At 33.7% G+C, this 72089-nt stretch overlaps 4 protein-coding genes and 1 long non-coding RNA gene across 5 annotated transcripts; 2 read left to right on the forward strand and 3 right to left on the reverse strand.

Moving 5' to 3' along the window:
- The first annotated feature begins 14611 nt into the window (after positions 1–14611).
- On the forward strand, positions 14612–15498 carry LOC105969866 (early nodulin-like protein 6). The gene is made up of 2 exons (XM_012994640.2): positions 14612–14913; positions 15010–15498. The coding sequence occupies exons 1-2, from the start codon at positions 14700–14702 to the stop codon at positions 15336–15338; spliced, it is 543 nt and encodes a 180-aa protein (XP_012850094.2). The 5' UTR covers positions 14612–14699; the 3' UTR covers positions 15339–15498.
- Positions 15499–17000: 1502 nt separating this feature from the next.
- On the reverse strand, positions 17001–18120 carry LOC105969867 (uncharacterized). Its single transcript, XM_088819849.1, has 4 exons — positions 17990–18120; positions 17806–17919; positions 17500–17701; positions 17001–17063 (listed from the first exon to the last, which is right to left on the reverse strand). The coding sequence occupies exons 1-3, from the start codon at positions 18056–18058 to the stop codon at positions 17507–17509; spliced, it is 378 nt and encodes a 125-aa protein (XP_088675975.1). The 5' UTR covers positions 18059–18120; the 3' UTR covers positions 17001–17063; positions 17500–17506.
- Positions 18121–37215: 19095 nt separating this feature from the next.
- LOC105969871 (uncharacterized) lies at positions 37216–39242 on the reverse strand. Its single transcript, XM_012994644.2, has 4 exons — positions 39083–39242; positions 38877–38990; positions 38580–38779; positions 37216–37414 (listed from the first exon to the last, which is right to left on the reverse strand). Exons 1-3 carry the CDS (start codon positions 39134–39136, stop codon positions 38588–38590), a joined length of 360 nt encoding a protein of 119 aa, XP_012850098.2. The 5' UTR covers positions 39137–39242; the 3' UTR covers positions 37216–37414; positions 38580–38587.
- Positions 39243–44231: 4989 nt separating this feature from the next.
- Positions 44232–45997, forward strand: LOC148770150 (uncharacterized). Its single transcript, XR_016031831.1, has 2 exons — positions 44232–44576; positions 45127–45997. It is a non-coding gene; the product is annotated as an uncharacterized LOC148770150 (long non-coding RNA).
- A 10602-nt stretch (positions 45998–56599) lies between these two features.
- LOC105969851 (em-like protein GEA6) lies at positions 56600–57100 on the reverse strand. Its single transcript, XM_088818922.1, has 3 exons — positions 57056–57100; positions 56894–57016; positions 56600–56793 (listed from the first exon to the last, which is right to left on the reverse strand). Exons 2-3 carry the CDS (start codon positions 57006–57008, stop codon positions 56627–56629), a joined length of 282 nt encoding a protein of 93 aa, XP_088675048.1. The 5' UTR covers positions 57009–57016; positions 57056–57100; the 3' UTR covers positions 56600–56626.
- Positions 57101–72089: the final 14989 nt, after the last annotated feature.

Below are 72089 nucleotides of genomic sequence, written 5' to 3' on the forward strand. Positions count from 1 at the left end.
TAATAGAGTAACTCGTTAGGACTATATCTATGCTGCATGCATGGGATAAGAGATATAGAATGCCAAATGTAATATTTTACTATCACGAACGAAAAACGATTGTTTTATTACAAGAAATAAGATAAAGACCACAGCCACAAGTTGGCTTGTTGGTCACCTACTCCAACATTCGATCGCTAGAATAGTCTTGGATGTCCTGTGTTTCCTGAAAGTTTGTAATCATTCTAAGTCTCTGGCCAGAGCTGACTAAGTGATGATTAGAGAATTTGATTCTCTAAGTCATGCACGCAACGATTACAACACTTAGAACGATCGCACGGTCACTGAACAGATAAAGAGGTCTCGATGAACCAATGCCTCTAGTTCAATCGGGACATATGAATCGAAGGGACCGTACTGTACGTTAACTATATCTGAAGGTTCTTGCAGGCACTTCATTTGTATCTAGGGAATCATGACGCGTAGTTGCTAGACGCAGATCTTGATTCGTTGGGTGATTAAGGTGAAACGAGCTTCATCTTAATCGTAACTCTAAGGGACGAGTTTTGACCATAAAGGGTTGTGGGCCCACGGCTAGCTTACACCTGAACCATCGAGGGTCACACTGCTCGTGCACATGAGATCTTTGAATAAACGGTCAGAGATAAAATGTTTTATCTTTGCATGATTGGAAGTCAATATGATTGGGTCCAACATTCGTAATTTTGAATTGCGAATGAGAATAAGAAAAGGAAAAGAATAGGCAAACGTATTAGTGAACTTTCTAAATCGGGAAGTTTCCAAATTTAGAAAGTGCACTGAATTAAGGTTTCCACTTTTGGAAAGTTGGAAATCGAGAGTTGGCACTCGTAATGACGAGGACATTATAATGATTCCGAAAATGTAATCGTTAAAATTTTCCGATCATTGAATTGACAGAGACGAGCAAGTAAAAGAAATAACGAACTTAAGCTGTTGGGCGCGGTCCAACTTAAGCCCGTTAGGGTTTTATGTAAGACACTATAAATATTTGATTTATAGGTCTTGCACAAACACACAATACCTAACCCTAACCCTAGCCTCTCCCTCTCTCAATCGGCCACCCTCTCCCACGGCCACCACTGCCGTCGCCGTCGCTGTCTTGCTGGAATCGGCCATTCCTTGGCCGATTACTTTCGGTAGTTCTTTCCTTCCTACGTTTCTTCCGTTTTTCTAACTATTACGTGTCTAGTGCCACGTGTTTAGTAGATCGAAGTAAACGAGGTGAAATCCGAGAGGAGGAAGATCGAAGATCAAAGAATCAAGGAGCAGCACACGAGCCGAAGCCGCACGCATCCCCACGTGCCGCCCGAAGACCGCGCATGAGTCACACGCGCCGCCGTGGCCCATCTCGCCGCTGCTGCCGCTCAACCGCTGCTGCCCCGGATTGTACGGATTGGTTTCCGTAGCAATCTCATCTTGCTTAGTGCGCCTACCTCACGCTTCAAGAGGTAAACTCACGAATTCATTGTTCTTGATTCGTTTACGTTTGAATAAAATGTTCATGTTCATTCTTGTATGATTTTATGTGATTACGTGAAATCGTTTTTTGTTGCGAGCATGTTATTTGATTTAAACGCGAGCTTGCTAGTTGATTTAAATTCGGTTAAATAATTAAGCATGTATGTTGTTTTTAATTTCGCTGGAAGCGCAAAGGTACGCAATTAATTGTTTCAATTATCGGGATGTGTTTATGTGTTTCAAAGTTGTTTAAATCGCATAAAATTTTTGTTTTCCGTTGCGTACACGTGTCCGATTCCCAACAGTGGTATCAGAGCTCGTTGCGCAATTAATTGCGTTCGTTTTAATATGCTATGATTTTATGCATGTTCGATTTATTAAAGTAGCGATTGTTGTATTATGTAATTGGGAGTTTTCGTAAGTTTAAAATATTTTTGAAATATTGTTTAGAATTTTTCCAGCTTTAAAATAGTTTAAAATTGGAAAATCGGATCTGAAATTATTTTTAAAACGTCGGTTTTTAATTATTCGGATCGAACCGGTCGAACCGGCCGGTTCGATGGTTGTGTGCGATCCAATTGACCGAATCCACGTGGATTCAGGTCGGTCAGACCGGTTCTCGGTCCGACTGACCCAGCCCACTGATTTGGGTCAACTAGACCGGGCAGAACCGGACCGCTTCGGTCCGAAAAAAAAAATTATTTCAGATTTCTAAAATTAAACTTAAAACAAATTAATTTTAATTTTCGGAAAATTATTTTCAATTAATCACAATTAGATAATCAAGTCAACAATCATCTATTTTAGTAAATAGGTGTTAGATTAATTAATTAATTTAAATTGTTAAATTGATTTAAATTAATAGAACACTAATATAATATTGATTATAAGTTCAACTTAATTGGTAGTACCTCAACATTATATGAATGATTTATGCTAGTTGAGGTACTATAATTATTTTAAAAAACCCGATAAATAATTAATGTAATTAATTATGTAGTTAGGTCGAATGTTCCTCTTAGGACAATATGTGTTTCCATATACTTTTAGAGAACATAGATGTAGGTATCACATAGACCAATCCGAACCTTCTGATGAGATAATTTTTTTTAATAAAAATCCCTCATTCTTAATCTAATTAAGAATCATTTCAAGCTATAAAGAAAAACCCAATCTGTTGAGTTATTTCTTTCCTTCTGCCAACAGTTGGATTATGTGTAGCCCTTTACTGTAGTGCAGTAAGCCGTGTTAGCGGGGAGTGCTATGGTAGAGTAAGCTATAATTCAATTGACATAGCGATGAAGGTAGCCATAGAAAAGGGTTATGTTGAATTAACGTGGTCGGCTTGATTAACTAGGGACTGCATTAGTTTGGCATAATCAAGTTCTACGAGCATCTTTGATTGGTAGGTCAGACTTGACACACGACGATTTTCATATTCGCAAGATTAACTTAGGTCATTATCAAGTGTGAGGAAAATTAATTTAGGGTCATATTGTGGATATGATTGATTGCGATCTACCTTTGGGCAAATATAATCGGGCTAGATTAACTACGGGTTATATTTGTCTATTGGACCTAAAGCCCATTAAGAAAAAATAGTTTTCTCGTTTGTGTACTAGAGGGAAGTGGAACTCGATAAAACTAGTGGGAGAACAATTAAATAACATAAGACCAAACATTTAATTGTAACAATCATTTAACACGAATCTCTAATAATCCTCTTCTCTATACCTCTCAGATAATCATGTCTAAGAATCCCATAATGTCAATCCTCGACAATAAACTCAATGGCCCAAATTACCTAGATTGGTTGCGTAGTCTTAAGCTTGTGCTAACCGTTGAAGGGCGTCTCTACATTCTGAACGAGAGACTTCCCGCCACTATACCTGCCACAACGACTGATGCTGAAAAGAAAACTTATGAAGCATGGAAGAAAGATGACACACATGCTAGGTGCTATATGATAGCCGCCATGGAGCCCGCGCTTGCGAGGAAATATGAGTCTCACATGCATGCTTTCGATATAAAGGCTCATCTCGATAGCATGTATAGTGAGAATATTAGGGCATCGAGGTATGCTGCTACAAAGGAGTTGATCATGGCGAGACTGTGCGAAGGGACTTCGGTCCACGAGCACTGTCTCAAAATGATCAATCTCCTTGAAAAGCTAGTGAATCTCGATGTCACCCTCCCGGCCGAGCTCTCGTTGGATTTGATCCTGTTGTCTCTTCCTAGTTCATATGAATCGTTCATAGTGAACTTCAACATGAACAAACTAGATCCTCCCTTGGATGAGTTAATGAACATGTTGGTCAGTTTCGAGTCCACCATTAAGAAAGAGAAGTCTGTTCTCATTGCTGCTACTTCTGGAAAGAAGAGTTCTTCCCAAAAGAAGAGAAAGGAAAGAGTTCCCTTCCCAAACAGAAAGTTCGAAGTGGGTAAAGGTAGTGGGGGCCCCAAGGCAAAGGTCAGCAAGCAAGTTGATGATGCTTGCCATCATTGTGGAAAGAAAGGACATTGGCGCCGCAACTGCAAGGCTTACCTAAAGCAGAAAAGTTCTGAAAAGGGTACGTATTTCATTGACATAAATTTGTCTGTCAACTCTTCTTCTTGGGTATTGGATACGAGCTGTGGCACACATTTGTGCAATGATTTGCAGCTAATGACAAGAAGTCGAAAGCTTAGAGCGGGTGAGACCTACCTAAGGATGGGGAATGGAGCAAGATTTGCTGCTGAAGCCATTGGCACAATTTACTTAAATGTTTTGGATTCTAGTTTTCCTATTGTTTTGAACGATTGTTTATTTGTTCCGTCCCTCATAGAAACCTTATTTCTATTCATGTATTAGATATTGAAGGTTTTACTTTTGTTTTTGGAAATTCGATTTGCATTATACAAAAGAATGAGAATTTGATTTGCAAAGGACGACTATTAAACAACTTGTATGAACTAAATCCAAATGAAATACCGATTAATGTTATATCAGCAAAACGTAAGGAGATAGAACAAAACCCAGCATAACTTTGGCACGCTAGATTAGGTCATGTCTCTTTAAAAAGGATGAAGGATTTTGTTAGTGAAGGATTGTTCTCTTCGGAGGACGTGAAATCACTATAAACTTGTGAATCTAGCCTTAAAGGGAAAATGACCAAGTCACCCTACAAAGGGAAGATGGAACGAGCCGAGGGTCTTTTGGATTTGATCCATACAGACGTATGTGGTCCACTAAGTGTTAGTGCGAAGGGTGGATACAACTACTTCGTTACCTTTACCGACGATTATTCTAGGTATGGGTATGTGTACTTGATGAAGTACAAGTCCGAAACATTTGAAAGGTTCAAAGATTTTAGACATGAAGTAGAGAAGCAACTCGGACGAAGTATTAAGAAGCTGCGATCCGAGCGTGGTGGAGAATACTTGAGCATCGAGTTCATTGACTATCTAAAAGAGATTGGGATACAATCCCAATGGACTCCACCGGGAACTCCTCAACTTAATGGAGTTTCCGAACGTCGGAATCGAACTTTATTGGATATGGTTCGATCTATGATGAGGTTCACGAACTTACCGGCATACTTGTGGGGTCATGCACTTCGCACTGCCGCGTATTTGCTGAATAGAGTTAACACCAAAGCAGTTAAATCCACACCCTATGAACTTTGGCATTCCCGGAAACCCAACTACAAACACATTAGGATATGGGGTTGTCCCGCTTATGTGAGCCGATTAGTGGTAGACAAGTTGGAAAGTAAATCCGACTTATGCTATTTTGTGGGATATCCCGAAGACTCGATGGGATACGAATTCTATTATGTCAAGGAAGCAAAGACGTTTGTTTCGAGAAATGCCACCTTTTTGGAAAGGGAGTTTCTATCCGATAGAAAATGCATCATGATAGAACTTGAAGTAGTTCAAGAACCACAAAGTGAAGTTCAAACGCAAGAACAAGTAATCGAACCAATACAACAATCCACTAATATACCTCATGAACCTACGGTACGCAGATCCGAAAGAGTTCGGAAAATGCCGGATAGTTATTCCTCCTCGAGAATGATGAAGATCATGTTGATCTTGGACAAGATCCCAGAACATACAATGAGGTCGTATCGGATGCGGACATGGGACATTGGCCAACTGCCATGAAATTCGAGATGGGCTCCATGTACTCCAACAAGGTGTGGACCTTGGTAGATCCACCTAAGAGAATTGTTCCTATAGGCTGCAAGTGGATCTATAAGAAGAAAATTGGAGTTGATGGAAAGGTATCGACCTATAAAGCTAGACTGGTAGCGAAAGGATACACTCAAAGGCAAGGTGTTGACTATGAGGAAACCTTTTCGCCAGTCGCGATGCTGAAGTCCATTAGGATTTTGCTGGCCATAGCTGCTGGTACGACTACGAGATATGGCAAATGGATGTGAAGACCGCCTTCCTTAATGGAAATATTGAGGAAGAAATTTACATGGCGCAACCGGAAGGCTTCATATCTTCTGGAAGTGAGCAAAAGGTTTGCAAGCTCCAGCGATCCATTTATGGATTGAAACAAACATCCCATAGTTGGAACATTAGGTTCGACTCAACTATCAAAGAGTTTGATTTTGAGAAGAACCCGGAGGAACCTTGTGTATACAAGAAGGTTAGTGGGAGGGCAGTGATATTTTTAGTGCTTTACGTTGATGACATTCTACTCATTGGGAATGAGGTAGGAATGTTGCAACAAACGAAAGCATGGCTGTCCACACGTTTCTCAATGAAGGATTTGGGAGAAGCATCTTATGTATTAGGAATACGCATCTATAGAGATACAGCAAGAAAGATGCTTGGATTATCCGAAAGCCTGTACATAGACACCGTTATGAAACGGTTTAGCATGGAAGAATCGAAGAAAGGATTCTTGCCAATGTCCCATGGGGTTCGTCTCTCGAAATCTATGTGTCCGCAAACACCTAGTGAAGTCGAAGAGATGAAAAGGACGCCCTATGCTTCTGCCATAGGAAGCATAATGTATGGCATGCTATGTACGAGACCCGATATTGCGTATGTTGTGAGTGTCACAAGCAGATATCAATCTAACCCCGGCCCGGCTCACCGGAAAGCCGTGAAAGATATCCTCAAGTACTTACGAAGGACTAAGGATATATTTTTGGTTTATGGGGGTACCGAGTTGAAATTATAAGGTTTTACCGACTCTAGTTTTCAATCGGATGTGGACGACTCAAAGTCGGATTCTGGATTTATATTCACGCTTAATGGTGGTGCCGTGTGTTGGAAGAGTTCCAAGCAAAGCACGACGGCCGATTCCACTACCGAAGCGGAATACATTGCAGCGTCCGAAGCTGCAAAAGAAGGGACTTGGATAAGGAAGTTCATCCAAGAGTTGGGTGTCGTTCCTAATGCTAGTGATCCAGTACCGTTGTACTGTGATAACACCGGAGCCGTGGCGCAAGCTAAAGAGCCGCGATCTCATCAGAAGTCGAAGCATATTCTGAGGAAGTATCATGTGATCCGAGAGATCATTGATAGAGGTGAAGTTAAAATAGAACGAGTCACCTCGGAAAAGAACGTTGCAGACCCCTTCACGAAGCCTTTACCGAGATCGGTCCATGAGAAACATCGAGAGTCGATGGGATTGCAATTCATGGGTAGTTGGCTTTAGGTCAAGTGGGAGATTGTAAGAGTAGGTGACCAACAAGCGAACATGTGGCTGTGGTCTTTCGTATTTATTACTGTAATAAACGAACCTTTATTCGTATTAATGATAAAACACCTTGGCATTCTATATCTTTGTCCCTTTGTCACAAGCATAGATATAGTCCTTACAGTTATTACAAGTACTAGTAATTGATGGTTAGGATCGTGAGATATTTACTTAAGTATTATAACTGTTAAACGTGTTCCTAGTCGAAGGGTTACGCCACCAATGAGGATATCGGCCTTTCCCATTAAGAGACTAGAACTTAGTGTATGTGTACTGCATCTCATCAGTAAACGGTTATTATATCGGCATGCATAAGTGGGTGCTCGTAAGTTGACGAGTTCACTGAACTCCCTCACTCTAGAAATCTCTAAGTGGTTCCCAATAATCGAGTAGAGATATCTATGGTATAGTTGTACACCATTAGTCCTTATGACCTAGACATCACCGTGACTTCACTAGAGGACCAGCTGTATCGTGACCTGTCCCTGAGTTCCACCGAGGACCATCCCAAGGGCCAGTGTTCGTGCAGTCTGAAATCTAGTGGGAGGTCTGTGCATTGTAGTCGGGGATTCGATCGCTAGAATAGTCTTGGATGTCCTATGTGTTTTGAAAGTTTGTAATCATTCTAAGTCTCTGGCCAGAGCTGACTAAGTGACGATTAGAGAATTCGATTCTCTAAGTCATGCACGTAACGATTACAACACTTAGAACGATCGCACGGTCATTAAACATATAGAGAGGTCTCGATGAACCAATGCCTCTAGTTCAATCGGGACATATGAACCGAAGGGACCGTACTGTACGTTAACTATATCTGAAGGTTCTTGCAGGCACTTCATTTGTATCTAGGGAATCATGACGCGTAGTTGCTAGACGCCAATCTTGATTCGTTGGGTGATTAAGGTGAAACGAGCTTCATCTTAATCGTAACTCTAAGGGATGAGTTTTGACCACAAAGGGTTGTGGGCCCACGGCTAGCTTACACCTGAACCATCGAGGGTCACACTGCTCGTGCACATGAGATCTTTGAATAAACGGTCAGAGACAAAATGTTTTATCTTTGCATGATTGGAAGTCCATATGATTGGGTCCAACATTCGTAATTTGGAATTACGAATGAGAATAAGAAAAGGAAAAGAATAGGCAAACGTATTAGTGAACTTTCTAAATCGGGAAGTTTCCAAATTTAGAAAGTGCACTAAATTAGGGTTTCCACTTTTGGAAAGTTGGAAATCGAGAGTTGGCACTCGTAATGACGAGGACATTATAATGATTCCGAAAATGTAATCGTTATAATTTTCCGATCATTGAATTGAGAGAGACGAGCAAGTAAAAGAACTAACGAACTTAAGCTGTTGGGCCCGGTCCAACTTAAGCCTGTTAGGGTTTTATGCAAGACACTATAAATATTTGATTTATAGGTCTTGCACAAACACACAAGACCTAACCCTAAACCTAGCCGCTCCCTCTCTCGATCGGCCACCCTCTCCCGCGGCCACCACTGCCGTCGCCGTTGCTGTCTTGCCGGAATCGGCCATTCGTTGGCCGATTACTTTCGGTAGTTTTTTCCTTCCTTCTTTTCTTCCGTTTTTCTAACTATTACGTGTCTAGTGCCACATGTTTAGTAGATCGAAGTATACGAGGTGAAATCCGAGAGGAGGAAGATCGAAGATCGAAGAATCAAGGAGCACACAAGCCGAAGCCGCACGCATCCCCACGCGCCGCCCGAAGACCGCACGTGAGTCACACGCGCCGCCGTGGCCCGTCTCGCCGCTGCTGCCGCTCAACCGCTGCTGCCCCGGATTGTACGGATTGGTTTCCGTAGCAATCTCGTCTTGCTTAGTGCGCCTACCTCACGCTTCAAGAGGTAAACTCACGAATTCATTGTTCTTGTTTCGTTTACGTTTGAATAAAATGTTCATGTTCGTTCTTGTATGATTTTATGTGATTACGTGAAATCGTTTTTTGTTGCGAGCATGTTATTTGATTTAAACGCGAGCATGCTAATTGATTTAAATTCGTTTGAATAATTAAGCATGTATGTTGTTTTTAAATTCGCTGGAAGCGCAAAGGTACGCAATTAATTTTTTCAATTATCGCGCATGTGTTTATGTGTTTTAAAGTTGTTTAAATCGCATAAAATTTTTGTTTTCCGCTGCGTACACGTGTCCGATTCCCAACAATAATATGACCTAAGGATTCTCGAGTCAGAAATTTTAAGTTCGGGTTTTAGGGTTTTCGGGTTTTGGGAAAGGTGGGGTGTTGCACTTTGCGTGAAGACTGAGGAGGAAGAAGAGGAGAAAATATAATATCTTGAAAATATACAAAATATTTTATTAACAATCTATGTCAAGGGTTGTTTTATAATTTTAATAAACTGTGTTGTGAAGATCTAAATTAACAATCATCGTTATGGGCATATGTAGTATTAAAATAAGTATTGTTGGTTTCTTTATACTAATTGCAACTATGGGTGGGTGGGGTGGAATGGGACTTTGTACCCCTTAGATATCAGATTGCAGTATTCTAGAATTCTTACCTAATAAGAGGATCCCTAAAAAAAAAAATAAGAGGATATGAGGACCCTCTGTCCATTATGTTCAAGAGCCGAATCGTGTCATAATACAACGTACAAAAATGTTGTAAATGTGCACCCACCCCATACGGCGTCTAATTGACCTACAAATATTAGAAAAAAAAATAATAAGAAAACATAAAAAGGGAAAATATTACAAACATGCATATATTATGAGTTGCTTTATGCTGCCCACCGGCCTGCTACGTGAGATCGAATCGGCAATCCAGAGATATTGGTGGGGCAATGGAATGGCTAGACGCATGGCGTGGGTATCATGGAAGAAGCTAAGTCGCCCTACAGATGTGGAAGGGATCGGATTTCGAGAAATGAAAAGCTCTACTAGCGAAGCAAGCTTGGAGAATTTCCACATGCCCAGATTTGTTACTTACAAAAATTATTACAGCTAGCTAAATATTTCTCGAATGGGGATTTCTTGACAGCAACTTTGTGTCATCGTCCATCGGCAAAATGGTGGAGCATCCTAGCTACTTGCTCGACCTTTTCTTAGAGCAGGCACAAGAATACGCATTGGTGATGGAAAGAGCACGTCAATATGGGGTGACAATTGGCTTTTAGATGATGAGTGCCGACGCATTATTACCAGAAGACCAATTCATGATCCTTTCCCCGATAAAGTGGCGGACTTAATTGAGCTTGCTTCCCACAAATGGAACCTCACGACCATCAACGAGGTGTTTTGGCCCGTTGACATCCACATAATTTTGGCCATCCCGGTTGGAAGCTGTCACGTACCGGATAAATTGGTTTGACACTACACTTCGCATGGTAGATTTACCGTTAAGTCTTGCTATCGCTATATCTTGGAGAATACAAAACTTCGAAATGTAAAAAATGGTTCGTCGGCCAGCTGAACTATTCCGGAGGAAAATCGCGAAATCTCCACTTTTGCCCGCGATGTCAGGTTGATGAAAACATCTTGCATATCACCCATGCTTGCCGAGGTATGGGTACTATCTGGTCAAGTCATCCTTTTTCTCAAATCCATATGGTCTGTGCACAAAATTTCGGAGCTTGGGTAGAGAACATTATGCAGTTTTTTCCGTCGGAGGTTCTGAAATTGGCCGTTGTGGCATGTTGGCTTGTATGGAATAATGCAAATAATGAAATCCATGACGAGAAGATAATAGAGCAGAAGAATATTATTGTACGGAGTTCTTTGCTTCTCTCGCTCTATCACGAAGCAAATATCATTATGATTGTACCCAAATCAACACACCATACGAGGGTCTGGAAACCTCCTCCTTTGGGCACAGTCAAGATAAACTTCGATGCAGCCTTTCCGGTGGGATCGGATTAAAATATAAAGCAAAAAAACCTAGCAATTTCTTTAAAAATAATAAAAATACATTTAAAAATTTATTAACATGTTTTCTTTAAAAAACCGATAACAAATTTTTCAAAACATTTAATTAACATAAACATTGTATCATAAATTGTTCATATGTGGTTAATTCACACGAACATAACAAAAACAATTATTTTTCTAATATTTATTTAAATAATTCTTGCATTAAAGAAAAGGGGAAAAAATTAACAATTTGTTTAAAAAATACTAACAATTTGTATAAAAATATTAACCACTTTTTTTGAAAAATAGTAACAATCTTTTTGAAAAATAATGACAATTTTTCAAAACATTTAACTAACATAAGTTGGGATATTCTCGCCCCGAACTGACCCTCTAAACACTCCGGCTTAGGCTTCGTTTGATACGATTAAGCATTGAATTTTGAATGCTGAATTTTAAATCAATATCAAAATATTATCTCAAATATCAAATGAATATTTGATAACTTAATTGTTATGCCTAGCATTAGAGTTGCTCCCATTTCAAATATTGCAAGTGCAAGTCTTTAAATATAATCCGTCTGTATTTGAGTTGGCGTATTGAAGATATTAATATTAAATGGTACATTTCACTAACAACTTAAACTTTTGGTTGATGGTCATTCAACAGTGGTATCAGAGCAACGACCCAGACTTAACCATGTGATGGAAATTGCTGAAATCTATGTGTTGCCAGAATCCTCGGTGTCGAACAAATATGGTGAGCTCCTATTGCGCAAATGGCAGGCGGCTCGACAAGCTCCATGTGGAAGGCTCGCCGTTCCTTTGTTCGAGGCCTGGTGCGTGGAACAAAGATGGTGTGAGCTCCATGGCGCAAAATTGAGGAGAGATTCGGTGGTTCTTTGTGGTCCGACCTATGTGGTCATTTGTTCGAGGGGATGATTGTTGAGGTGCAAACAAAGTCCCACGTTGATTTGATATGGGGAATGACAAGGTTTATAATGTGGGTTAACAAGTCTATTTGTATGAGGTCTTTTGGAGAAATTAAAGAGTAATACCAATTGGATCAGGCCCAATTTAGATAATGTCATACCAATATAGAATTTAGGCTATCTTGTATTAAAATAACACGTAGGGCTAAATTTAATTTATTTATTGGTATATTTTAAATACTATAAAATAATGTATATTCTATCTAGATATTATATGTATTTATTTTTTTACTTATTATTTTTTTTAGATAGAGGAGAAATTTTTCGGCACCACCGGCCAAAAATGGGGGAAGGGTAGGTCCTTCCAAATAATCGAGAACAATCATATAAGCTATGTTATGAGCTAGACAATTACCACATTGCGTGACAAAAGAAAACGAACAATGTACATATTGGAAATTATTCCTTATCTTTCTAATTGATTTTAATTTCATGGGTCCTGTTTCATGGAATTTAATGGACAATATTTAGAGTTTATTGCAATCACTACCCCTGTGAAAATCGCAACTGCGTGTTCCCCTATCATAAAAAAATTAGCAAATACCCCCCTATATTTATATTTAGATAGCATACTCGACCCATTTTCCTTTTTCTTGTTGACCGGTTGTGAAAAGACAGGAATACCCTGAGAGATTCCTGCAAAAAAACTTGGGGACCAAATTGAATTAGTGAAAAGTTGTAGAAACTTAATCAAATAATAAGTTAGGGGACTAAATTGTAATTTTCAGGAAAACACATAATATTTATAAAATTGTGGGGCTGAAAACACTATTTTGGAGCTGAATTAAAATTTAAAATTATTTAGAAACTGAAAAATAATTAGAAATGTAAATTAATATTATAATTAGTCGTTTGATAATATTACGTACAAATATTAAAACATAAAGAAAGAAAATTCTTATACAAATAAACATAAATCGAATTGAGTTTAAATATAAATAATTCAAAACTTTGGATCAAATTGCAATTTTTAAAATTTCTTTAACAAAAGGAAAATAACACGTTTTTGTATGGAAAAAGAAGAGGAAAAAAACATCGTCTTCCCCAAATTTCTTAATCCCTATTAAAATTGCCACCACTACCACCGGCAATCACCTCGTTATGCCGCCGCCTCCAACCTGAGAGAAGAACATGTCTTCCCCTAATTTCTTATTATTCCCCATTGAAATCGCCACCACCACCACCTCCAGCAGTCAACTCTTCACGCCGGCCCCACCTCTTTCCTTCCACAACATGTCTCCTCCACTCTTCTTGCCGCAGACACCCATCCACCGCCAACTTCACCTCGCTGCGCCTCCCATTCCACCTTCCACTTTCACCAGAGTTTCCTCCTCTCCGCCGTCGCCTACGGCCGCGAGGAGCTGCAGAAATTGAGCGGCTGGTCGGAACTCGGAAGTGAGTTTGCAGGTGGAGTTGAGAAAAATTGACGAAGAGGAGAGTGGTGTGTTTGGCGCCCCACAAATCCGATTATGCCGTGAGAGAGTGGTGTGTATTTTGCCGCACAGAGTGGTGGCGGTTTGGTGTCCCCAGCCATGGACAAATGGTGGGGAACGGTGGTGGTTTTGTTTGAGAATATTTAATTTCTTTTTTAATTTATTACTTATTAAAAAAAAAGGGAAAAGAAAAAGAAAAAGGAAAAATAAGTTGGGGGCAATTTTGTCATTTCCTGCAATAAAAGGAAGAAAAGTCGCAGAAACCGCGCCTGAGACACACGATTTGCGACAAGGGGGGTTTTCGCCTTTGATTAATAAATACAGCGGGTCATTTGCTAATTTTTTTATGATAGGGGGGAAACACGCTGTTGCAATTTTCACTTAGTTAAGGTTTTAAATAATTAATTTAAAATTTTACTAGAATAATTAATATGGTTCAAAATCAACCTAATTACGTTAAAGTTATAGGAAATAATAGTGAAATATAGAATGATTTGTTTTAAAATTAGCCAATTAGGAGCATTTGGGGTAAATTATTTGTGTTGGAAAAATGGTTGAGGGCAGGATGAAACTGAAAAGGGAGATATGGACTAATTTGAAGTCAGAGATGAATAAATATTTTTTACTTGGTCAAAATATGTCTCCTCAAATCGTGCTATATATATATATATATATATATATATATATATATATATATATATATATATATATATATATATATATATATATATATATATATATATATATATATATATATATATATATATATATATATATATATTATTATTTATCACTATTTTCTCTCAAACACCAAAATATTATTCGGTGCAGTTGTTTCTTTACAGAGTCTTACGTACATTTGGGTTGTACTTTAATGTCACATATTTGACCTGATCATTCTCTCTCTCTCTCTCTCTCTCTCTCTCTCTCTCTCTCTCTCTCTCTCTCTCTCTCTCTCTCTCTCTCTCTCTCTCTCTCTCTCTCTCTCTCACCCTAAACCGCACCCGCCCACCAAGCCACATATATCTCCTCAAATCTCTCTTTTTTTGTTATTTCTTTTTAATTTGCTCACACTAGAACCAAAGTCTTTATAAATAGTGTCCAAGTGCAATTGCCTTTTAGCAGCAAGTAAATAGAAACTCTCTCTATTCATAAAAACAAAAAAACAAAAAGGAAAAAGAGAAAAGAAAAAAAAAAACATTCCAGCAATGGCTACTTCCATAATCAGCAGCAACAAATTTAAATATTTCAGCTGTGTCCCTTTAATTGTTGTATTGATAGCAGTTGTGATGAGTAGTTTACACACAGTGGAGTGTGTAGGGTTAGATGTTGGAGGTGAAAAAGGATGGGCCACTCCACAGGATGAGGAGATGTACAATGACTGGGCTTCCAAGAACAGGTTCAAGGTCAACGATACCCTAAGTAAGTTAGTCAACCAACGTAACGTTTCTTTCTTTTATATATAAAGATTATTATTATTTAATATTATTTTGGAATGGACGAAATAAATGGATGCAGAGTTTGCGTACGAGAAGGATTCAGTGTTGGTGGTGACGGAAGAAGAGTACGAGAAATGCAGATCGGCACACCCGATATTCTTCTCGAACAACGGGGACACAACTTTCACTCTTGACCGACCTGGCTTGTTCTACTTCATTAGCGGTGTCTCCGGCCACTGCCAAAGGGGTCTCAAAATGGTCGTCAAAGTTTTGGAGGTAGCATCTCCGCCGCAGCCTGCTCCTGAACAGTCTTCTCCTGTCCCAGCTTCTGCCGCCGCCGCCGCCACTGCCGCTGCCGCCGCCCTTCCCGTGTTCTTTCCCATGCTTGTTGGAGTCATTTTCATGTGATGCTGCATTATATTATATTTCCGGCTTTTCTTGGATGCTTGTTTTTTTTCTTTTTTCTTTTCCCTAGTTATTAGATTTTTAGACTTTGATTTCATGTTGATGTTTTTGGGGGATTTTTAATTCATTACGTTTTACTAATTAATACTCCCTCCGTTCCCTATTAAGTGTCGTTTTTGGCTTTGCACAAATATTAAGAAGCTTAATAAATGTGTCTTGATTTTAGGTAAAATATATTAAAAAAACTAAAATAACCTTGATTATTTAATGATGTGATAAGAGAGAGTTAATACTTATAGTCGAATTAGTAAGGTTAAAACAGGAAAAAATGCATTTTATGCAGTATTGGAAATCTAAAGTGACAGATAATATGGAACAAAAATATTTTAAAAAATAGACAGTTATTATGGAACAAATGGAGTATTGTTTAAATACTCACTCTTACTAGAGAGTTTTTCTTCTTCCAAATTATTTGTCATTTTCGATTTTCAATGAAGCATTAATTGAATTACTTACAATTTTATCCTTTATCGCTCCTAATTAATTAGTTGTAAAGTAATTATTATTAAGAATATTTTAGTAATGTTATGTGTTATTCGCGGTAATCTATTATTACCTCAATACGTTAGCTTTGCGATCATACAATTATTACACAATAAGGATTAACCTTTCGAGATTATATAGTTATTATGTTTTAATTAATTAATTTATTTTATATTTTCAATTGAATATGGCATTGTGATAGAGAGAGTAAAACTACGAGGACAATTTTATCATTACCGTGTTTTATCAAAGTACAATGATTTTAAATCCAATTAGTTATCTCCTAATTAGCTATCAATATGATAAGTAATGACAAAATTATTTTTGTGATCCCAAAAATAATAAAATTAACAATACATAAAAATAAACAGTACTATTTAGTATTCAATATCCTCAACCAAACGGGGCCTAAGTCAATCTCGCACCCGACTTTCAATATTGAAAAGAGTGTAACCATCCATCCCCATTTATAAACGATTTTTTTTTTATACAAACATTCTTAATGCAAGACAAATCCACAAACACTCGTCTTCATCAATGAACACATAAACCCACAAAATTCCACAACCAAATCTTACAACAACCTCAAATAAAAAATTGTATAGATGCATTATTTATTTGGTGTAAACTATTCATCAAAAAAGAAATCCACATCTCAAAATAATCCGATAAATAACCCCCGAGTATAGTTTCTGGTTTTTGTATATGAGGAGTTTATGAATTTTGTTTATGTCAAGTCCTCGCCAGGTGACATACTCGAATAAGTTAGTAAATAAGACTTCATAATTATTTTTTGATTATTAATCAATTAATAAATTATTTTTTGGTTATTGCATATCTTCATGTGGGAATATATATGAGGGAAATTCGTAATGAATAATCATAGCTCAAATGTAATATTTCGAGGGTATAAATATGAGTGCAATGACTATTTGGTTGTGAAAAATAATTACTTAGCTTGTATAAAAAATAATGAGCAATCAAGTTCAATTCAAAGTATATATATATATATATATATATATATATATATATATATATATATATATATATATATATATATATATATATACCCATTTGTCCATCCAATGATTCGATTAAATTAAAAGTAAAAAAAAATTGCAAAACGCGATACCAACTTCTGTTAGGGTTATACCGAATCTGCTTATACCTAGAAATTAGAAGTACCTGCAAATTGGAAATCCCAGAAGGTGTTAGAGAAATATATGCACATACTAGAAAAACTGCAACGCGAAAATCCAATAACACAACTGCCCATACAACTTAATATTATGAAGTAGTAAATGATTACGATGAAAACACAAACACATATTCGATTCTTGACTTATCCAACATATGTAAATTACATGTTGTTTCCTTTATTCGTATAGGTGAACTATATTGAGTCACTATCATATACTGTGGTTCACTATCATATATTGTGGTTCATGCTTAAAGTATGGCATCAAATAAATCTAGGCTCCCTGAGGTATGGTCAAATTATGAAAACCCCCTCTTGTTTGGATAAGTAAAACAAGAGTGTGTGTGTTATATCAATGAAGAGGATAACATCATGAAGCTTAAAAAAGAAATATATATTAAAGAAGCTAAGGTAGTTAATTACCTGGATGTCAAATAGCAGATTGAGCATCGGTACCAACATATTCTATATCAATTCCATGGATTCCGTCCAAGATGGATGCATAGAAAGGTATGGGGTCGGAATCTTCAAGCTTGGCGGTAAAGTCCAAAGACAAATAGTCACCGGCACCGGCAACTCCAAATAATTTTATCAACTCCACCACACTGTATTTTTCTTTTTCCGCCTGGAAACATTATTAATAAACATGATTGAATTTCAAACCCCCCAATCTTTGTTATAAAAAAAATCTAAAGGAATTAAAAAAAAAAGAAAGAAAAAGAAAAATACCTTATCTTTGTTATAGAAATCAATTGCTAGGTTGACCATAGATTGGAAATATTGGAGGCCGTTGGGCTCACCAGATCCGGGGTTGTCTCGATCATAATAGAGTGTGCCACCTCCCTATATCATTATCATTATTTAATTTCTTTTTTGTTAAATAAAAAGAAATTTAAAAAAGAGGAAGGGTTACCATATCATCGTCTGAGTCATAATCACCGTCTCTCTCTCCGATCTCCGTACCAATCTCTCTCTTTCCCATCTCAGCAGTAGCAATCTCTCTCTCTCTCTCCGATGATCTCCGTAGCAATAATCTCTCTTTTCGCCCACACAAAGTCGAAGCCCTATTTGTTTCTGTTTTATACCCTCACCTTTAGGGTCGGTTCGTGGATTCTTCTCGTGACCTATTAAGGTTATTACTCTTTTTGCCCGCTACTATTTCACTTTATTAATATTACTCCCCATTTTTGTTTTAAATCACTTTTGGTCCCTCAATAAAGTCATTTTATTAGATCCCATATCTAATTGTATTTTTATGCATAAGTCTCTTACCAACCATCTTTATTATTCTAGGTTAAAGGGGTACATTTCTTTGGTCAACGTCGGAAACCGGCGGAAAAAACAGGAGAAAAAAAGAAGAAGTTAACGTCGGAGACCAACGCTCAACGGCGACGACGGGCGACATTGTCCTCAAAATTGAGTTTTGAGTAATAATTTGTGAAATTTGGGGGTCAAATTGAGGTTAAATGGAATTAAAGGATAAAATTGGAGCATATTAAATGTAAGGGGTATTTAGTCTTTTACACATATCTCGACAATGTCTATACTTTTTTGTAAAAATGATTTTTGTCTGGACCCATTCATGAATAAGTATTCCATGATGGACTTATTTGTAATGAACCCAACCTAAATTATATTGTCCTTATACGTAATTTTCGTCGAACTGCATTCACATTTATTTTGTATGTATTTAACATTTTTGGTCCTGCATTTAGCTTTTTCGATGAAGTTTTTTTATTTTCTTTTTATTATTTTTAATTTTGATTATAAAAATCTGTCAGTTTATTTGTTCTTGAATATATTAATTTATTTATTTTAAAATAAAAAAATGGGTTTTGTTTTTTAATATTTTTTTTATTATATGTTTACTGTACTGAAAATAATTATAGATAATTATAGTAGACTAGTCATTTGTAGTTATGTTTCTTTTTTTTTTAAAGTAATTAATGTTGGGGCAATTCTAGAGAACCCGAGTTACATTTTTTTTGTAATTATTCTTAAATGATTTCTAAATGTTCGACTAAATAACTATGTTTGATAAAAACATGTTCCGCTTTAGTAGAATATCTCCTATTTTTTCTCCTTACAAGATGACAATCATATATGCCATCATCTCATCTTTAACAAAATTAGTATTCACCCGTGCGATGCACGGGGCTGCATATTTTTAACTGGAAATATATATCTGTAAAACAAATATACGCAGATATCAATTATTACGCTCATTAATTTAAGTACAAAACGTCATCGACCAATAATATTAAAAATATGTTATAAGTATCTTGTTCTTCATGGTTACAATATAAGAATAATATTAAATATTAATATATCGACAAACATAAATCTTAAAGATAATAAGATTTGAACTGAGTATCCTAGGGACATGATTGAAAATAACATCGCACGGGGAAAAACATACAGGAAAGATAGACCTGCCAAAGCATAAGGTGTTAAAAAAATAAAAACCAAGACATGTTACATGAAGAACTCATAAATATGAAAATATTTTCAACCTTCAAATTCGATGAAATACTTCCTTGTAGACGACATTTCTAGTAACATCGGTGAGTTCGCCCGAATCCCACTTGATGAATATCTTAATGCCACCTATGCTCTTAACTCTGGACAGTGCAACATATAGTTGACCATGGCTGAAGAGAGGCCGAGGAAGATACAAACCAACATGCGAAAGAGTTTGGCCTTGGTTTTTGTTGATCGTCATTGCAAAAGAAACAATCAACGGAAACTGTCTTCTCTGTAATTTAATTGACAGTCCGGAATTAGATGGTATTAAAGTCATCCGAGGAATGAACACAATGTCACTGATATTTTCACTGAAAAGAAGTTTACAATACAGAACGTGAATGCCGATTATAATAATTTGAAGTCTGGTCCCGTTGCACAATCCTCTGCTTGATCGATGTTTCTTATTAGCATAGCTGGTGCACTGACCTTGGACTTCAATACATGAGAAGAAACCCCTCGAGCATCTTATTGTGTTGAGTAATTCAGTCGAATAGATTTTTGCATTATCCTCCGTTGTTTGCTCGTCCCTACACATACTATCTGAGGTCAGGTACACCTTCTCCTCACCTGGAAGGAGAGACATTAAGTAATCGCTCACAGACTCGACGCATTCATTAGTTGGTGCAAGAATTGCCCTCCTTTGAAAATAATCTGGATCATACATGTTACTCAGCAAATCGGGATAGACGAAGTTTAGTAGGTCTCTGAATAGATCCTCTGAATCACCAATCAACATGTCCTCGGGAATCTCTAGCGAAGCTTCACCATCATTTTGTTCCCTAACATCCCCATTACCAACCTTCAGTATCCAGTCCCCAAATTCTATTACCTCGACCACATTAGATGGAGAATAACATGACTGCAATCTCATGTTCTTACTCAACTTCATGACACGATAGAAATGCCACAACGGAGAGGAGTTTACCGTAGCATGTACTATGTCCTGCCTTGATGCTTTGAGTAGAACTGGTAAAATCTGCCTAATATCTCCTCCAAGAACAACCACCTTACCTCCAAACGGTTTGTCTACCTGTAATATTGACTTCATTGTCTCGTCAAGCGCTTCAAAACAGTTCATATGCATCATAGAAGCCTCGTTCCAGATAATAAGCTTAGTCCTAATCAGCAACTCCACCTGTGGACTTTGTTGCGTTATGCTGCAGGTGGAAGTCTCATGTACATTTATGGGAAATCCAAATCGAGAATGAGCTGTTCTTCCATCGAGGAGCAATAGCGATGCTATACCACTCAATGCAACATTAATTACAATCTCTCACTTGGAACAGACTGCAGCCGAAATAGTTTTCCAGAGAAATGTCTTTCCCGTTCCACCATGACCATATAGAAAGAACATTCTACCACGGTCATTGGATACAACATCCATGAATACATCATAAACCTTTGTTTGCTCGTCTGTAATTGGGGCAAGACACCGTTGAAGTTCTTTACCCATTTCAAACCGAATCCAGTTCATCTAAGACCAATATTTTTATTGTGTCCTCCACCCCAATTCGATTGGAAATGGTATAGGCGCATAATTACGTAGACTTTTACAATTACTTTGCAATATTTTCTCTATTTTAGTGAGAATATAGTTCATCAAGCTTTCATCGGATATGGATAAATCTGCACAAAAAATTGATACATTATATGCATTTAGTTCAAAAATTAAAGAGACTATTAAAAAAATGAGTAATATTTAAAATCTAATTGAATAATATTCTATACAAATTGCCATACATGGATTATTATGAAGTCGTTGTTGTTTGTAAGCAATACCCTCTGCCAAACCCGACCAACAACTTTGCCAAACATGTTTGGGCCGACTTAAGCTATTGTAAAGCAGCATAACCGCAAATAACCTTCTTATATAATCCCCAAATGCCCAAGCATTCACTTCTCTTATCGCATCTATGTATTCTTTGTCGTCGTCTAACAAACTCAACACATAACACGCATCCCTGAACGTAGGGTAGAAGTAGTCAACAACTTTTTTGATGTCCTCGTAACACGTGCAGCCTTCTGGATGTTAAGTAGCAACCTAAGGTAATAGTCTTCCCCCTTTGCAGCGGGGACATTTGCAATCCTACCAATAGAAAATCATTTTTATCTTGGCACCCAAGTGCAAGAATCCTCCTTATACACAAATTGCTGTGGAAAATCTCCGTACCTCAAATCCCTTACATGTGGATAACTTTTATTTGCCTCAAACACGCTAAGAACATCATTTGCTTGGCAGATGGTCTATTCAGAACACTTTTTAATGACTTGTTTTCATTGAAGACAAGCATCTGATGATCTGGGAGATAAAAGCTTAGCCTATTTACCGATGGGTCTCTGTAATGAGTATCAAAATTAAACAACCTCCACATTGCCTCACATGCCGAAAGATATCTGCAGTCGTAGTACATCTTTATCTCGTCACGAATCTCAGCACCGCCATCTATATTGCATCTTTCGTAAAATGCCGCCGTAACTCGATCATGACCCTTGTTGACGTATTTGATTGACATATTTTGGTTGCATAGCTCTATATTAATGTGAGATTTGTATTTACTCAATAATACCCAATTGTACGAAACTACAAACCCATTGTCAAGAGTAGTCTTCTTCTTCATAACCGTTCTGCCATCTTCACTTCTCCTGTACACAGTATAACCATCTGCATCTGACTCAGTTCGCTGTACAAAATGAATTTGGAAATCGCTTCATGCAAACTCGATCCTTCATACAGGGAGATTTCAAATTTGCCTGACCGCACGGTCCATGTATCATATACTTCTCCACCAAGTGGTACATCTTTCTGTCCGTTTCTTCGTCATGAATTTCAGCACATATAATCTTGTCAATATCTTCTGGGATCATGGGCTTGTCATCATTATGCAACCACAACAAAATATGTGCATGCGGTAGACCTCATTTTTGAAATTCAATAGTGCGCACATCTCGAGAGGAACTGTAAACAAATGATATTAAACAATATGCATTAATTTAGTTAATGAATAAATAAATATTAAAATTTACACATGATCAATATCTCTAATTCCTATGAATGTAGTAATGTATAATTATAACTTGAGATCTAATTAAATACTTACATGCTCTAGCTAATACATCCGAATATACGTCATTTCTTAATTTATGTCATCATACTATCGAGCTTCCTCTTGAACACACGACATAGAATGTTTGGCCAATCCCCCGACTTGAGATTTGTATCTTTCAACACCCTTTGTATTTCAGGCCATTGGGGATTGCATGTGAATGTGATGAAGAGCGTTGGAAATCCTATAATGTGAATAGTTAGTTAAATATAGTTATAATCAGATTTGATAAATGGTTCCTATTTGTATTTTATTGAAAATGTACGAATAAATAATCTAGCAAATACATTGTTATTACCACATTTGTGTCACTCAATTCGTCCATTTTTTTTGTAACAGTCTTACGTATGAAATCATCTTCCATCGAGTAAGAAGACTGCGACGACATCTGACTTATCACTTGACCGCTATTTGGTTTACTCCGAATGAATCTAAAATAAAAACTACATGCTAATAAATCGTAATGAACGAAATAAATGTAAAAAAAAAAGTAATTTATTTATTTAAAGATAAAATTATAACCTCGATTTGAATTCGTTAATTGCAAGAATATCCTCATTTATAAGCACACGCGATGAATGCCAATGGTTGGATTTGGACTTCACCTAAGAAAACATAACAATAGTCATGAAATGTAATAAATGTCCTTCACATTCATTAAACCAAATACGTAAGAGAAATATTGAACAAATTAATACCATGCTTAATCTCAGTCGTTGCAAATTGTATTACAACAATATACGGTCCTACACTAATATCCTGAATTCGTTGAAGTATGTAGTCAGCAAACTTTCCCCTCAGCAAACAATCACTTGCATGTCAAAGAAAACGATCATGGATATGAAAAACACATGTAAAACATTTAAAATCTAAAAAATATATTTCACTGATTTTTAAATTACTCAATATATTCAAGTTCAAATGGAATGTTCTGTTTGGTTCCACCCCCTAGGTGAGCCAATGAACCTATCGACAAAAGTGAACCAATAACATCTGCAATCAATATTATAACATTGTTAGAAAACACTTTATAAATAAATGCTAAATAGAAAGAAAAACACTTTATAAATAAATGCTAAATAGAAAGAAAAAGAAATCATATAAACAACCAACACATATCGTATAGTCATTGTTGTTCGACGCTTGCTGGATATCTAAGGAAGATGTGAACTTAAATGAATACATTGGAATGGACGAAACGTCAACTTCTCTCACCGTAGATGTATATTAAAAAGTGACATAATATTCATTCAATACATGCTTGTAGGTCTTAACACTAAAAAAAAAGCGGATAGGTTTGACATTACATAACATCTTTCCTCTCTGATCTTAGACTCATATCTGTAAAACAATGTATACTTAATGGAAGCTTCCACTGTGAAAATATTGTTTGCTAACAAATCAAACTTGACGTATAAAAATAAAATTATCACATGTTCATCAATGAAGATCATCTGCATATCTTGAAGTTCTTTTAAAATAATTTGGTTGTTTCCAAATTCGCAAAACACTGATTTTGAGATTCCATGATTTTTTTTCGCCCTCCAAGTTTCTAGTGAGATCTATTTACCTTGACATTTATAAATGTTTAATACGCGTAATCAAAAGTTTGTTAGTTAGTTAAGTCACATTATAAAAGATGAATATTTTGTTACAAATCTTGAACTATATATGTTACCTAATATGAATTAAGTTACAATATATTATCTATATGAAAAAGTACATTAATTCCTATACTCGAATATTGTGAAAGAAAAAAACAAAAAAATTAAACGATTATTCTCAAATACTATTATACTCACGATTCACACAAAGAGAACGATGGCCGGATGATGAAGTTTCGAAAGAATAATATTATCCTGCAGTTTAGACTAACACTGAAACTAACGGTGTATATATAAGATGGTGAGATTTAATAGTTCCTAAATTATAGTAAATGAAATACAATTATAGTAATGAAATTATAGTTCCTAAATTATAGTATATTATAGTTAATAAATATTCACATTCCATGTAATGAAATACAATTAAGCAATTCCCCAAATTTCGATTTAAATTTATATGCTTAATTAGAATTAATTATAGATCGGATACATAATTATAAAAAATTACATCAATATTAATTATTATAAAGGAAAAAAAATCTATATTGTGGGAAAATATCCATATAAAAATAAATATCCATATGTATAATGAGAAAATATATGTATGTAAATTTATATGTAAAAACAATTTTTTTTTCTAACAACAATTAATAGTGTATAATTTTATTCAGGAAAGGCATATACATATATATATATATATATATATATATATATATATATATATATATATATATATATATATATATATATATATATATATATATATATATATATATATAATATGTATATATATATATATCATAACAGTTAAAAGGTTGGCCAAACCAGACCTCTAGTACATCATCCCATTGGTTAAAATAAAAAGAGTACTTGTTGCCGCAAACTACCTTATTTGCGTAACAAAATTGTGTCCAACCTTAGTCAACAACACATACATTTTTCCATATTTTTTGTCGCGAACACACAATAACTTGAAAATGATTGCCTTCATCATAGCGAAGGTTGATAGTAGACAATCCTGTCAACCGAGAAGCTTCAACAAAAGCATTACTCAACTACTGCAAATAGAATTGAATGAAGAAATCAATTACAAAGTAAAATTATACTACAAAAGAGACTATAATGAAATATACCATTGCATGTAGGTGATACCAATGCAATTCTTTCTCAAGAATCCTCTCCATATCTCCAAAACTAAAAAAATGTATGTGGAAAAGTTGAAGAAGGTGAATGTGTTGAATGGTAATTTATAGAAGAGTTAAGGAATATAATAAAGGTAACAAATAAAATAATTAATTTAAATTGATATAGTTTCCAGATATATCTAAATTAATTTAAATATAATAATATGTGAAAATTATAAAAATTGCATTTAAGTCCTACGTTTTTTTATTCAAAATATTGTCTATAAAAAAGAAACTCATTAACCAATAAAAAGACACTATTTTGACATGTATGACATATACATTTGAAAACCAGTACTGTGAAATTATTTCATTAATAATATGGGTGATTATGGTAAGTGGGGTTTTTTTTGCAATTAATATAATATTGTGCAAAAAATTTCCTCAATTGGGAAATTAAAAAAAATTGCATTTAAGTCCTACGTTTTTTTAATCAAAATATTGTTTATAAAAAGGAAACTCATTAACCAATACTAGGACCGGCAATTGAGCCGGGCCTACCCGAAGCCCGATAGCTCAGCCCGATTTTATTTGAGCCGAGCCCCATTAATTGTGAGCCGGGCCGAGTTTGAGCCGTTTTATTAAACCCGATTAAACTATGAGCCGAGTCTGAGCTTACCATGGCTCGACCCGAATAAAGCCCGACTATATATATATATATATATATATATATATATATATATATATATATATATATATATATATATATATATATATATATATATATATTTGTTGTCCTTTTTTTTATTTTAGGTCTCAAGATTTTCGAAAAGAGTTAAGGACATTTAGAATTGCTTCTAGTTATTTTATTTTATGATTTTTTTTTTTCATTTTGGCCTCGGATGCATTTTTTAGTATAATTAATTAAGGATTAAATATTTGCAATATTAAGCTTTATTTGTTTTAATGAACAGACTATGATTTTTTATTTATTTAAGCTTATTTTGATTTTCAATGAATAGTCTAGATTTTTCTCTTAGACTGCGAAGTTTTTTTTTCTTTTTCTTTAATATGTCGACTGCAAAGTTGTAAAATATGTAATTTGTTTATTGCTCGATATAAGCCCGATATAAACCCGAAGCCCGAAAAAATGCGTGAGCCGAGTTTGAGCCTATAGGCATGAGGCCCGATGGTATTTGAGCTTGAGCCTATAATAATGAGGCCCGATGGTATATGAGCTTGAGCCGACCCAGGCTCGGCTCACACGGCCCGATTGCCAGCCCTAACCAATACTGTGAAATTATTTTATTAATAATATGGGTGATTATTGTAAGTGGGGTTTTTTTGCAATTAATATAAATATTGTACATAAAATTTCCTCAATTGGGAAATTATAAATATTGCATATAGGTCCAACTTTTTTAGTCAAAATAATGTTTGTAAAAAGGAAACTCATTAACCAATAAAAAGACAATATTTTGACATGTAGATGAGATAAAATTTGAAAACCAATAATATGAAATTATTTCATTAATAATATGGGTGGTTCTTGTAAGTGGGGTTGTTTTGCAATTAATGTAAATATTGTGCATAAAATCTCAAAAACCAAAAAAAAAAGAATTATGTGCATTTATGTTTTTACGTATTTATTATCAAACAATTGATTAAAAAAGGAAACTCGTTAACCAATAAAAGAAAATATTTTGACTTGTAGGAGAGATAAATTTTGAAAACTAATAATGTGAAATTAATTATATAGGTGATTATGGTAAGTGTGTTTTTTTGAAATTAATTAAACTATGTGTACTCAATCTCCTCAATTGGAAAAATTTAATTGTGTATCTTAGTTTCGTATATAATATAGATGTAGATAAAAAGAGTACTTGTTGTCGCACGCCATGTTGTTTGATCTACAAAACTCTCTCCAACTCTCGGTCAATTGAAACATTATTTCCCCATGTATTTTTCGCGAACATATATAACTTGAACATGAGTTCTACACTCGTAGCAAAGGTTGATACAATCCCGTAGCTTCAATGAGAGAATTACTCAAATGCTGCAAATACAATTGAATAAAGAAATCAAATACAAAATAAATCAATAACTTAAACATATAGTATAAAAAAGGCTAATATGTTTCAACAATTGTAGGTATGTGATGCCAATAAAATTCTTTTTGAAACATGATCTTCGCCATATCTTCGAAACATTAAAAATAACGAATGAAACAGTAATCGATAAATCGAAAGAATTACGACAAAAGATTACGAAACAATAAATCAATACTCAATACAAAATTAAATTGAATAATTCAGATTACATTAAATTGCAAAAGAAAAAAAAAGTTGTGTGAGAAAGATGAAGAAGGTGAATGTGTTGAATGGTGAATTTATAGGTGGTTCAATAATATAATAAAGGAAATAAATAAAGTAATTAATATAGAGTTAATACTCTTTTAGAAACTAATTGATCAATATTCAAACATAATACCAATGAAGTGCAACAATACGTATAATTGGTCAATAGTCAGTATATTCAAATTTTGAAAACTAATTAGTTAATAAATTCAAATTTTATGTAATTTCTAATTACCCCAATAATTGCGTATTTACCTCCATATTTACAATTACCTATTATATTTATATTCAATCAAATCAATCATTTCCAAATTGATCTTACGGTTATCATATTAGATGATTTCCTTACCATGTACGAATTATTAAATACTATTTTAATTTATCTATATTAATATATAGTTAATAGGTTGGTAAATATTTTCCATAAAATAATGATATACAAAATAACTATTAAAAATAGATTAAAAATTAAAATATTTATTAAGAAAACATAATATTAGATATTCGAATAAGATGTAATAAATTAAATATAAATATCGAATCAACCAATTAAAATGCACGAATTGTCCATGTGTGCAATTAAAATTAAAAGTTGAAAACAATCATCCAATGAAAATGCATAATTTGTCCACGTATCAAATTTGGATTTTATTATTTTTTTGTATATATGGATAGTTTGCCAAATAGTAAAAATCAACCAATTAAAATGCACAAATTGGCCATGTGTGCAATTCAAATTAGGTAACCACGTTTTTTGTTTTAATAAATAGATAATTAGGTGGTTGTTTATGGGAAGTTGGGGTTGTTTTGAAAATAATGAAATAATGTGGACTCAATGTCTTTAATTAGAAAATTTTGATTGTATATCTTAGTTTTATATATAATATAGATATAGATGTAGATAAAAAGAGTACTTGTTATCGCACGCCATGTTGTTTGATCTACAAAACTCTCTCCAACTCTCGGTCAATTGAAACTTTTATTTCCCCATGTATTTTTCGCGAACATATATAACTACTCGAACATGAGTTCTACACTCATAGCAAAGGTTGATACAATCCTGTAGCTTCAATGAAAGAATTACTCAAATGTTTCAAATACAATTGAATAAAGAAATCAAATACAAAATAAATCAATAACTTAAACATATAGTATAAAAAAGGCTAAGATGTATCAACAGTTGTAGGTATGTGATGCCAATGCAATTCTTTTTGAAACATGATCTTCGCCTTATTCGCGAAACACTATAAATAACGAATAAAAAAATAGTCGATAAATCGAAAGAATTACGACAAAAGATTACGAAACAATAAGTCAATACTCAATACAAAATTAAATTGAATAATTCCAATTATTACATTAAACTGCAAAAGTAAAAAAAAGTTGTGTGGGAAAGATGAAGAATGTGAATGTGTTGAATGGTGAATTTATAGGTGGTTCAGTAATGTAATAAAGCAAATAAATAAAGTAATTAATGTAGAGTTAATACTCTTTTAGAAACTAATTGGTCAAAATTCAAAATTTGAAAACTAATTAGTTAATAAATTCAAATTTTATGAAATTTCTAACTACCTCTATAATTGCATATTTACCTCCATATTTACAATTATCTATCATATTTATATTTAATCAAATCAATCATTTCCAAATCGATCTTACGGTTATCATAATAGATGATTTCATTACCATATACCAATTATTAAATAATATTTTAATTTATCTATATTAATATATAGTTAATAGGTTGGTAAATATTTTCCATAAAATAGTGATATGCAAAATAACTATTAAAAATAGATTAAAAATTGAAATATTTATTAAAAAACATAATATTAGATATGCGAATAAGATGTAATAAATTAAATATAAATATGTAATCAACCAATTAAAATGCACGAATTGTCCATGTGTGCAATTAAAATTAAAAGTTGAAAACAATCATCCAATTAAAATGCATCATTTGTCCATTTATGAAATTTGGATTTTATTATTTTTTTGTATATATGGATAGTTTGCCAAATGGTAAAAACCAACCAATTAAAACGCACAAATTGGCCATGTGTGCAATTCAAATTAGGTAACCACGCCTTTTGTTTTAATAAATAGATAATTAGGTGGTTGTTTATGGAAGCTAAGTTAGGGTTTTTTTTTGAAAATAATGAAACAATGTGGACTCAATGTCCTTAATTAGAAAACTTTGATTGTGTATTTTAGTTTTATAATTTACTCAATTGTGAAATTAAAAATTTACTCAATTGTGAAATTAAAAAAATTGCGTTTAAGTCCTACATTTTTTTAATCAAAATATTGTTTATAAAAAAAGAAACTCATTAACCAATAAAAAGACACTATTTTGACACATAGGCGAGTAGGTGACTGGGGTCGGAGTCCCAGGAACGTAAAGATGAACACATGAATCTCTAACCCGCAAGACTAAGGCACGTGAACTAAGTTGGGGTTAATCCGGCGGAAACCCCTCCGACGCTCAAATCAGATAGATGCCTAGACAAGCAGGGGGTCGGTAAAACAATATAGTTTTGGGTATCAGAACTAGAGAATAGAACGTACCTTGTAAAGTGAGGTAGATAGTTTATTTATTTGTTATATAGTCACTATGCAAATACCTTAATTGTCGTGTTATCTTTGATGAATCACATTGTGAATTTTAGGAACGGAGTTCGGGGAAGATGATTGATAGTGCTAAGGTGATAGTGGTCTCTACTATTTTTATTATGATATCTTCAATAACAAAAAGGTTTAAGGCTTGAGTAGTATTAGTTCTACTTCTAATGGAGAACAAATAATGTTATGGCATGTTAGACTAGGACATCCTAGTTTCCCTTATCTGAAGAACTTATTTCCTCTTTTGTTAAAGAATTGAATTGTTCATCTTTTTATTGTTAAAGTTGTTTTCTATCTAGAAGTCACCGGGCTTCTAATCCTCCAAATTCTTATCGATCATTGAAACCATTTTACTTAATACATAGTGATGTTTGAGGTCCCTATAAGGTCACCACTATTTCTGGGAAAAGATGGTTTGTGACCTTTATTGATGATCATACTCTTTTGTGTTGGATGTATTTGATGCATGAAAAATCTGAAGTTAAAAATTTATTTAAGGATTTTTATCTGATGATTGAAAACCAATTGATAATGGCGTTGAATACTTTAATGAGGTTTTAGGAAATTTTTTGAAAGAAAAGGGAATTTTTCATCAATCCTCTTGTATTGATTCTCCACAACAAAATGGCATTGCTGAAAGAAAAAATAAATATTTACTCGAGATTTCTCGTGCTATCTGTTTTCAATGAATGTTCCAAAATATTTGTGGGGATAGGCTGTTTTGACAACATCATACTTGATTAATAGACTCCCAACTCGTATTCTTAAATAAAATACAACTTCGGATTTTTTCAAAAATCTATTTCCTCAAGCCCAGATTTCTTTCAATCTCCCTGTAAAAGTGTTTGGTTGCACTGTTTTCGTTCATCTACCTAACCAACTTCGGTCGAAATTGGATCATCGGGCTGAAAAATGTGTTTTCTTTGGTTATGCCCCAAATAAAAAAAAAGGGTCCAAATGCTTTAATCCAACGACGAAAAAATATTTTGTTAGTATGGACGTCTCTTTTGTGGAAAATCGTCTTTATTTTGAGAAAAAAATTCTTCAGGGGGAGAAATAAAATAGTGAATCAAATTTTTGAGATGTTGTTTCCTCACCGAAACGATTCCTTTGGTATCTCCAAATACTGATTTTCTTAAACAAGGAAATGATATTCAAGTATTGGAAAACCTGGAATCGCCTAGCACTAATATGCCGAACACTACTGTATCTCTATTAGTGGAAGAAATGCTACCAGTGGCTTCACAAGAGCCAAATCTTGAACTTCATGTTTATTCTAGAAGAAAGAATCGTATAAAAGGTAGAGAGCCTGCTATTTTTTTTCAGCAAAGCCAATCAGAATTCACGGGCTATGATTATCTGAATGTTCAAGGTACACACAATCATAACTTACCTACAGTTACTCTTATTATGTCTGAACATGCAGAGCCTTCAAGTGAAATTCCTACTGACCTTCACATCCCAATAGCCATTAGAAAAGGAACCAAAACATGTACTCAAGATCCTATTGCCAAATATTTGTTCTATAAAAAACTTTCTCATAGACATAGGACCTTTACCTCAAAGATTTCACATTTAGTTGTTCCAAGGAATATTCAGGAAGCACTGGGTGATTCGAATTGAAAATTAGAAGTACAAGTGGAGATGAATGCTCTTAAAAAAAAAAGTGGAACTTGGAAGGTGGTTAATTTGCCTCGAGGAAAGAAAGTTGTTGGGTATAAATGGTCTTCACTATTAAGTGTAAGACAGACGGTAGTGTGGAAAGATATAAAGCGAGACTTGTGGCTAAAGGATTTATGCAAACACATAGTATTGATTATCAAGAAACATTTGCCCCGGTAGCAAAAATTAATTCCATTCGGTTACTGTTATCTTTGGCAGTCAACTCTAATTGGCCATTATACCAATTAGACATTAAAAATGCATTTTTGAACGGAGACTTAGACGAGGAAGTGCTTATGAGCTTGCCACCAAGATTTGAAGGAAGCCATGCCCAAGCCAGCAAAGTGTGCAAACTAAAAAAGTTGTTATATGGCTTAAAAAAAATCCCCTAGGGCATGGTTTGAATGATTTGGAAAAGTTGTGAAGGGATAAGGATATTGTCAAGGCCAGACAGATCATATGTGTTCTTCAAACACAATGAGAATGGAAAGATTGCAGTGCTGATCGTTTATGTGGATGACATCATTTTGACAGGTGATGATTTAGAAGAATTGGTTAGATTAAAGAAAAGGCTAGCTGGCGAAATCGAAGTTACAGACCTTGGAGTTCTAAAATATTTCCTCGGGATGAAATTTGCCAGGTCAAGAGAAGGAATTCTCGTAAATCAACGAAAATATGTGCTTGATCTACTTAATGAGACGGGGCTACTTGGATGTAAAGTTGTGGACACCCCAATTGAAGTCGGTATGAATTTGGAAGCGGCCAAACCCGAGAACATAGTAAATTGAGACAGATTTTAGAGATTAGTAGGAATGTTGATTTATCGATCTCATACACTCCCCGATATAGCATTTGCAGTCAATATAATAAGTCAATCTATACATTCTCCTGGACGTGAAAACTTTGAGGCATTATATAGAATTCTTAGGTATTTAAAAGGCTCTCCCGTAGAGGATTATTGTTCAAGAAACGAGATCATTTTCAAATAGAAGTCGACACAGATGCGTACTGGGCAGGAAGTATAATAGATAGACGGTCTACATCAGGCTATTGTACTTTTGTTGGAGGAAACCTTGTTACTTGGCGCAACAAGAAACAAAATGTTGTAGCGAGTTGTAGTGCCGAAGCTGAGTATAGAGCTTGCCCAAGGAATTTGTGAAGTTATGTGGATAAAAAGGCTTCTAGAGGATTTAAATGTCACAAGTTCTTCTCCCGGGAGAATCTATTGTGACAACAAGACAGCCATCTCAATTGCGCATAATCCAGTTCTCCATGATCGAACTAAACATGTTGAAATTGATAGACTTTTTATTCAGGAGAAACTCGAATGTGGCATGATTTGCATTCCTTATGTGCCTTCTGCTGAAAATTGCGGATATCCTCATTAAAGGATTACACAAAAAATAATTTGAAGTTTTAAGAAGCAAGCTAGCTATGGATGATATCCACACGCCAGCTTGAGGGGAGTGTTGAATTAGAGAATATTTAGTTTAATACATACATACTTTAAGGTATTTGATAGGTGTGTAAATAGTCAAAGTCAATATCTCAGTATCAGGATAATTAGGAATTAGCTAGTCACTCCACATATTTTTATTTCCTAGTTTAGTTTTTGTATAGTTCCTATTTAATTAATCATCATGTAACGCATTCAAAATAGTGAAATATAATGTTTTTTTATTCTTTCGGATCGCCTACAGACCCCTGGAAAGCTAAATTTCTGGCTCTACAAGATATAATAAGGTCCCAAAAAAAAGAGAAAAGCAAAAAGAAAACCAAGATTGGATACTTAGATGCCCTACAGTTGTTAAGAGTTGGGGGGAACAAGCGTCAGTTTGGTGATGTCTACTTTGGTTTTGCAGATGTGGCATTAATTCCTTTTGGGGTTTACTATCCATAGTACGTTTTTTTCTAGTTGCAGTGCGAAATAATTCATTTGTTGAGAAATCCTTTAACCTTTTCCAAATCCTCTCACCCTCCAAATTTTAAAACTTTCCAAATCGTCGGTATTTTCCGATAGTATCAATTAGAGCACAATAATTATCAATATGGACGAAATCGACTTCGATTTTGAGGTTAAAAAAACGTATTTTTTTTTATCGAATTTTCACCTTTTTATGCATTTCGTGTTGTCTTATCGAAATGGAACACTCCATTTCGTGCAATACAGAAAATGAAATGTTTTTTTTTTCTTCAAAATGCTGTTTTATTTCGTGTTACATGAAATGCAAGGTAACGTTTCACGTAAATTCACACGAAATGCAAGGTAGCATTTCACGTAATTTCACAAGAAATCCCTTAATTATTTAATACGATTTCTTTTTCCGTAGAAAGAAGAACAAGAATCTCACGATTATAGTACTTTATTTCAACATGATATCGTATTTTCGTTATTTTAAATGTTTAACTTGAAATGTCGTATTTTGTATTGTAATGTAATTTTATTGCGTGTTATAATTTCAATAACAATCGTAATAAATTTTATTTTCGCTCTTTTTAATGTTTAACTTGAAATCTTGTATTTCATATTGTAGTGTTAATTTATTTCGTGTTCTAATTTCAATGACTATCGTAATAAATTGTATTTTCATTCTTTTTAATATTTAACTTGAAATGTTGTATTTTATAAGTGACTACAAACACTAGCTAAATACCAGTGTTCTAAAAATCGGTCGAGGCGGCCGATTAATCGGTCGCCGAGGCGGAGGCGGTCCAAAACCTTTACGATTTTAGTGTAAAGGTTTGAAAAATCGGTTTTTTGCCTGTGAGGCGGTTTGAGGCGGTCCGAGGCGGTCTGAGGCAGTCAAACCTTTAAGGCGGGTCAAAGTTCGGTGGCAAAAATCGGCAAAAAATCGGTCAAAAATCGTGTTTTTTTTTTTTTTTTTTTTTTATAAATCAAAATAAAAGTTTGGATTTCGATAAAAAAAAAAAAGAGTTTATGCTTTATTTTGTTTATGTTAATTATTATTGTTAAAGAACTAATGATGTATGCCAAGAATGTATGTAAATTCAAAAAAAATTGCCTTTTTATTTATATTTTATAAGAATATTTATGTATTATGATCTTATTATTATTAAACTTTTATTATGTTATTAGAATATATACATGATGGCGATATAACTATGTTTAAATATTTTTTTATCTATGTTTTGAGTATTTATAAATAATATCTACAAATATATTATATTAAATTTTAAAACCCGATTTATTTCCGATTTATCACCGATTAATCACCGCCACACCGATTAATCGTGAGTCAGTGCCTGACCGACTCGGACCCGATTACCGCTTTTTACAACCTTGCTAAATACGATAATTCCTCGTAGGACCATAATACATTCACATTTTGTCATGACTAGTTTTATTATGATTTTTTTTCTTCTTTCAATCTTTTATTTGATTTACTTGGATATACATGTCGTTTGTCATCAATTAATCTCCTACATGAGTTATTACTAGATCTTGAATTTTTATTTTCATAACTATTCTGTATCATATAATAATCATAGATACATGAATATTACAAATTAAATGACGATACAAACTCTTTTAATACTTAACTTGTTTGCTTTTATTGTGTTAAAAGAATTGGTCTATTTATATTACATTTTAATTTTAGCATGTTAATCATATAACCAATGTTTTTAAAACCGGACCGGACATCAAACCGGACAGCTAACTGGGTCACGGTTGGACCGGTTCAACCGGGGTTCAACCGGGTTTTTTAATTTTTTATTTATTTAATTATTTATATATATTTAAAAGTAATTATTATATTTTTAAATTATTTATATACATATTTATGATTATGTTCAATACTATTATTTATCTAAAGACCATAATTCTATTTATTAATCACCCCAATAAAATATAAAAATACACAAAAAAGCACAAATTATAGAAATTACATCAAATTTAAAAATAAATCAAATTAAATTAATTTTTGAAAAATAAAAGCATAAACCCTACATTGAAATAACATTTCCGCCGTCAACTCCGCTATTTCAACATCCTGACCTCTACCCATTTTTTTAAATTTCCTTTCTTAATTCTCCTTCTTCCTCCACTCGCCCACCAGACACTACCACATCACTGTTAATTTTCTTGTCAAGCTTTGAACAGATCCAGTGAAGAGGTAATCAATTTTCTAGTTATCTTTTTTTGTTTCCCATGTTTTGATGAAAAACCGGGTTTTTTCTGGTTCTGGGTCGGCGGTTCAACCGTGGGTTTTCCGGTTCTTCATCACCTGACCCGGTTTTTAAGCATTTTTGGGTTTTTACATCCAACCGGACCGGACGTGGCGGCGGTTCGCGGTTAAACCGGTCGGACCGGCCGGTCCGGTCCGGGTTTCAAAACATTGCATATAACTTTTGTAGTTTGGTTGTAGATTTTTCTACGCAATATATATTTTTTGTGATAAATACTATGCAATCAATGTCTTATAAATATGGGTATATCGTTAATATATTAAAATCTGGCCCGTAGTTTACGAAATATAGCCTTATTGTAATTTGTACTTGTAATTGAATTTCAGTTTACTTAAGTTTGTTGTTATTCTTTTGTATTTATTTGAGTGTAAAAAAATGAAGTAATTAATTTTTTTTTAGTGATTTCACGTAAATTTAACTCAAGCTTGTGTTTCGTGTAAAACTACATGAAACACAAGCTTGAGTTTCGTGAAAATTTACGTGAAATACAAAAAAAAAAAATGTATGGTTACCGAAACACTATTTCGTGCTTCATTGGACGAACTTCTATCCATGTCGTGCTAGATAATACAAAATGCTCATGCACGATACATGGATCGAAACGGGTTGGAGAAAGCGGTATTTTTTTTTTCTTTAAAAGTTGCAAATGAAATAAATTTGCACTGCAAGCCAGTAAAACCTACACTATGAATAGTATTTCAGTTCCTTTTTATGACCGGTAATTTTAGCAGAGGAGAGCACCCCTACAGTCGATAGTGTGTCATCATTGGATGATTCTCAGAAGACTTCTGAGCTCTTGTTGGCTATTGAGATGAAGTCCGGCATAGGAGAAAGGGCATATCGATGTTTGGGAAAACATCATTTTGCTTAAATAGATCTATCTATTCTCGAAAAAACATCGTTTCACTACGATATATTAGGTAAGAGTAGATCCAAAATATAAAAGAAACTAAATTCAAGTAGGAACAATCCTGTTTCCGAATGTCTAGAAAAAACATAAGAAATAATAAATGCCAAAACACATAAAAGTAGTTCAACTGCAAATATACAAAGATTGCATGTTGCAGCACTTGAAATGTAGCACAACTTCATATTCCACAAGCGTAAACGTGGTTCAAACCATGAATCACCTGCACATGGAAAAAGGCATGTGTTAAAAGCTAGTAAACCAAAATATAATTTATTCAATCTGATAGAGAAAACTAGAATTACAAATTTTTAAAGTATCAAAAAAAAATTGTAACAAAAAAAACATCAAGGTAAACACTGTTTTTTATAGCAGTGGGCAGTATCAGTATATCCACCAGATTATTGATGTTTTACAACAATGTATCCTAAAAAATATTGAGTAATTTAAATTGCAAACTGATAACTCGGACGAAGGTCCAACATAACGTATTGTGGACAACCGCAACTAGTTGATCGATAATTCTCCATGTGACTAAAAGCAAAATATAAATTGGCCAACATAAATTGGTTCGAAAGGGCAGCTAGCAATCAAAATCACAATTGTTGGATGAATCTAATCATACTCCCCACCAAACAAGTATAGTTTATTAGGTCAATTTCATTAGATTTTGGCAGAATTGTTTTACAATATTGTCCACTGTGGACTCGTTTGGTTGCCAAGATAGGATTAACAAAGATAAGATTCAATAATCTAACGAAAATCCAATTGCTTTATTGGACTCCGGAAGGTTAAAAGGCATGATAACATAATATTGAAGGGTCGACCAGGAAGTTATTAGGTTTACCAAACATCAAACAAAGTCAAATTATTTAATCAATCATGGCTAATCTCCCCAACCAAACGAGACCTAAATTGAATAGTTCTCTTCTAAAAGAGAGTTGACCAACTATACCGGAGGCAGCATTACTGACTTGACTTTGCTCCCCGGGCTCTGGTAATGGCAGGGGTGTTTACAACTAAACATCTTTTGATCCAACTTAAACACATTATGACAATCCGTCGATGCAGCTTCAAGTAAAAACAATATTTCTGATGGTTCGAATCATTAATTAAAGAAGATAAAGAGCATCAATAACTATTTATTTAACACATGGTCAAGCTAAGGCTAAGTGGGACCAGCAAACGAAATTGGAGCATTGCATGGTAGTCATATTTGTTTGCAACAAACTAATTCGTTGTTAAACTCGATTGATGCAATAACATAGACGAAGTCGATGAACTCAAAATAGGATGCTCGTTAAAAGACAAAATTACCTACCATGTGAAGTAAATGAACAATGAAAGAGGGTATATAAAGTACAGTTCGAGAGAAGTTGATTACTAACCTATGGAGTCAAAATGTACATTTATCAACAATATCAACATTTGTTATTGTAAATCCTTCTTCGACTCCGTCAACCATAGATGCTTGAAAAAGTACAGCATCAGAATCATCAAGCTTGCCGGAAAAGCACAGAGACAAATACACATCCATAGTAGTAACTTCATCAAATTTTATCAGCTCCACCACATGGTATTTGCTGGACTAAATAACAAAAAAAAAAAACAGAGACAACAATTAATCACTAAATTTCGACCCAAAAAAAAAAATTAAAGAAAGAAAGAAAGAGAGAAGTATATACGTTTTGCTTGTTATAGAAATCAATTGCTAGGTCGGCCATGGATTGGAAATATTCAAGGCCACCTGGTTTACATCTTTCAGGGAAATCTCGATCATAATAGCGTATGCCACATCCCTAAATAATTAATTATATTATTTGTTAGAAAAAGAAAACAAAAAAGATGAAATTAAAAGAAATTTAAAAAAGGGGAGGATTGGGGAACGCACACATTCATCGTCGTCTGAGTCACATTCTTTCCCCACAAATAATTGCGAACCCATCTCTCTCCCTATCTCCGTAGCTATCTCTCTTCTTCTTCTTCTTCTTCTTCTTCTTCTGCTGCTGTTGTCTCGCGCACACAAAGTCGATCGTAGAGAAAACCGAAACCCTATTGGTTTCCTCTTTTCATATTTGTTTCCCTTTTATAGCCTCACCTGTAGGGTCGGTTCGTCGATTCTTCTCGTGCTCTATAAGGTTATTACACTTTTTTCCCGATACTATTTCACTATATTAATTTTAGTCCCCATATTTGTTTTAGATCACTTTTGGTCCCTCAATAAAGTCATTTTATTGGGGGTCAATCTCAAAAAATCCATTGACAAGGACACCTAATTAAAAAATGGACATCCAATTTTTCTGTATTTCAAATATTTCCAGCTCAAGACAGTAATATTATCAATATTATATTTTCGATAAGTAATATTACTAATATTATTGTCCCAAAGAGTAATATTACAGTCTGAGAACAGTAATCTAGCAGCCAAAACAGTTTTTTTAAGAAAAAAAGTCAATTAACAGTTAAATTATTGTCTCTGACGGTTAAATAATTGCTGGAGACAGTAATTTAGCAACGAAGACAGTAATATTAATTAAAATATTTTTTTTAAGAAAAAAAAAGTTCAATTAACACTTAAATTACTGTCTCCGACAATTAAATAACAGTTTGAGACAGTAATTTAGCAGCCAAGACAATAATATTAAGGGCGAATGGCAAAAAGGCCCATCACATGGGACTTAAATGTATTTTGGTCCACAAAAAAAACAGTCTCTCAATTAAACCCCTCCCCATGTCTTTAGTCTAAAATACCCTCCATAATATAATTCTTATCAATTACACCCGTTATGCACTAACTTTCTTAATATTACACATTAACCCCGTATTTAAACAAATATATCACATTAACCCCCAAAACTTTTTTTTCTGGCCAGATTCCGGCGTTGACTTTTTTTTTCGAAAACTTTTTTTTTCCTGAAATTTTTTTCCGGCCGGTCAACCATCGTTGACCGCCGGTCTCCGGCGTTGACTTTTTTTTTTTTTGAATTTTTTTTCTTAGAAAAAAAATTTATTAATATTACTGTTTTGGCTACTAAATTACTGTCTCATACAATAATATTACTGTTTGGGACAATAAAATTATGAATATTATTTTTCCGAACAGTAATATTATTAATATTATTGTCTAAGACAGTTAATTACTGTTGCAGACAGTAATTTAGCATCCAAGGCAGTAATATTAATTAAAATATTTTTTTTAAGAAAAAAATGAAAAAAAAAAAGAAGTAAATTAACAGTTAAATTACTGTCTCCGACAGTTAAATAACTGCTGGAGACAGTAATTTAGCAAACGAATACAGTAATATTAATTAAAAATATTTTTTTTAAGAATAAAAAAGTCAATTCAGTTAAATCACTGTATCCAACAGTTATATAACTGCTGGAGACAGTAATTTAGCAAACGAATACAGTAATATTAATTAAAAATATTTTTTTAAGAATAAAAAAGTCAATTAACAGTTAAATCATTGTCTCCAACAGTTAAATAACTGCTGGAGACTGTAATTTAGCAACGAATACAGTAATATTAATTAAAATATTTTTGAAGAAAAAAAAAATCAATTAACAGTTAAATTACTATCTCCGACAGTTAAATAACTGCCGGAGACAGTAATTTAGCAGCCAAGACAGTAATATTAATTAAAAAAAATTTTAAGAAAAAACAAAATTATAAAAAAAAAAAAAAAAAAAAAGTCAACGCCGGAGATTGGCGCTCTCCGGCTGTCAACGCCGGAATCTGGCCGGAAAAAAATATTTCAGAAAAAAAAATTATTTTCTGAAAAAAAAACGTTTTGGGGGTTAATGTGATATATTTGTTTAAATCCGGGGTCAATGTGTAATATTAAAAAAGTTAGAGCATAATGGGAGGAATTGATAAGAATTAGGGTTAAAATTGGGGTCAAAATTGAAATTAGAGTTAAAATTGGTTAATTGATGAAATTGGGCTAAATTGGGGTGTAAATCATGAAATTGGAGTTGAATTGGGTTTCAATGAATTGGGGGTAATTTTGGTATATATATATATAAGGATTTTCCTTATTTGCAAATAAGTTTGAATGGGTTGGATTTATTTGAAAGACAAAAAAGTTGGATGTCCCTCTTTTAATTAAGTGCCCTTGTCATAGGCCTATTTGCCATTACCCCTAATATTAATTGAAAAAAAATAAGAAAAAAAAGTCAATTAACAGTTAAATTACTGTCTCCGACAGTTAAATAACTGCTGGAGACAGTAATTTAGCAGCTAAGACTGTCATATTGACTTAAATATTTTTTTTAAGAAAAAAAAAAAAAAAAGTCAACGCCGGAGACCCGACGGTCAACGGTGGTCGACCTACCGGAAAAAAAATTCATAAAAAAAAAAGTTAAAAAAAAAAGGGTCAACGCCGGTCTCCGGCGATCAACGGCGGCTAACCGGCGGTCTCCGGTGCTGTCGGGTCAAAATTGAAATTAGAGTTAAAATTGGTTAATTGGGCTAAATTAGAGTGTAAATCATGAAATTAGAGTTAAATTTGGTTTTAATGAATTGAAGGTAATTTTGTTATATATAAACGGATTTTCCTTATTTGCAAATAAGTTTGAATGAGCTGGATTTATTTGGAAGACAAAAAAGTTGGATGTCCTTCTTTTAATTAAGTGCCCTTGTCATGGGGCCTTTTTAGATTAACCCTTTTATATATACCAAAATTACTCTCAATTCCTTAAAACCCAATTCAACTCCAATTTTATGATTTACACCCCAATTTAGCCCAATTTTACCAATTAACCAATTTTGACCCTAATTTATTTTGACCCGCCACCTCCGGAGACGCAGGTCAGCCGCTCTTGACTGCCGATCTCCGGTGTTGCCTTTTTTTTTTCTTAAAAAAAATATTTTGATTAATATTACTGTCGTGGCTACTAAATTACTGTCTCCAACAGTTATTTAACTTTCGGAGATAGTGATTTAAATGTTATTTGATTTTATTTTTCTTAAAACATATTTTAATTAATATTATTGTCTTGGCTACTAAATTAATGTCTTTAACAGTTATTTAACTGTCGGAGACAGTCTTAAGAAAAATATTTTAATTAATATTACTATCTTGACTGCTAAATTACAGTCTCTAGCAATTATTTAACTGTTAATTGACTTTTTTTTTGAAATTTTGTTTTTTCTTTAATAAATTATTGCAATTAATATTACTGTCTTGACTGCTAAATTACTGTCTCCAACAGTAACTTAACTGTCTCAGACAGTAATATTACTGTATTAATTAATTTTATCGTCTTGGTCTGCATTTTCGTTGTCTTCGACTGTAATATTACTGTATATGACCGTAATATTACTGTTCGGAAAAATAATATTCATAATATTACTGTCCCAAACAATAATATTACTGTCTGAGACAGTAATTTAGCAGGCAAGACAGTAATATAAATTAAAATATGTTTTCTAAGAAAAAACAAAATTTGTAAAAAAAAAGAGTCAATTAACAGTTAAATTAATGTCTCCGACAGTTAAGTAATTGTTGGAGACAGTAATTTAGCAGCCAAGAAAGTAATATTAATTAAAATATTTTTTTTAAGAAAAAAAAAGTTAATTAACAGTTAAATTACTATCTCCGACAGTTAAATAACTGCTACAGACAGTAATTTAGCAGCCAAGACAGTAATATTAATTAAAACCGTCCGGTCAACGCCGGAATCTGGCCGAATTTTTTTTCTTCAGAAAAACAATTATTTTCTATTAAAAATTCAAAAATTATTAAATTGGGGTTAATGTGATATATTTGTTTAAATTCAGGGTCAATGTGTATTATTAAGGAAGTTAGAGTTAATGGATGGAATTGACAAAAAATATATTATGGAGGGTATTTTGACTAAAGACATAGGGATGGTTATATTTGAAAGATTGTTTTTTTTTTTGGACCAATGTACATTTAAGTCCCTTGTCATGTCCCTTTTTGCCATTTGCCCTTTTATTAGATCCCATATCTAATTATATTATCCTTTTATATGTAATTTTCGTCCAACTACATCCAACATTTACTCTTCTTCATTTAGCATTTTTTTGTCCTGCATTTAGCTTTTTCGAGTTTTTTTTTTTACTTTTTTTTTTATTATTTTTGTAGTTTTGTTTATGAAAAAATATATATATATATATATATATATATATATATATATATATATATATATATATATATATATATATATATATATATATATATATTTGATGTGCAGGCGAGAGCAATAGAGAAGGGGGTGTCGATGCGCTTACAATAAATAGTAAATAGTGGTTTTCGAATTCTCACGGGACAGTAAGTAGTGGAGATGGGGGTTGACAACGTAACGTGTACAACAAATAGTGGATTTCAAATTCAGACAGTGAATAGTGGATTTCAAATTCAGACAGTGAATAGTGGAATACGTTAATTTTACAGTGAATTACGATAATCTTTCAGTGGATTTTACGGTAATTTTTTTAGATAGTGAATGTTCATAGATAGTGAATGTTCATAAATTTACGATAATCTTTAGAGTGCTTTTGATATTATTCTTCTGCCTTGGTCGATTAAGCACAGAGTGGTTTTGAAAAAAAGATCGTCTGATTTCGGTGAGGATCGACGTACTCGAATAAAAAAAAGAGTGGTTGTATATCAGTTATTCATATGTTTCATGCTAATATATATATATATATATATATATATATATATATATATATATATATATATATATATATATATATATATATATATATATATATATATATATATATATATATATATATATATACACTACACCAAAATGAGTATTTTCTAACAGTACAATTTTTTAATTTCTAACGGTTATCAGCCGTTAGAAATTTCTAACAGTGAGTATCCGTTAGAAACATAACTTATATGTTACTATTAATAATAAATATATTTTTATTAGATAAAAAATATTTCTAACAGTTCAAGTTTGTTAGTAATAAACACGTTAGATACACCTTATATATGTTATTCACTTTTAAAATAATTAATAAATCATTATTCTTATTAAAAGAAAGAAAATCATATATATTATCACATTTAAATTAAATTAATTAATGAATAATTATTCTCATTTTTATTAAAAGAAAGGAAATCAAGTTTTCTCATCCCTAGAAACGTAAATGAAGAATGTCAGTTTCAAAGGGGGGAGGCAACCCTAGATCTGCATCGGCGACGGACAGCAGCGCAACAACACCACGGCCACCGCAGAACAAACTACCATTTTCCTTCTAAGTATTGACACATATGGATTAGCATAGGTGTTAGGGTTTAGAATTTCCACTTTCTCTTCCAATTTCCTCCGGAGAACGATGACGGTGAAAGCGATAAATGATGACACTAGCAGCATAACGACAATTGTATGAAGAATTTAAGGTAATTGTTCAATATTAATTTTTATGTTGCTCAAGGATTAATTTTTTTTTCTCTAAGTAAAATATATTATTCAATGTTATCGCAGGTCCATAACTGTATTTTTCCTATGAGATACTAAAAATTGAATTTGTTGTTTTATTTCGTTTACATAGTTCTTCTATTGGGTTTAGAATTTTGTAATTAATAAACTCATGTAAATTTTGTGTATTGGTGTAAGAATGCAATCAATAGTTTTGTACATAAGGTATGAATATGTGACTTAGTTTGTTTAAATTACATAATATATGGCTGTAAAAAAAATTTCTTTGCCACTCTTGTATATTTATCAGAAACGACATCAAAAAGGATTTGGGAAAAATGGTGGATCAGAAAAGCAAATCCATTAGATAGAATAAATTGATTGAGATTTTGTTTCATGTAATCAGCTATATATGGTGTTTAAGAATAAACCTAGCCACAACTATATATGACACAGGTAATCCTAATATTTTAGTCTGCAATGGCATTTATATTTCATTAAGTTTGAAATTTATGTTTTGTTTATTTGCAGAAACAAACATCTTCAAACACATTATGACAGGTAATGCTATTAACTACATTATGATATCTTTTTTCTTCTGAAAAATGATTTGTTAACCTAGTTATTTAAAATGGTTATACGTGGGTTATAAGAACATGGTTTCTAATATATAATCTGGTTACTTGACTTTAAAATGGATATTTGTTTTGTATTGGTTTACATTTGTTTTTTGTCGCAATGTACTTTGTTTGTTGTTTAGAGCTTATAGGGAGACAAATTTCTTCAATGAAACCGGGAAGGAACTCAGGTAAATCAATGTGGCAGTTGGGCTAAGATGACTTACATGAACTGCTCTTTAATTATCTACTCATGTAAGATCTGAAAATTAAATAAAATGTACGTGTTTGACACGTTAAGGTCTTTAACGTTATCTTATCGTATTAGTGAATTATTTTCCAAATTCTCATTGTACTCAGTATCTACCTAAATGAAGTATAGAACAAGATAATATTTATTTTTTTTAGTATAGTTTTCTTAAACTTTAGCATGAAGGAGTTTTCTGTTTTTTTATTTCAACATTTTTTTCCTGAATAATTCAATTCATGTCAAATTACTCCGAACACCATCTGACGTGGGACACTTTGCTAATGGATTAAGAAAGTACTCTTGGCTGCAGCTTCAACTTCTGAATGGTGATATTATTAAACGTTATTTGACTCGAGATAGATGTATGTAAGTTAATGTACTTCGTGTGCACCCTTTGATATATGTTATATGAATGTTAAGGACTTATGATTAGTATATGTATGAGTGGTATAGGATGATGGAGAAGTAATTGTAATGATTGTTCTTAGATAGATTCACGGATGGCGATTCTAATGGAATGATTTTGATTCTATTATATTCTGTTTTTTTATATATTAAACTCTGTTATTTTTAAGGTTTGTATTAATTTTTAATCAGATGAAAAGAAAAGTAGGCATATATATATGTCTGCTCCTAATTTTTTTATACCATTTTTTTAATTTTTCTAATGGATATATACCGTTAGAAATTTCGTTGAGAGTGTTTGAATAGAAACCGTTAGATTGATATTTCTAACGGATATACCCGTTAGAATAATTTATTTTCCTAACGGTCCTTTTAATTGTTCTAACGGCTATATCCGTTAGAAATTTTACGCCTTAAATTTCTAACACCGTTTTTCTAACGGTTTTTCGGCGTTAGAAAAATTATTTCTAACGGCAATAGCTGTTAGAAAATGCCTTTTGTGGTGTAGTATATATATATATATATATATATATATATATATATATATATATATATATATATATATATATATATATATATATATATATATATATATATATATATATATATATATTAGTTTAATAATATACTAGTTTCTCCATATTATAGTTTTGTGTGTTAATGTTTTACAGTGAGTTTAAAACTATTATTTTAATCAGTGTTTGAATTTTTTTCTTGTGAATCTGTGTATAGGAGTTTATGGTATTAAATATTTCAATTAGTAATTCATGTGTTTGGAGTTAAAAACACTGTATGAGTTGAATTTTTTTTATTTTTTTTATACATTTATTGTTGTAATTAATGGTGTACGCTTACTCAATCCTTATGTATTTAATAGTTTTTGTTTTGTTTCTACGTGATCGAATATGGGCACAAAAGAAGGAGATTGAACAAAATGGCAAGTACAACTTTAATTTGGAGTGGTTCTGTATGAGCTATTGATGGGTCGAAAATTTGAGGAAAGCGAATCGGACGGAGCTCTATTTGATATTGTACTTGTCTCCATGTATATTTTAGATCGCCGAAGAGTGGATTTCTAATTCTCACGAGTCAGTAAATAGTGGATTACACTTACAGTAAATAGTGGATTTCAAATTCAGACAATGAATAGTGAATTTTAAACTCAGGCAACGAATAGTGAATTACGTTAATTTTACAGTGGATTACGACAATTTAACAGTGAATTTTACGTTATTTTTTGTATCTTTTTTTTTTATAATGAATGTCGATAAATTTTGACGAATGTGTAGTGGATTTCATTTTTTGGTAAACCTGCTGGAAAAAAAATGATTTTTTAAAAAACTGAAATTTTCAATAAGTTTATAGTGAATTTTCGTAATAAACGTTGTTAATTACTTAGTGGTTTTTGATAAGCTTATAATGCATTTGCATAATAGATTACGTTAATACATAGTGGTTTGCGATAAGTTTGTAGTGAATTTTTGTAATGGAATACATTAATTACATAGTGGTTTTCGATAAGTTTATAGTGAATTTCAATTTGTTAAAAACTATGTTTTTTAAATCGAAATGTAAAAATAAAATTTTAAAAAAATCAAACTTAAAAATCAATTTTTAAAAACGATTTTTTTTAAAGAAAATCAAATTTTAATAATTTTCTTATAAAAAAAGATTAAGAACAACAAGGTTCAAAAAAACAAAATAAATGCAGAAATTACATAAAACTAATTTCGAAGTCCAAAAAACCCTGCACATCAAACATAGTGGGACCAAATTTTATCAACAACCAAACTTTTCTTTTCTCCATCGGGCACTTGTGAAAAGCTCGAGCAGATTTCTCATCCAATGTAAGACTTTGATAAACATACATTTGGGAAATCTCAGACATACCACCAACTCCAGCAATATCCTCGAGCAACTTCTCTTCTGTATATCCTTGTTCCTCGAGCAACTCCCATGAATAATGAATAATGCAACACGTTGTTTCTTCCAAAATAAAATGAAAAGCAGATTGAATATTTGTACAATCTAAAATTAAGCTAAATTATTTCATCAACGATCACACTCCTAAAATAAACTCACCTTCTAATCACATATGCAAAAGCTTCCCAATCGGAGGAAAAAAAAAACCCCAAACAAAAGTGAAATAACTAAAATACTTAAATCAGGCAAAATACCTCTTCAATCGCTTCAATATCATCATCCTGCAGTCAGGGGCGGACCCAGGGGTGTTTTCTTGGGGGGGCGGAAATATAGGGGTAAATTAAGAGAGAATTTTTTTTTTGTTTTTAGGGACTAAAATGTACAAAATTAAAAGTTTGGGGGGGGCGAAAGTGTATAAACTAATACATAAATACCCAAAAAAAAAAAAAAAAAAAAAAAAAAAACAGCTTAAAAAAAAATTCTTGGGGGGGCGGGGGCCACCCCAGCCTTAGGCGTGGGTACGCCCCTGCCTGCAGTTGAGTAAAACTGTTATAGCTCTCGTCCAACTCCATATTTCTCTGTCTCAGTGGATTCAAGTTACGATACCCAAAATTGGGAATTTGACCTCGCCGACCTGGTGGTCTTCGGCCGTTCTTCATGTTCGACGGTGGGATTTGTAGATTCGCACTCAATCGAGGTGATCGACGGCGAGAATTTGAAGAAGATGGTAATTTTGAAGTCATGAAAGAAGAAGCGGAAGTGAAGAAGAAGAAGTGAAGAGGAGAGGTGAAGAAGAAAGTCCCGTTACTTTTTTCTCAGGGCTTTCATCACTTCTTTTGAATAAAAAAAGATTTTCCTTATTTTAGGGTAACTTTTTTTCGTGTGTTTTCCTAGTTTTCTTTTACTCCCATTTTTATTGTTGAACCAAACATGAAAAGTATTTTACTTTGACTTTTTACTATTTTATTTGGCATTTTTTGAGAACCAATCAGAGCCTTATTGTTTGTAGGTGTGAATTATGTATGAAAATAATTTAATTTGATTAACTATATAATTTAGTTTATTTTATTTTATTTTATTTTGATATAAATTAAAATAATAGAATGCAAATATCACTCCCCTGTGATATAGTGGCACCTGATTTCATATTCAAACTATGGAAAGAAAACAATAAATATTATATTGGAAAGGGATATTAAAAAAATAATCATATAAAAGATTTATTTTTAAGTCAATGCAACTTGATTAAGTATATGATAATGCATAAACTTTTCAAAAAAGATACAAGGAAAAGGGGTTTAGTTGAAAGAATAATAAATTTTGCACATATATTTAAATTAAGTTACGATAAAAAAAATATTTGTGCAAATTTAAGAACAAGCATGAAGATTTTTCCTTTTTTCTATAGTCATGAATCTATGTTAGAAAATATTGTTTAGATTTATATTATATATTAATTAACTATACAGTAATGTTGCAATAAGCTTTCATTTTTATACTTTCTCCCCTATATAATTTTAGTAATATTATATTTAATGAAAACACATATTTTATATTTATTAATAATTTTCAAAATCATAAGTCACGTGCAACGTGTTATTTACCAGGTAGCTCAAATACTTTAAATGTCATTTGATCTTAGACAAAGGGAACAATCGGGAAAAATTATAATTAGGTTTTAAGTTTTCAAAATTTGCAATCTAATCATAGTTATTTTTCTATTTCTTTTAAGGTAAAGAGATATTTTCATACTTTATAGTTTCACCCTTAATCGAAACTTTTTACTTGTAGAATGCACAAAGTTTAAAGAATTGTTTAAAAAGAAAAAATGGAGTTTTAATGGTAGTTTGTAGGATTGGGTTTGGTAGGGCAATCGTTCCAAACCCCTCGAATCACTACCATTACCGAAATTTCGGTATTATGAAATTAATTACTATTGCCCTATCAAAAACTTCGGTATACCAAAAATTCGGTACGGTAGGGTATGGTAATAATAATTATATACCAATTTATGTTATCTACTATTTCAGTCTATATTAAATATTATTTTTTCAAAGTTATTTTCACGTCTAATCAACTTTATTTTAATTGTAAGGATGTATCATGAATCATCTATATTGTATATAATGTTGTCGATTGGCATGGCATAATTTCTGTTTTTTCTCTTTCAGTCTTTCCATCATTGCCATTGATCTTTAATTAAAAAAAAGCAATTCAAGGTATACATGTTTAAAATATACAAAACTAGTTTTTAAAATATAAGTATTCTAAATATATGTTCTTAATTTACCTAATATAATTTTTTTTTTAAATAAAATTATAACATAAAAACTTTGAACATAAATTATATCATCATTAATGAAAGCAATTTAAAATATTTTTGACATACTTAAAGAGTATAATAAATTTTAACTAATAATAGTTAGTTAGAATACTATGTTTACTTTTTATATATAATAAACGAATTATTAAAATAAAATTTTATTAATAATATTTCAGTACGGTAGGATAATATCATTTTAAAAATAGTGAGTGCCGTTGCCCTACTAAAACATTTCAATAGGGTACAATAGGGTATGATATTAATTTGGTAGAGAATGGGTAGGGCAACGAAATGGTAGGACAATTTGGTAAAAGAAAAAAAAAAGAAAAAAACTAGTAGTTTGTATATTGTTCTGGTGTAACATTAACATTAAAAATTTATTTGACATTAATTCTATGTTTTCACATTTTAACTAAAATTTGTTCGTTCCGACAGAGACACTACAATGGAACTGGAGCGGTGGCTGCGACACTCCAGCGAGCCATATTCCGAGCTGCTACACCTCCAATATCAAGAATACCGGAGCTGACGCCGTTAACTTACCCCTGAATTCGTATTAAGATTCGACTGAGAGACGCTTTGTTTTTTTTACTTTCTGTGGTTTGGATGACGATAATTGAAAGTGGTGGTGGTGGTGGCGCGCGGAGTCTGATGGCTGTGGTGGAAACTTTGAAGGGGCACAGTTCTGGAAGACGAGAAGAAGCAGCAAATTAAACCCCCAATATAAACCCAACAACGACCAAGTGTTGGATATTCCGGCGACCCCAACCGCCGAAATCCCCCAGCAGAACGGTTCGACACCTCGGCGTGCAGGGGAGGCGAAGTAGGCGGTCGCCTAGGGCCCCTGAATTTTTACGAAAATTTGGGGGCCCCAAATATTTTATTTCCACTATATGTTAGTACTTATGTTGGGTTTTTTTAATAAAAATAATATTTTATTAAATATTTTATTTGACCAATTTATGAGGTCATTTAGAGCAAAATTTTGAAACTTCCAAAGGCATTATTTTGTCTCATAAAACCTCAATATTTTCCTTTAATTCTATATTAAATAGAGGTTTTATGGTGGTCATATTTTATACTATAAAAAGGGGACTTTGTGGTTTTACAAGGTATGAGAGTGAAGAGAAAAATAAACATTTTTCTTCTATACTATATACTTATACTTTGAGCTTTTGTTGTGTGTCGGGTGTAAGCTTCTACTTCACTCGAACGTGCAATTTCGGTGAAGTTACAGCGGAGAGATAGGCTGGGCTGTTGTATCCCATAGGCGACACGATCGGAACCTTTTTGCACCTCATTAGAGAAGGGGTCGTGAAATTCGTCTTAAGAGAGCGACCTAGTCCGCGCCTCACCTTGCATATCTCCACATTATCGTGGTTTTTATTGCAGCAACTTGTTACCTATAAAATTAGAGAACAAATGGAGTCCAAGCCTCATCCACAAGTTTCATGATCAATCGTCAAATTGCAGCCGTGGTTCCAACAATTTAAGACGAATTTTGATCCCGTAAAGATGAGCTTTGACGATTATCCAAAAGAGCAACTCTTGATGATGAAAAGGGAGATAAGTCATTTTATTTTATTACTATCTTGTGTTGACGAAATAAAATTAATGAACTTATTTTTTGTTGTAGGAGAATCTATGTGCAATTCACGAGTTATACTTTGAGGTCAGTTTCGGACCTGATAATGTCCGAATTTGAGAATGTGTAAAAGACAAAAACTATAGGCATTTCTGTTGACTGTCCGAAACATGTTGAATCACTGAAATCGGACATCGAACGAGAGAGATATGCTCCAAATACTGAGCACTGCTGCAGCTGCCAAATTGTGCGCGTTTTTGAGGTATCGAAAGAATTCGTAATTAAAAATTATCGAATCAGGTATATTCTCCGTGTCCACATTCTTTACGATGTTTTTGTTTTAATAGTATAATAATATTGCATGATAAAATGTGTGATGAACAATAGTAGGAAACTTTAATATGATTCAGAATCATAAATAATTTGAGATGGGATGAGTATAAACAAGCATGTGCATTCGTGCTTCTATGTTGGGCATGTTATTATTAATTTATTATTATCAATATTATTATATTATATTCTTGGAATAGGATGAGTATATAATTGTGCAACACTGTATGTATTCATTCATCGAAATGTTTAGAGGACCTATCATATGTGAATGCAATCTGCATATGCGCATGACAACATGAGTTTAAAATTTGGTTCATTCAACTTGTACGTTTGGCTTTTGAGTATGTTTTTCTTCATTGAAACGTTTTGCTTCTATTAGACTTATGAAGGATTATTACTTATTTGAACGTTGAGAATTAATTACCTATTTGATGATGCTAAAATATAGCTCACCTAGGGTGGTGTAGAAAACGAACTGGGAGAGCAAAGCGGATCAGTAACTTGACAACTTGATGATCCTGAGGTACCTGCGATCATAGAACACGTGAACTAAGCCGGGGGTTGATCCGGCGGAAACCCCTCCGACGCTCAAGTCAGACGTGCTGATAGTAGAAATAGTCCAGAGAATACAGTTAATAGTATTGCTCAGTTAATAGGACGTACCTTAATAAAATGAGTAAAACCTCTATTTATATGTCGTTTATTGGGTTGAGTTTGCTTTGTTGGGCCCAAGCCTTACTTGAAGGTGTTTGGGCCTCGGTGATATTAGTCTTCGATATTGGGCTCGTAGCCCAGTAGGTACAGAAATTGTAGGCCCATTGGGTTGGCCCAATTAGGCATATCACTATTCGTATTAAGAATTCATAATTATAATTGGGTAATTAATATTTTTTTGTATTGAGAGCTTCCCATGACACATTAATTCAGCCGTTATATAGTGAAACTAAATGCATGTTTTGACTGTGTTGAATATATTTGAAGCATTAACGTTCATATACATATTGCGATGCATATACAGAAGTTTACAAGCTATTGCTGCAATTTATGATAAATTCAATATAGATAAAGCATGTTTTGTACAGAAAAGGAAAAAAGAAAACATAAGATTTAATTTTGCATGCGCTTATCTGTTGAAAATGGGAGTTGGAAATATATGTGAGCATGCTAATTAAATTGCCGCTGATTCGTAGAGAATAATTTTGTTTAGTCATGAGACATTTTCTATATGGAAATTATTTTGAGAAGTAGTAGGGTTATTAGTGTGATATTTTTTCTATGAATAATTTATTTAAATGCAGAAATAATGGGGGTAATAGTAGTTTTTTTTCAAATTGTGAAAATGAGCATGATATATTATATTTTGAATTTAATTCATGATGCATGTGTTTGAATATTTGATGCAGTGGGGGTTTTAGAGAGCAGGATTAAATATTTTATGTATTGTTTAAATATTAAGAAATAGTGGGGGTTTTATTGTCTACCTATATGAGCATGTTACATTAGTTGAATTTGACTTGGTCTATGTTTAATTGCTCATCTTGTGAGTGCAAGATTTTTATAATGATAATGTGATAAATTAAGCTTTATTTGCAATCTTGATTATACAAGTAACTATCATAGGCCCAAATTTGCATATATGTGACATTGATGTGATTTACAAAGGCCTAATTATGATTATTAAATTTGCTGAATATATTTGCGAAAATATTTGTGACTTGTGGAGATAAAATTTTCACCTCGTGTGAATAAGCTATATGTCGATATTTAAAAGTCAAAATTCATATCAATTTTTGATTGATTGTTTTGACAATAACCTCTGAAGAGGCCGGTTGATCTACCGAATGTGAAATCCTAATGTGTGATAAATCAAATACTTTGTGCTTTGATTAATGAGATTGTGAAAAATCAATGATTTGTGCATTGATAGATGTGATTGAAAAACTGCAGTTGGCAAATTGCGAGAATCTTTTAATGGAATCCGGAACCATTAAAAGAAAATACAGTACTGTGAATCTATGTGAAAATTCATGTGAAATTATATGTGAAATTATATGAGAAATGGTTACTAAACCATTGAGTTCATGAGACTAAATGTCGAATAAGCACTATTGAATTTGTGAAATTATATTTCACATTATTTCAGATTTAATCTGAAATGCATTGAGGGGGATTGGATTCAAGCCTAAAAATATTCGAAAAGTTGTTGATGAGGATACAACCGCCTAGAGACTGGAGATCCCAAGAACTAGGTCGGAGACCAACGATCTGAAAGCAACTTGATAGTTATAAAAGTGCATACTTTTATTATCCATCCCTATGATGCGTGTGCACTAATAAAGCTCGTAACGAATTGTGAGGTTGAGACTTTGATCTCTTAATGAGTTCTATAGCCCTAATGGGTGGGGTGTTGGAGTTACGTAAACATCCTTGATAGAATTCACCTTGTGAGTGTGGAAGTGGGGCCGCTTCCTATGAGAATTATAGGCTGTTCTCTAGAGCTCTCACGAGAAATGGGGTAAAGCACATGGCCGTTAAACGTGCTGGCTTTAGAAGCTTCGATCGGGACACTTTGAGTATTATGTGTGCAATATGATTCTACGTGCCCCAAGGGTCACTGTTTGAAGGCTAAGTCCACTTTGATTCTAGTACGGGAAACATATTGTACTAAGTGAAGGTTTGAAGGCATTGTCCACTTTCATTATGCATAATATTCCGCAAGAGCTCAAGTATTATTCTTATTCTTATTTTTATTAAAATAGTGGGGGATTGTTGGGTTTTTTTAATAAAAATAATATTTTATTAAATATTTTATTTGACCAATTTATGAGGTCATTTAGAGCAAAATTTTGAAACTTCCAAAGGCATTATTTTGTCTCATAAAACCTCAATATTTTCCTTTAATTCTATATTAAATAGAGGTTTTATGGTGGTCATATTTTATACTATAAAAAGGGGACTTTGTGGTTTTACAAGGTATGAGAGTGAAGAGAAAAATAAACATTTTTCTTCTATACTATATACTTATACTTTGAGCTTTTGTTGTGTGTCGGGTGTAAGCTTCTACTTCACTCGAACGTGCAATTTCGGTGAAGTTACAGCGGAGAGATAGGCTGGGCTGTTGTATCCCATAGGCGACACGATCGGAACCTTTTTGCACCTCATTAGAGAAGGGGTCGTGAAATTCGTCTTAAGAGAGCGACCTAGTCCGCGCCTCACCTTGCATATCTCCACATTATCGTGGTTTTTATTGCAGCAACTTGTTACCTATAAAATTAGAGAACAAATGGAGTCCAAGCCTCATCCACAAGTTTCATGATCAATCGTCAAATTGCAGCCGTGGTTCCAACAACTTATTTTAAAAAAAATATTATATAAAATATTTTGTAACATCAATTCTAAAATAAATTTTAGCTAAATGATCAATAGATATTTTTGCAATTTTATTAACTTTGGAGCCCCTAAATATTAATTTTATAATATCTTAATTACTTATTTTTATTCTAAAATAAGAACCAATATTCATTAGTGTATTCAAGTTTATAAATATTTATGAAGTCTATTTACTATAAAGATTATACGCCGAAAAAGTGAACCAACAAATAATATTGTTAATTTTGAATTTTTTTCCATAGTTTTAGATACTTTATCACCGCCCCAGAACCCGCATAATCTTTTATTTCATCATTTTAAAAAATATGACTTATATTTTTTTGATACTTTCGGACACCCACTAATAAAAAAAATAGTTTATCAAATAAGAGCACCTGTTTTCAGTTAGTTCTTTAAACCTCGCCTAGAGACCCCGAATTCTCAGGAACGGACCTGTCCGCGTGATTCAATATTCTATGTAAATGCAGTCCGTTTTTTGGGAAAAGAAAAAAGGGTAGGTCGTTGTGGCCGTGTTGTAACAGTTGTATTGAAATTATGAGGTGGTTAAAGAATGTTGGACCTATTTAACGGGAGATTCTACGCTACACCTGGTGAATATAACCAGGCACCCTAATTAATAAGATTCCCACTAGGGTTCAGTTATAGCCCAATGGGTTTTTAGAATTATAATTATAAAATAAATAAAAAAAGACACATGTCAAGAAAAGAGCCACCCGGTGATTTTCACCAGGTATAGCATCGTATTCCCCCTATTTAACAATGGATTCCCATTACCGTCTCAAGAAATTTCACAGGGGTTTAGGATCATTATATTTATTTATTTTTTCACCATTTCATGCATATATGGGTGGTTATTGTAGTCTCACGATAAGTGAGAATATATTTTTCAGGCAGCCGCGAGGCACCAGTTAACTATTAACTAAGAAAATAAAAACAACACAGATCCACAACCATATTTAAAGAAGATTTAATTTGCCTGAATACACCCCGTCAGTTGACCATAGCCGAGCTACTAATTACACGACACACATACATATATCATCTTAGAAACTATATAATAATAATAAACCCTAATTATTATGAGCTGAGGACATATAAGACATCCCTTTATTAACAAAGACAAAGCTAATTTATAAACCTAGAGAGAGAAACTAAACTGGGGTGGGTGTGTATCCAGAGCAAATATATACAAAAAGAAGTGTGATCTAGCCACTACTAGTCTTGAACTTGGACTCGTCGATCTCAACACCTTCTTCCTCAGCTCGCTCGCCACCAGACTTGTCACCTGTGCTCAGCCCTCCTTTCCGCCCCATTTCCTGGTACCCCTCCGTCCCCAGCTGCTCCCTCCTTGTCTGCCCTCCTCGGCTCCTCCCTTTTTTAATAATTCCATTTCATCATTTTAATATACATATATATATATATATATATAGTTGTAATGAACAAATAAAAAACAAAACACGTAATATATGTACCTTCAGCAAGGTGTTCTTGGGCCTCTAGGCTTTTCCCACCTGTGCCCCCGGGAACCACAGTCTCTCCTTGTTTAGCCTTCGCGTCCAGCTCAGACCTTTCCTGCTGTGAAGCCATTTTTATTGATTTTCTCTCTCTCTCTCTCTCTCTCTCTCTTCTCTCTCTCTTAAATTACCAACTGATCAGATTGTATAATTTGTACTTCTTTTGCTATACCACGTATGACAAGGGGAAGATAATTATGGGGCCGGGATTTATATAGGATAAAATGGAGGCACGAATAAATGACACGTATGCTATGTATCCGAGAATCGGAGGAGGATTGGAGTGACACGTCTGTCTTGACGAATCACACGCGTTGCTCTCAACAGCTTTCGTCACCCTATGTTCCAATTAATTATATATAAATCAACTCAAAAAGTTTATTGCAAACAAAAACGACAGGACAAGAGGGATAACCATATCATAGCCACTTGCCCGTACGAGGCTCTATGACGAAACAGTGTGCTTACATCTGTCCTATACCCCAAACATAATCTACAAACTTCCATATAATATATTTTAGGATAAATTACACCCACACCCCTGAGATATGCTTAAATAACTGTAAGGTTCCTGTGGTATCGATAATTACACTCACCCCCTGAAAGGTAGTTAAAAACTCTAACGGGATAATGCATTGGATACATTATTCCGATAGGGTTCTAATGGACTATTACTTTAGCTAGTTGTGGAGATAACATAGAGTTATAGGGAGTTATGGGGTGACATGGCTCCCCCAATATTTCTGAAATCACCCATAACTTTTTGTTGTCTTCACCACTTCCTGAAATCAATAGTCCGTTAGAACTCTACCGTAATAATGTATCCAATGCATTATACCATTAGAGTTTATAACTACGTTTCAAGAGGGTGAGTGTAATTATCGATACCACAGGAACCTTAAAGTTATTTAAGTATACCTCAGGGGTGTGAGTGTAATTTATCCTATATTTTATTCTAATTGATTGAATTCAACGAGGCCTCACTTATACGGATCGGAGTATAAAATTCAATCGTAAAAAACATTTTTTTACAGACGACAACATATATGAGATTAATAAGAAGAATGTTTGTTAAATATTTAAGGGATTACTTTGCGTACCAGTTGTCACCAAATAAATTAGCGATAAACTCAAGCTCAAATTATTATTTGACATATCTTTGGACAAGTGTACTATTATCTTTATATGCAATTTTTTGCCAAATTGTATTCAACATTTCTAGTCCTGCATTTAGCATTTACGTTGATTTATTTATTATTATTTTTTTTTTACTAATAAACATATTTGTTAAATTTATATATATACATATATATATATATATATATATATATATATATATATATATATATATATATATATATATATATATATATATATATATATATATATATATATATATATTTTTTTTTTTTAATTTTTTAACTTTTTTTTAATTTTCAAATTAATATGTTTACTGTAGTGAAAATAACTACATGTAATTATAATAAACTATAGTAATTCGTAGATATGTTCGTTTTTTTAACACAATCGATCAATTGTATACACACACGAATACTGCTTATACAAAAGAAATCCATATATAAGCTCCAACAAAAATTTACAAATTTCAATATTTTTATTATAAATCACCTCAAAACCAATAAAATGCAAATCGAAAATACACAAATATATGCATATGTAACTACATATTACTATATGTATAGTAATGTATAGTAATGTATACAGTCTGTTGAACACTTTAACTTGAAGTAGGGGTGTAAATCGGAAGGGAATTTCCGATTTCCGCCGGTTCCGATCCGAATATTTCCGATTTTGGAACGATTTTTTATGGTCCGATTTCCGAAATTCCGATTTCCGATTTTTCCGAAAAAAATCGGATCGGAATCGGAATTGTATATAATATATTCGGAATTTCCGAATTCCGATCCAAAAATAATTCCGAAATTTCCGAAAAATTTCCGATTTATTCCGAAAATTTCCGATTAATTCCGAAAATTTCCGAAAGTTATTACTATTTATTAATTATTACATACTTTTATGGATTTTGTTTTTTCAATCAATCCTTCCTGGACTTGGAGATCACCTTTTATATTTTATATTTTATATTTTATTTGCAGCAGCCCATTAGAAGCCCCAGAGGCCCACTTAAGCAAAATCCAAATAGACCAAACCCTACTCTTATTTCTTTCTCATTTCTCCTTTACGAAGCGGCGGATGAAAATAATTGGAGCAGCAAAACCCTCTGTTTCTTCTCCTCGTTTCTCCTTTATGAACCGGCGGCGACGGCATCCACACGGCGGAACAAGGCTTTTACGGCGGACCCAACCCTATTTCTTCTCGTCTCAGCCCCCTTCACAGCGTAGCGGCGGCGTAGAAAACAATTTCCTCCAACAAAATAATAAATTTCATTATCTTTCTTCTACATCTGGGATTTTCAATTTCTTTAGTTGTTGGTGCCAAGGTTTTGGATACAAAATTTAGTTCAGTTCGTCGAAAATTTCCGAGAAAAGTCCAGAAAAATGATGAAAAAAATAAAATTCCGAAATTTTCCGAATATCCGAAATTTCCGAAAAAATCGGAATCGGATTTCATTTTCAGATTCCGAAAAAATCGGAATCGGAATCGGAAAAAAATTGGAAATCTTCCGAAAAGGTGTTTTCCGATCCGATCCGTCCGATTTCCACCCCTAACTTGAAGCATATGTAACTTCAACTAAATTTTTGACACCTTCAAAGTGAGGATCAAAGGCTTTCATCAAGCTGCAATTGCAAAATCAAAAAAAAAAAAAAAATTACTTTAGTGCAAATCAATAAAATTTGAAGAAACATCAAAACACTAAAAAAAATCAACAAACACTAAGAGATCGAGAGATAGAGAGAGAGAGAGGTTATTGCTGGGAAATCCTACAGATTTTAAATCAAACAGACAGTGACTCCTCACCCCCCTCGCCTCCTACCAAAACCCTCGCCGCCGCTAATAACCACCCACGGTTTCGCGCGCCCACAAATGCAAAAATTATAGAAATAAATCTGAAAACATAAAAATAAAATAAATTACCATCAAAATATAGTTCTCGACGAGACGAATCCAACGGTGGGTAGCCCATCAAATTTCGACTGGTGGAACACAAAATACACCTCCGGCAAGACCACCGTCGTCGAATGGAAAAAAAATTGCAGAAACAGATCGAGCCCTCCAAACTGAATGAAATCACCACCAAAAGAAAGATCTCGACGAGAGGAATCCAACGGTAGTTAAACCATCGAATTCGGACCACCGGAAAGAGAGTTATGACTCCAGGAAGTAATTTCGCCAGTTAGAGATATATAGAGGGGGGATTTGAATTTGAGAGAGGAAGAGAGTGACCATTGTGATTGGCTAGGGTTTAAAACTGATTTTAAAAATGTATTATAGGGACTTCAGGGAGGCCGAGGGAGGTATGTCAAAATATTTTCAAAATGAGGGGAATATTCCCTAGAGTGTAATCCACTTAGTAGTTAGTTCTATATAATTTAGAAATGAGAGGATCTGCAAAATAATCATAATATTTAATGACCACGCTAATTAACTTGGAAAAACAATCATTTCAAAGTTTATTATCAAATAGTGACTAGTTAATTGATTTCTTAATTTATGTACATGCAACTAGATCTTCATTCATTATCAAAATTAAAAATTAATAACTAATTTGGGGTCAGTTTGGTTTGACTAACAGGGTGTAATACAATATTACATTGTTTGATTCTCTTCAATTTGAGCTAGCCTATAGCATCTTATCCTCACATGAGTTATTTGTTTAATTATCTACTCATTGTATAATTCACCTTTACCTACCAGTATACTTCAACTTTTTTCAAATGTAATCAAGAGTACGATCGATTTGTTAAATTTATTTTAAATATCTGAAGAAAAATAATTTATGTCGAGTTAATAAATTGTTACATCTTACTATATAAATTAATTTATAAGGTGTTTTCAATATAAAGCTATCTTATAAGTTATTTTAAAATTTTATTAGTTGTTCAAGGTTTGGCAATATTATTAGTTCTTTTTATCGTCATAATGACAAATCTAAAAAGTACATGACACAATTAATATTATTAATTATTTTTCCCTCGTATATTTTTCCTAAAATATTTTTATAAATTACCAATATCACAGGGATTTGTAGGTTATTTGATCATACTTCAGGGCGTCCCCACAAACATAAAAAAAAAAAAAGTTCTCTCTTCATGAGAGGTTTTTTTTCTCTAGACATGAGAGGCAGATCACTTTTTTCCTTCTTGTTTCCCTATTATTTGTTCCATAGATTACTTGTTTTATTGTCCTCTTCTCCATTGTGTTATGCAGATCTAATCGGATGGTTTTCGCATTGGTGGTTTTTCATAAAAAAAAATATCGTGTTTGAATGATTCTCTAAAATGCGTTACACTAGGAGATCTGATTCGAGTCGATAACTTTCAAATCATTTTTCTATCAGAAGCAAAGTTATCTGCCGAAAATTTGAGTTTGTAGCGAGACATCTTAGTTTTCACGGAGTAGCAGTAGATACGAGAGGTGCGTCGGGGGGTCTTGGTTTTATTTGGACAAAGGACATCACGCTGGAGTTATACAAAGATTTTCGCTAAATCATATTGACATTCATGTGTACGATGATGAGGCGGATAACACGTGTAGATTTATAGGTTTCTGTGGAGACCCAAACGAGATGCATAGACACAAGTTGTGGAGTTTGTCAAGAAAGCTAGCAAGTTTATAAATCAAGCCTTGGTTGTGTGCCGGTGATTTCAATGCTATTCTTTCAAGTTCGGAAAAAAAATGAGGGAGGCCGACATCTGTAGTTAACTCTATGAGTTTAGTAAGTTTCTTTATGAATCATGATTGGTGGACTTGGGGTTTTCACGCTATCCGTTTACATGAAAAAACGATAAGAAAAAAAAATAATATGGATACAATAAAAGAGCGTATTAATCAGGCATGTGCTAATGATGAGTGGAAGAACAACTTTTTTTTTTCTTTTCTGGAGGAATCTAATTTATCATCTAATTTTCTTCAAAATCATAGCAGCATTTAGGCATTTTGTTTGTATGCTATGAATTAGTAATTTAGTGACTGCCAAAGACTAATTATAACTAAATTATTTCTACATCGGATTTTCGAAAGAAAAAAAAATAGTTCTATATCATAATCAAATAAAAAAGTAAACATAGTATGGTGTATTTATAAGAACTAATTGATACTCACGACAAGGTTGGTACATGTGATAAGGGGTAGATAACGCCTTATTGGATGAAAAAGGTCTATAAAATATATATGTATCACAGTAGAAATTGAACAATATTGGAAAATTCAATATAACTTTTATTAGAAACAATAATGAAAATGTTAAAAAAAAATTTACTTTAGTGGAACAAAGAAATTTTCAGCCATTCACATTGAATGAGAAGGAAAGTTGTAATTTGATAATGAAAATCTTGAATAGCAAAGTTCTCGAAGGAAAGTTCTGACAAATACATATATATCTATTTCTTAGAATCTCATTCCAAAATAAAAATCTTAAATAATTGAGATGGAAGCTTGTGTATAGGAAAGGCAACATTAAGCTATCAAACAAGCCATCAAAAGCACGCATACAGCTGTTCCGTCAATTCAACCAGGCCTTCCCTTGCAATACTCTTTCTTCTATACAACTTCATGTACTAAGAGATGGATAAACTCTTTATTCAACCATTAGAAGTTGAAGCGACGAGAAACACTACCTATATAGCTATCAATTCACATGTTATTTCTATGATCCGATGCATTGTAAAGATCGACTTAGGTACAAACATCTCATATGATGGCATGACAATGTATAATAACTTGTAAAAAAAAAGGTACTCAGTTTTTCTACATCCGTAGTTTACTGAGATAAAACAACCAATGCTGTCCATGCCCCTATTGGAATGTGAAAAATATGGTGGAAGGTAAATTTTATTTCATACTTTGTCGTTTTATAATATGTCGCACCTCTATTGGATTTATATATATGTTCTTTTTCAGAATATGCCACATGACTAAAGCTTGTGAAACTAAGGGAGAGCCCAAGTGGGAATCCTTACAAACCATTTGTTGCGCAAAGCGGAAGCGAAAACATAAACGAGAACACTCTCACACAAATACGAAATCAAACGAGACACAAAATTTACGTGGTTCGGAGAAATAAACTCCTACTCCACGGGTGGCAGCCAAGTATTTCACTCAAATACTACAAGAGGATTACAAAGTGTTTCTCTCAAGATTTCCTCACAAGTGTCTCTCAATTATTCTCTCTAATTTTCTGCACACTTCTACAAACACTATACAAGTCTATTTATAGGTACAACAATGGATGAATCTAGATGAAGTTGGAACACCAACCATCAATCTTGGAGCATCAACCATCACTATGACTAGGGTGTTTGAATGGGAGAGAAATAGACACATTCTAGAGAACTTTAGCCAATTCCATCAATCTCCACCTTGGCGAAAGTTCTCATAATCCTCGTAACCGGCTTTGGCTGCCACCAAGTGCACCGGCTATCCAATGTTGATCAAGTCCAAGCAATGGATCAACTTATCTCGAGTAACCACTTTCGTTAACATGTCGGCGGGATTTTCAGCAATCAAACATCACCTTCTTCAATAATTTCTCGAACAAAGTGAAAACGAATGGCAATGTGCTTGGTTCGGGCATGATTAACTTGATTCTTCGACAAACAAATAGCGCTTTGGCTGTCACAAAACACCTCAATGTGTTTTTGAGTAATTCCCAAATCATTCACCAAACCATGCATCCAAATAACTTCCTTGAAAGCTTCAGTAACCGCCATGTATTCCGCCTCGGTAGTGGATAATGCAACGGTGGATTGAAGAGTCGAACGCCAACAAACCGGTCCACCTGCCATAGTGAACACATATCCAGTAGTGGATCGACGTTTGTCTAAATCACCTGCATAATCCGAATCCACATAACCGACCACAAGTTTATCAAGCTCGAGATTTTCTTTTCTTTGGAATTTTAGACCAACATCAATGGTTCCACGAAGATATCGAAGTATCCACTTCACAGCTTGCCAATCTCCCTTTCCCGGATCGTGCATGTACCGGCTAACCATACTAACCGCATGCGAAAGATCGGGCCTCGTACAAACCATCGCGTACATCAAAGCTCCAACAACATTAGCATAAGGGACATTTTTCATGTATCTTCGTTCTTCATTAGAATTAGGGCATAAAAAAGCACTTAACTTGAAATGAGAAGCGAGCGGAGTACTTACAGGTTTAGTCGAGCCATTGATATCAAATCGCTGCAAAATTTTCCTCAAATATTGAGATTGCGATAACCAAATTGTACCTTTGCTTCGATCCTTCTTGATTTCCATTCCAAGTATTCGTCGAGCTTCGCGCAAGTCTTTCATTTCGAATTCTTTTTTGAGCTGATCCTTCAATTTATCTATCTCCATCTTGCTCTTGGATGCAATTAGCATGTCATCCACATACAAGAGCAAATAAATGAAGGAACCATTTTGGATTTTCCGGAAGTACACACAATGATCAAATTGACTACGAGTGTACTTGTGCTTCACCATAAACTGGTCAAAACGCTTATACCACAGTCGAGGAGACTGCTTGAGGCCGTACAAGGATTTTCGAAGTTTGCAAGCCCAATTTTCTTTCACTGCAACTCGAAATCCATCGGGTTGAGACATGTAGATCTCCTCGTCCAAGTCTTCGTGTAAAAAAGCCGTTTTGACGTCAAGTTGGTAAAGCTCGAGGTCGAATTGAGCTACCAACGCCAACAATATTCGAATAGACGAATGCTTTACAACGGGAGAAAAAATCTCGTTGTAGTCGATCCCATTCTTTTGAGCATATCCTTTGGCCACCAAGCGAGCTTTGAATTGAATTCCGGGCGTATCGTCTTTCTTTGCATACACCCATTTGCAGCCGATAGCTCTCTTTCCCTTAGGAAGTTGTACCAACTCCCAAGTTTGATTCTTTTTCAAAGACTGCATTTCTTCGTTCATGGCCTCCTTCCATTTCGAGCTTTCGGAACCTTGAATAGCATCTTTGTAGCTATTCGGAAGACCGTCGACTACCGGAAGAGCAAATGCAACCATATCATCAAATCGAGCTGGCTTTCGAATTTCTCTCCGAGGTCTATTCTTTGCAATAGATTCAGGTACTTCGGGCTCTTGAATCTCTTCCTCGGGCCTTTCCTCCACCTGCTCGGAATTCTCCTCCACCTGTTTGGATTTTTCTTCATCTTCGGTTTCATTTTGGCAAGATTCCACTACGGGAATAACAGGCACAAGAGCAATTGTGACCTTCTTAGGTTGCTTAGGAACTTCATTTTCCTTATCGATCTTTTTCAATAGCATGGATGACTCGTCAAAAGTCACGTCTCGGCTTTTGACGATCTTCTTTGACTCGGGGCACCATAACCTATATGCTTTAACTCCTGTACTGAAACCCATGAAAATTCCTTTCTTGGCTCTAGGGTCAAGTTTAGATTCAGAAACATGATAATAAGACGGGCAACCAAAAATATGCAATTGATCATAATCATTAACAGGTTCACCTGACCAAACTTCAAGTGGAGCTTTACCTCCGTTTACAACTGTAGGTAACCGATTCACAAGGTGAACTGCGTAGTTGATTGCCTCCACCCAAAATGCTTTGCTCAAGCCTGCTTGGGACAACATGCAACGAGCCTTTTGGACTAAAGTTTGATTCATTCTTTCAGCGACGCCGTTTTGCTGTGGATTTCCTGGAACTGTAAAGTGCCGAACAATTCCTTCTTCTCGACATACTTCAAGAAATGGATCATACTTGTACTCTCCACCGTTATCCGATCTTAATTTCTTGATTCTCCGTCCAGTTTGATTCTCCACCATTTTCTTCCACTCAAGGAAGATTTTCATGACTTCGTCCTTGTGGCTCATTGGGTACATCCAAACTCGTCTTGAGTAGTCATTGATAAAGGTGACAAACCACCTTTTTCCTCCAAGAGAAGCATTTTTCGTCGGGCCCCATACATCGGTGTGAACGTAGTCAAGGGTGCCTTTAGTTCGGTGTATTGATGTGCCGAACTTCACCCTTCTTTGTTTGCCGAAAACACAATGTTCACAAAAGCTGATTTTACCGGACTTGGCCCCTTTAAGCACTCCTTGTTTCACCAAGGTTTGAAGCGGCTTCTCACCAACGTGCCCAAGTCGAATGTGCCAAAGTTTCGAGGTGTCGGGCTCCTTTAAATTTGCCACAACTGCATGTCCGACAATTGTCCTTCCCTTAAGGAAGTATAGGTTTCCTTTCTTGGTCGCTTTGAGCACCACCAATGCTCCTCGGACAACTTTGAGAATACCATTGTGCACAGAGATGTGATAGCCTTTTGAATCCAAGACTCCAACAGAGATTAGGTTCTTTTTCAAACCAGGCACATAGCGAACGTCCTCGAGCTTTCGGACAGTTCCATCGAACATTTTTAACTGAACTGTGCCGATACCCTCGGTTTGACAAGTGTCGGTGTTGCCCATGTAAACAACACCGCCGTCGATCTTTTGGAATTCGGAGAACATATCTTTATTCGGGCACATGTGATGTGAGCACCCCGAATCTAAGATCCACTCGTCAAGGTTGCTGGCCGTAAGTGACACTGTTAAGGCCTCGTCTGTGTCACTATCTTCTTTTCGGATCAAATTTACTTTGGACTCCTTCTTTTTCATGTTCGGACAGTCCTTCTTCCAATGTCCCTTTTGTCGGCAATAGGCACACTCGTCTTTGCCAATCCTTTTTCGGTCTACGGATTTGCCCCTTGACTTCGATCGGGACTTCTCTCGGCTATCATTTTTACGGAAAGTAGACCTTCCTCTATCTGTGAGAGCATCGGAGCCGGAATCTCGATGGACTTGCTTGTCCTTTTTCCGTACCTCGTTATTCATCAAAGAGTTACAAACATCATTAAAATTTATCTCAGTTTTGCCGTGCAACAAAGTTGTTGTCAAATGTTCGTAAGACTCGGGTAAAGAATTTAACAAAAGTAAGGCTTTATCCTCATCGACTATTTCAACATCGAGGTTTTGCAAATCCGTGATAATTTTATCAAAACTATCAAGATGCTCAACCATTGTCGTACCTTTGCAATAATCGAAGCGGAAGAGTTTCTTCTTCAAGTGGAGCTGATTTTCCACGCTCTTTTGCATGTATTTGGCTTCGAGTTTATCCCATAGATCCTTTGCCGAAGTCTCTTTCATGAACGGGTATTTTTGGTCTGTTCCAAGACACGATCGAATGATCCCACAAGCTTGTCGGTTAAGCTTTGTCCAAGTCGAGTCGGACATATCATCGGGCTTCTCTTCGAGTGTGAGATCCAAGTCTTGCAAAACCAAAAGATCTAGAACTTCACCTTGCCAAATCCCGAAGTTGTTTGTTCCGTCAAATTTCGAAACTTCAAGGCCGCAACTGAAAATTTTTGAACCACGAACTGATTTACTTGAAGACTCTTCACCTTTCTTACTATCGTCTGCCATGTGGACAAGATGACTTCACGCAAAACAGTAGTGATAGTAGACAAAAAAATGGCTACGAATTTGATCAAAATGCCACTGTCGTACAAGGTATATTTTTTTTCTTAAATGGCACTAATGCTTCAACCAATAGTAGACACAGAAAAAATTGCAAATGTCTTTTGCCTTCTGGAATCAATTAAATTGTGGCGTGAGTCCACTAAATGCACCACCGTTTTGATGATAATTAGAGAAGACAAATTCTTCCACGTTGGCTGGTGAGTCACTTCAACAATATTTCCGATTCGTCGAGAAAAACGCAACTCCAATCTTGGAAATAATTCCAAGCAAAAATCGGATACCCCAAGATATTCAAAACCTTGGAGCTCTGGTACCAATTGTTGCACAAAGCGGAAGCGAAAACATAAACGAGAACACTCTCACACAAATACGAAATCAAACGAGACACGAAATTTACGTGGTTCGGAGAAATAAACTCCTACTCCACGGGTGGCAGCCAAGTATTTCACTCAAATACTACAAGAGGATTACAAAGTGTTTCTCTCAAGATTTCCTCACAAGTGTCTCTCAATTATTCTCTCTAATTTTCTGCACACTTCTACAAACACTATACAAGTCTATTTATAGGTACAACAATGGATGAATCTAGATGAAGTTGGAACACCAACCATCAATCTTGGGAGCATCAACCATCACTATGACTAGGGTGTTTGAATGGGAGAGAAATAGGCACATTCTAGAGAACTTTAGCCAATTCCAACACCATTGTCAAACTAGTAGATTTTATGAGAGTTCAACCGAACATGAAGTATATTGGACTTGACCATGACTACTAAATATAATATTGACATGATATGTAGTATACATAGTCCAATATTTCATACCAAACGAGCTTTTAGAATAGTGGCCTAAGGTTCAAATCATATTTCTTGCCCACTTCTCGAATTGTAACAATATTTAAATAATGAAAAATAGGGAAAAAAAATATTGCAAGCCAACATTGAACTTTATTGGGGCAAGAGGGGGCATGTACACCAAAAATTATATTTCTTTTATTAAATATAGTGTATTTTATATTTCTTAATTAATGCATGTGAATTGGCCTCTCATTAAATAATAGATTATTAGTTATATTTTTAAATTTAACTTTTTTTTTTATCATAATTAGTTGTATCATATTTTTTCACAATATCAATTGCTAATTTCTATTAGAATCAACGATAAAAAAATAATTGAACATAAAAGAAGAAAGTACTTTTTCTTTGTCAAATTACATTATTCTCAATTGAATATCCAATAAATTAAGTTTCTAAATATCGAGATTCGTTTTTAAAACAGTTTTACTTGTTCGACTAATCTCTTACACTACAAAATCTCTTTATGTTAAGGAGGTATAGAGATAATATTTGTTCACATACTATATTATAATTTTCACTGTTCAAAATAAATCAAGGAAATTGAGATAAAACCCACAAGAAATTCAAGATTACTACCTCTAATGCATGCACTGGTTCTTTGTTTTTCATACAGAAACATAGTAACCTGTTTCCTTAGTGTTTCTTAATTCAATTTGTCGAAGTTTTCGTTTAGACAATACCCAGTTACATGTACTTTAATTAAGGTTTTTTTTAGTGAGGACATTTTGATTTTGCAAAGTTAGCAAAGAAGAAATATTAAATAGCAACAATAAAATGCAAACACCAAACAATAAACTAAAAAAAAATTAAACATACGGTACTGCACTTTTGAATGGCTGAAAATTGCGAATCTTTTTTTTTTATAACACTGTTTACTATTTTGATGTTTCCCGATGTGGCAGATTGTGCAGGCAACATGTGAATCGCAAATCCAAACAAGAAACAAAGTCTCCAAATAGCAAATGGTTTCTCTAAATAACAAACGAACAATGCAATTTATTGCCAGGGTTTGGTATTTTCTAAAATCGGTTTTGGAGGGGTTGATTTTAAATTTGGGGCAATTTGCTATAGGTCCCTCTATATTATAATTTATGTGTGTAAATCCAAGTCAAAATATAATGTTTTAATAAATTAATAATATTTATTATGGCAAAAATACCCTTAATTAAATCAAATCAAACCCCAAAAAATCTCTCTATCAAAACTAATTCCCAAACATTTCTCTTTCAAATATTAACTAAAACAAATAAATTAATTCATAACAAAAATATACAATTTATTTTACAAACTCATACTCTAAAAACGTCACCGCAGCCCCATCACCGCCTATGATCCGGGAACTGCGACGTCTATGACTCCGCGAACTGCAAATAGCAAACCGAAAATTAGATTTTATATTATTAAATTGCAAACAAAAAAATACCTATGATTTCGCCAAATGCAAACAACAAACTGAAAAAACAAAATTCATAATTTGTATTACTAAATTACAAACAAAAAATACCTATGACTTGGCCAAATGCAAACAGAAAACTGAAGAAAAACATTCAGTAAAACTTGCATTATTGAATTGCAAGCAATAAACTACATATGACTTGGCCAAATGCAAACAACAAACTGAAAAAAAAAAAAAAATCAGCATCATTAAAAACATCAACCAAAAAATTGTTTATAGAACAATTTTGCAAACAACAAAAACATTAAACAAAATGTCTGTAAAATGTAACTTAATACATACCTTGCAAATTATAAACCAGAGGAATCGAATCTCAACATCAAACGCAATTCTTCAAACAACAAACGAAATTAAACTAAGTGCAAACGGAAATTGCTAAAAACAAACGATGGGAGGTTCTACATACGGAAAACACAATGCGAATTTGGCTAGGATTTTGGATTTCTGATTTTTTTTTTGGGAGGGGATGTTTGTCGTCCTCTTTAATTCTTTTACAAAGAAATCCTCTCATAACCTAAAAAGATCCTTGTTTTTTTTCATCTCTATAATATTTCTTCATTAAAAAAAGAAAAAAAAAAGAAAAAGAAAAAGAGAGAAGGACGATAGAGAGAGAGAGAGAGGCGTGAGAATTGAGATGCAGTGAGAGATGATGAATTATATAGGGGGAAAGTAACGTGAGATTGGAGAGAGCGGATTTATAAAATTTCTTTTCTTATTAATTGAGGGTGTTATGCTCTATATACTAATTATTTTAATTTATTTATATTAATTTATTGGGTCAAAGGACCTATGCCTATATTCATCTAACAACTAGGATCTCTACCTATATAAGTCCAAAATAAGGGGTGTCTAGCAAATTTCCCCTTTAAATTTTGAGAGAAATTGATTTGAATCCGTTGGGGAGAAAAACGCGGGATTAAAATTTCTATAAAGTGGACTATTATTTTGGACCATATTTTGTTGGGTGTATTTTAAACTCAATAAAAATAATAAACTTAACAAAAATAAGGAATTAAGTTGGATTTATACACAAGTCTCTTTTAGGAGGACCTATAGCAAATTGCCAAATTTTTCATAGACATCCCTAGGAAAATCGGGAAAACTACCCACGAACTCTCGATAAATCTTCTACCACTCTCTCATATTCCCGACTTTCGAGTAAAAATCAAGGTTCAGTCCGTGCGAGCCAACAAATATTTCGAAAATTGATAATTTCTTATCAGATAAATCATATGAGATCGTAAGATCAAATATATACACGTATATAAGAGGGTGTTTGGCTAAACTTATTTTAAACAGCTGATAAGCTCTTACGTCTGATAAGATATTTTAAGAGCTGATAAGCTGTTACATCTTATTTTTAGGATTAATTTTTAGAATGTTTGGATAATGAGCTTATTTCCTATTTTTACTCATTAAAAAATCTTAAATAAAAATGTGGGGTATAGGTACTTATTTAAAAAGATCTTATTTGCTCTCTAACAGCTTATTTTTAAAAAAATTAAGATATTTTTCTAAAAAATTACCAAACACTTTGGAAGAGCTTATAAGCTCTAAAACATCTTATAAGCTCTATTTAACATCTTATAAGCTTAGTCAAACACCCTCTAAGACGTGAATAATAATTTGGCTCGCAGCGACTAGTCGCAATACTAGTCTCAATAAGTGTAAGACTAAATTAAAGGAAAACAAAAAATATATATATATATATATATATATATATATATATATATATATATATATATATATATATATATATATATATATATATATATATATTTTATTAACATGAAATGACATATATTCTCATAGTTAATTACACATATGTTATATTTTACGAAGCACACCACCTCTTTTTCCATTTTTTCCTCTTCACTTAGAAGAAATGACAAAATTACTCTAAATTCAAAATAAAACAAAATAAAAATATTCAACCCCGAAAAATAAAATATTGAATCCCTAAAAAAAATTGAATAAAAAAATCCAAATGAAAAAAAGAGAGAGAGGATGATGCATTTGCTTCATCTTCCTCGTCAAACCAACACACCCCCAACCCCAAACCCAAACTCTAACAACTTTCTACCAAATTCCCAAATGGTCCATCCACCGCCGGACACGTCGAAGAGCTATCGTCTACCAGCATTTTAAAAGGTCCGCGGCGCCGACGGTGGTGGATATAAACATCGTGAGGGAGGTGGTTATGGAGACGGACGTGGTCGAGGTGAGTACGATGG

The sequence above is a fragment of the Erythranthe guttata genome, chromosome 6 (genome assembly GCF_056151865.1).
Source record: "Erythranthe guttata isolate IM_541 chromosome 6, IM_541, whole genome shotgun sequence".
NCBI lineage: Eukaryota > Viridiplantae > Streptophyta > Magnoliopsida > Lamiales > Phrymaceae > Erythranthe > Erythranthe guttata.

Excerpts from the sequence above, each read along its gene's own strand:
- LOC105969866 (XM_012994640.2), top strand. The coding sequence starts at position 14,700 with ATGGCTACTTCCATAATCAGCAGCAACAAATTTAAATATTTCAGCTGT. Across the intron at positions 14,914-15,009 it reads CAAGGTCAACGATACCCTAA|AGTTTGCGTACGAGAAGGAT; the intron begins GTAAGTTAGTCA and ends AAATGGATGCAG.
- LOC105969867 (XM_088819849.1), bottom strand. The coding sequence starts at position 18,058 with ATGGGAAAGAGAGAGATTGGTACGGAGATCGGAGAGAGAGACGGTGAT. Across the intron at positions 17,920-17,989 it reads ATGACTCAGACGATGATATG|GGAGGTGGCACACTCTATTA; the intron begins GTAACCCTTCCT and ends ATAATGATATAG. Across the intron at positions 17,702-17,805 it reads ATTTCTATAACAAAGATAAG|GCGGAAAAAGAAAAATACAG; the intron begins GTATTTTTCTTT and ends TAATGTTTCCAG.
- LOC105969871 (XM_012994644.2), bottom strand. The coding sequence starts at position 39,136 with ATGGGTTCGCAATTATTTGTGGGGAAAGAATGTGACTCAGACGACGAT. Across the intron at positions 38,991-39,082 it reads ACTCAGACGACGATGAATGT|GGATGTGGCATACGCTATTA; the intron begins GTGCGTTCCCCA and ends TTAATTATTTAG. Across the intron at positions 38,780-38,876 it reads ATTTCTATAACAAGCAAAAC|TCCAGCAAATACCATGTGGT; the intron begins GTATATACTTCT and ends TTTGTTATTTAG.
- LOC105969851 (XM_088818922.1), bottom strand. The coding sequence starts at position 57,008 with ATGGCTTCACAGCAGGAAAGGTCTGAGCTGGACGCGAAGGCTAAACAA. Across the intron at positions 56,794-56,893 it reads CCAAGAACACCTTGCTGAAG|GGAGGAGCCGAGGAGGGCAG; the intron begins GTACATATATTA and ends TTATTAAAAAAG.